Raw genomic sequence first — 72,089 nt, forward strand, 5'->3', positions numbered from 1 at the left:
TTTAATTATATGTGTAATCACTAAAATCTTAATCCGTCAGTCATCAACAATCATCAATATTGTTATCAACATAAGTAATTATCTGTTTTCAATTCTGGATGTACTTGCGAAAGCTATAATAGCACTAAATATTTCGAAAATCAGAAAGAACAAATGTTTCTTTTTATGTTGAAAAGTCCTAAACAAAAATTTAAAATTGCTTCGTGAGTTTAGGGTAATTTTACAGGGAAACTTTTGGACAACACTGTCAATACCATAAAAAGTCTTAAAGACTGTTAGTTATGTTGTCAACGAATAATAAAATTAAGTTACTACGCAATTGCCAGGAAATTTGCAACATGCACATATGCCGGTCGTCCATTGATTTCACCTAAATGCGCATGCAGCGGTGAAAGGGTTAATGAAATATTATGTAATCTCTAATTGAATCCCCATTCATTTAAACGCCCCTCTACTAGACCTGTACTATAATAGATGATGGTTAAAGATAGAACGCCACCGTTCAAGTGAACGTTACTTCTTTTGAAAAAAACACATAAAAACTATATAACACACAAACTAAGCTGTGATCCAGTGATAACATATACACTGGGCGTTGAGCTTGCAAAATACCATCGTTAACTGCTTATTCTAATGCTGTAGCATGTGCAAGAAATTTTAGCCTCAAATAGTAGTACAGATTTCATCATATTTGCTAAACGGTTTTTTCATATATGCCGAACTATCAAGGCTGCTTAAACAATAAAATTATTATCAGCCTGATAGAGTTATTAATTATTTCCACGGTGCTGCTTTCAAAGCTTCAACAAAAACACTGTAAAGCTTAGAAGTTATAAAATTCGCTTCAATATGCATTGACAAAAGTATTAATTGCTATTGTTGTAACTGAGTCATTGTTAGTAAAAATTTGTCAACATTTTTCTATCCATCCTGTCCAAAATCGGATACAAAGATCAAAGAATGTTGAAGTCGCAGTCAGCTGGATGTGGTTGTCAATTAAAGGGTGACACTCTAGTTTTCAAGACTAGTTTTCTAGAGTAGCACTCAAATGAACATGGCCTTCAAATTAAGATTCTACCTTATGTCAATTTAGCTGTATTTCAGAATGTTATAATATTGGATTTTTGGGTCAAGGTTAAAATAGCAAGCATAACTTTGCAAATATCGACACAAAAAGATTTTAGTTTTAAATAAGGCTCTACTTTCATATATTTGCAAATCACTAATGCATGAATTTAAAAAAAGAACCATAGTAGCATGTAGTAGCATCTAATCAAAAATGCATTGATTTTAAATAAGTGCAGAGTGACATACATGGATTATCAACACCGAAGAGTGATTTTCAGACATCAGATTAAATGTGGGTGATGCTATGATAAGTGGCTTTAAACTAACACAATGTACTAGGGAAACAAGCGTGATTATTTTGCTGTAGCTCAAATGCAGTAGAAAAAATAAAGGTGTCTAACTTTTCAAGTATTTCAGTCAAATTCGTTGCCCACATAAATGCTGACACTAGTTTTTGTGTTCTGCTGCTGTCAGGTTACAAAACATAGCTCTCCTAGTCAGAGGCATTTAGGTATCTAGAGCAATCTAGGCATTAGTGGTTTCAATGAACACCTGAACAATGCGTGTTTAACCACAGTGGTTGACCCCATAGGTCAAGTATTAGCCTAATTAACTTTTAATTTAAGACTAATTTAACTTTTGAATGGAGCTGAGCAATGATATGTGATTCATCAAAGCCATAGCTTAACAGATTTTTATAAATGATAATTCACATTATTTACTATTTCAGTCAGCAGAAAAACGGTAAAGTGCAGAGGAAATAGCAGAATTTGACAAGCACTGGACTGAAAAATCAGGCAAACTGCCAACAAGATCAGTGTTGAATGCTATACACTCAACGCTGCCTAACAGAAGTGTTATAGTGATTCGGGCTCGAGCCAACAACTTGCTAAAGAAGGCTGCGAGAAAAAAAGCCAGCTGAATTTTTTATGTTGTTGAACCTTCTTATTATCATTGTGTTGTATTTGTCAATAAATGTGCTCTTTTTGAAGACTAAAAGTGACCAACTCCGCAGTAATGCACTTGTATAGTTATCTTGTATCAAGCAGTCTTAGCTATTATTTTATGTACAGAAAATGTGCATAAAACAATGACTATGATAGATAATACAATACCGACAATAGATATTATCTGTTGTACTGCACTGTACACTATTGTGTATTATTCAAGAAAAAAGCTCTAAGATAAATTATAATAATTATTTTAAAGAAAAACCAAATATAAAGAAATATGCCGCAGCAGCCAGTCTACTGACAACTTACTGTCAAACCGACAAGCCCAAAAGATTACTTAGAACGCTGTGCTTGACTAAAAACAATCAGAAATTCACTACACAATGAGAAATATATCTTTTTGGGTCATTTTCCAAATTTAAGTGAATGTGTCTGAGTAGAATGTTCTATCAATTTCTTGACAGTTCAAAGCATTATTATTACTGGTAAAATGTGAATAATAGCACTCAGTATTACTATTGATCAATAAAACCACCCAAAGTCAAGATATCTAAAGTTAGAAAAAATTTGGTACTGTGCTGGGTCCAGCCCGACTGATCATTGCTAACAATAAATTGCAGTAAGAAAGAAGTTTTGAAAAGCGAGAATGCCCTCAAGATAGAATGTTATTGTATTTTTATTGGCTCTCTATGTGACATTAAGTTTTTCCCTAGGTTCTACATAGGCACAATGGGCTTGTTTGGAATCTACCCAATTTATGGTGCTGTGGTATTGCGCAGGTTTTGCAACCTGACACTCCATTCCCGAGTGGGGAAATGTTTTTACTTAACGTTCTAAGAGTGGCTTAAGATGAATAGAAAGACATTGCTGTTATTGTATGTTAGATTGAGTAACTAAGTATGTTGTGCAAGTAATTCATATTATTACTGTAGATAATATGCACAGCAAGCAAAGATGTGTGTGTTTCATTTTAGCAATCACAGCAACTGAGCTGCGTCCATGCATTGTTACCAATTAATTTTTTAAAGTTTTTGTATGCAGTGCAGCAGCGATATGTGACTGAATAAGAAACTATAACATAGACCATATTTATAAATATTGAGTTAAATTATTCGTTTATTTTAGTGAGCAGAAAGTTATGCAGCCTAAAAGAAAATTGAGAGTTCAAAAAGCCATGATCGGAAGATTGAGGCAAACTACCAAAAATGCCAGAGCTGTATACTGTTAAAAGAAATTGGTGTTTGAAAATTATAATGATGACTTATGCCCGAGCCCACAACTTACTCAAGAAGCGGCAAAATTAAACTGGCAGCAGGGTCTTCTTGTTGTTGAGGCTTTTGTAATATCGCATTAAACTTGACGTCTGAATAAATTTACTTCGTTTGGTGACTAAGCAACGACCATTCTATGGTACTTGACTAGTTGAATTTTTTAGTATCAAGCATGGTGGCTGTTGTTGTTTTAAATACAAATTTATTGATTCCTACTTTAAAGTTTAACATACTATACAATATGTAAGTTCTAACAACAATTATTGTTGTTTTATACAGATTGTTGTTTTATTGTACAGATTATAGCAGACTCTTAGTTGATCTATAGGTGATAGCAACATCCCAAATTATGTGTAAGCCATGGCACCTCTGCATTGATATGTAAGTTATAGCAACCTCCTAAATGATATATAAATAACAGCAGCTTCCTAATTACTATATAATTCATTGCAGCCTCCTAACTGATATATAAATAGTAGCTACCAACTATATGAAATTCAAATTATAGCAAACTCTCAGGCGATCTATTATAAGTGATAGCAGCATCCTAAACTATATGTAACCCATAGCAGCCTCTGCAATGATATGTAAGTTATAGAAACCTCTTAAATGATATATAAATAGCAGCAGCCTCCTAATTAATATATAATTCATTGCAGCCTCCTAACTGATATATAAATAGTAGCTACCAACTATAAGAAATTCAAATTATAGTAAACTCTTATGTGATCTATAAGTCATAGCAGCATCCTAAATTCTATGTAACTCATAGCAACCTCTGCAATGATATGTAAGTTATAGCAACCTCCTAAATGATGTAAAAATAGCAGCAGCCTCCTAATTTATATATAATTCATTGCAGCCTACTAAATGATATATAAATACTAGCTATCAACTATGGGAAATACAAATTATAGCAAGGTCTTAGGTGATCTATAAGTGATAGCAACATCCTAAATTATATGTAACCCATAGCAGCCTCTGCAATGATATGTAAGTTATAGCAACCTCCTAAATGATATATAAGTATCAGCAGCCTCCTAATTAATATATAATTCATAGCAGTCTCCTAACTGATATATAAATAATAGCTATCAACTATGGAAAATTCAAAATATAGCAAAGTCTTAGGTGATCTATAAGTGATAGCATCATCCTAAATTATATGAAACTCATAGCAGCCTCTGCAATGATATGTAAGTTATAGCAACCTCCTAAATGATATATAAATATCAGCAGCCTCCTAATTAATATATAATCCATAGCAGCCTCCTAACTGATATATAAATAATAGCTATCAACTATGGGAAATTTAAAATATAGCAAGGTCTTAGGTGATTTATAAGTGATAGCATCATCCTAAATTATATGTAACTCATAGCAGCCTCTGCAATGATATGTAAGTTATAGCAACCTCCTAAATGATATATAAATATCAGCAGCCTCCTAATTAATATATAATCCATAGCAGCCTCCTAACTGATATATAAATAATAGCTATCAACTATGGAAAATTCAAATTATAGCAAGGTCTTAGGTGATCTATAAGTGATAGCAACATCCTAAATTATATGTAACTCATAGCAGCCTCTGCAATGATATGTAAGTTATAGCAACCTCCTAAATGATGTAAAAATAGCAGCAGCCTCCTAATTTATATATAATTCATTGCAGCCTACTAAATGATATATAAATACTAGCTATCAACTATGGGAAATACAAATTATAGCAAACTCTCAGGCGATCTATAAGTGATAGCAGCATCCTAAACTATATGTAACCCATAGCAGCCTCTGCAATGATATGTAAGTTATAGAAACCTCTTAAATGATATAGAAATATCAGCAGCCTCCTAATTAATATATAATCCATAGCAGCCTCCTAACTGATATATAAATAATAGCTATCAATTATGGAAAATTCAAATTATAGCAAGGTCTTTGGTGATCTATAAGTGATAGCAACATCCTAAATTATATGTAACTCATAGCAGCCTCTGCAATGATATGTAAGTTATAGCAACCTCCAAAACAATTTATAAATAGCAGCAGCCTCCTAAATAATATATAACTTATAGCAGCCTCCTCACTGATATATAGATAATTGCTACCAACTATGTGAAATTCAAATTATAGCAATTTCTCAAGTGATCTATAATTTATAGCAACATACTTTATTATATGTAAATCAGAGCAGCCTCTAAAAGAAACAAGTTATAGCAAACTCCTTAATGATATAAGTTATGGCATCTCACCAAAGGGTATGTAAGCTATGCCATGCTATGTAATGTTTCCATTGTAACTATTACATAATTTACAATGGTAACATTCTAATTTATGTGTATTTTGTAGCAATCTGCTAACTGGTAATCATTATTTTTGCTTACTCATTGAGTTATGAATTATTTTACCTTCAAATTGATATGTAATTTACAACAACCATCTAGACATTCTCCAAGTTTTGATAGTTTTTCTAGTATGCATATATACAAAGTATGATAAGGCAATGAATATATATTGTATGATACCATATTCTCCTAAAATTTCCATAAAAATATATAATAATTAGGAGGTGAATAAATATATATATATCTACAATGTAGATAAATTAGACCATATAGGAGGCTTACCCATATATATTTGCGTTAACTCCTAATCCCTTATATTCCGAAACCTCCTAACTGGTATATATTTATTCAACTCCTAACTCTGAAATATGGGTATATATATATATATATATCTGATATATATATTTTAGATACATATATATATATATATATATATATATCTGAAATATATATATCAGATATATATATATAAACTGTTTTCTCATCCCGGTTTATATATATATATATATAAACCGGGATGAGAAAACAGTTTATCTATATATATACAGTCAAACATGGATAACTCGGCCACGGATAGCTCGAAAACATGGTTAATTCGAACGGTTTCTTTGGTCCGTTCCCACGTAATGATAAATTGCTATAGATAACTCGAACTCAACACTGTTAATTCGAACTGTTTTTTTGCCCAACGGCTACCGAAACGGTTGTTATCGCTTTAGAAAATCACTTTATTCAAAGCCATAGAGGTAAACCTCATCTTTTCGTAATTCATAAGCGTTGTTATTACCACCATCGGCAAAATAATTTTGTCAACGACTTTTCTAAAGGTTTGGTCAAATTTGATTTATACTGCTATACGATTAATAGCACGGGCTTGCCTGGTCACGCGCGCAAGGATTTTCGCCACGCACATACAAAACAAAAACAGCATGTTGTTTTGTATGTGCGTGGCGAAAATTATTGAGTGCGTGACCCGGCTAGCCCGTGACGAATAGTTTTTCGACGTTGATTCCGTGTTGAATCAACGTCGGAATGTTGAATGTTTAAAACGTCTTAAAATTGTTTTTATTAAACGTATACGTTGTCATAGCTAAAAAAAACTATTCATCGTTTGACCTAAACACAGAATACGTGTGTACATTCAGTAAGTATCTATTCAAAAAGCGTGAGTGATATACAATGTACCGTTAAACCTCGTAAAACTTTTAATTGAACTGCCTCGGAGTGTTGCTCTTAACGAATCCCAGGTAAAGTAAGGGATTTTTCTTTGGTAACTTTTTCTTGAAGTTGCATAAACTTCAAGAAAACTCGGCAAAATTGATCGTGGGTAAAACGCTCAAAAGAAAAAGATGTCTTTTCTTTTGAGCATTTCAACAACGATCAATTTTTGCCAATGTCAATCTAAAAAAAACGTCCTGGCAATAACATCACCTCAAACAACAAACCAATCTCAAGTGATAGAAAAATCTCTATACTTTTTGATAAAAACGTTTTAAACTTTACATTAGAAGCATTTAATTTGAAACAAGCCATTTGTGCTTTTGATTTATTTTATAGTTTGCATATGTACATGTATCTACTAATAAATAAGTAAATACATGGACTTGTGACAGTGCTCTGATAACTTGAATGCTCTGATAATTCGAACACTTTTGCTCGGTCCCTTGAAGTTCGAGTTATCCATGTTTGACTGTATCTGATATATATATTTTAGATACATATATATATATATATATATATATCTGAAATATATATATACAAACTGAATATATATATATATATTCTGATTTTATATATATATGTAATATATATAGGTATATATATATATATTTATATATATGTATGTAATATATGTATATATATATATCTACCACAACCAATCTGGGAAAAAACCTTTCCTATTCCAGCACTCTGAATAGTTAAGTATCCAGAGTTTATGCCTGCAAGTGATTTTGCCTACAGAAGATTACGCCCCCAAGTGAGTTTGCCTACAAGAAATTGCGCCTACAAGCTATTTTTCCTACAGAAGATTACGCCTACAAGCTGAGAGACAATGCCAATGATCTAGGATATTATGCCTACTTTAATTCTGTGACGCACAAAATAATGAATGGCATAATGAATGTATGGTTTGCACGTGTGTTGATGTATTATACATATAAAAAACTATTTTTGTATCAAATCCTATTATCACACTTATAAAATCCTTACAAATATATAATTTTAGCTCGAGTCGATTATTGAAAGCCATAGTGATTCAACAGCCGTTGATTTGCAGCAATGCACAAACTGTTTTTGAAGTTAAAACCACATGTTTATTAAGTCATAATGCAAAAAAGGTCTATGTATTTTTGAAGTTGTTACTCTTATACATACAGACACATGTCAATAACTGAGTATTTATATGTTCTAACCAAATACCTGGCATTGCATGCGTATTAAAACTCAGCTTATAACCATGAGAGGCAATGGAGTTGTTTGCCACTTGCCATTAGCTTGGCACATTGCCAATTACTAATTTGAGTGTGCTACTATCCGTATCACTAAGTTTGCTAATGAGACCCGTGAGAGCAAGCTTTATGCTATATGCGTTTTTACCAACATAGCGTCTGACTCATAAGGTGTAATGAATAGTGGTAGCTTAATTGGTAAAATAATCACATGTGAAACGGGAGGTTGAAGATCCAATCCAGCACAAAGCAGATATTTCATTCCTAAATTTCAATAGCTATAGTTGAACAGACAAATGGGCATTGAGATTTATATTGATTAAGATAATGATCAGCCTATTCCAAAAAGTGATAAATTGTTGGTCAATATATCATGACATAACATTGGAGGTGTTTGTCTATCTCCTATTGCATATCATTATGTTCCACTTTTATATGAAGCCTCTCTCACAGCTCGTTGAGATCATCCTTTATATGTTTTCATGGAAATTTTTAAGAAAGCCAAACGTGAAAGTTAACTAATGATGAAATGTGATACTATAATTGCATATACATGTATATGGAGTACATATGCTTATACAAGGTAGATTACAAATACAAGCTATATGATTTGCGGGAGTGTCATCCATCATAAATAACCTGGTAGGCGAGCGCTCAAACTCTCAGGTCTCTGGTAGGAGACCCAAATTAGAACAGAAATTTCCACATACAGTCAAACTCGGATAACTCGCTCTCGGATAGCTCGGTAGCTCACATCGTTAACTCGAATGGATTTGTTTGGCCCATTCCCACGCAATGATAAATTGCTTTAGATACATGTAACTTATACTTAACATCATTAACTCGAACAGTTTTTTGCTCAACGGCTACCGAGACAGTTGTTATCACTTTAGAATATTGCTTTATTGCAAGCCATAAAGATTAACATCAACTTTTAGTAGTTCTTAGATGGTGTTATTACCATCATTGGCAAAATAATTTTTAAAGGTTTGCAAAAAATCAAATTTTACCAAATTTTAAAAATTTCCATTCGCTTTGCAATGGTCCTTTGAGAGCGCGGAAAAGCAAGGTCACCTTCAGATAAACTTAAAGTAAAATGGGCAAAATTGATCTTGGTTAAAACGCTCAGGAAAAAAATATGTCTGTTTTCTGATCGCTTTAACCGCGACCAAGATTTGCCAATTTTAACCTGAGAACGTCCTGGTAGTCACATCACCTAAAACAACAAACAAATCTCAAGTGATAGAAAAATATCTATACTTTCTGATGAAAAAAATTTAAAACTTTACATGAGAGGCCCTTCAACTTGCAACAACCAATCTATGCTTTTGATTTATATATAGTTTGTATATGTACATGTATCTACTGATACATGTACATATACACTTGTGCATTTATGCATATGCACTTGTTATAATGCTCTGGTAACTTGAACGCTCTGATAACTTGAACACTTTCATTCGGCCCCATGAAGTTCGAGTTATCCGTGTTTCACTGTATATGAGTAACTGAGGTGAGAAAACAACTTGTAAATATACATATACATATTATATATACATACAACAATTCAGTTGACATGTAGCAACTACTGAAGAATACAGTCTTTGTTGTTTTCAGATGGCTCAGATCTTCTCCAAGCAAAAACTGAGATATTTTGCTTCAACTGTGAAACACAAATGCGGAGCTGAAACACTGTTGAGAAAAGCTGAGAATACTCAACAACGCTGGTTTTGTGGTGGTTTATAAAATTCTGACTTTATTTTGTAGTTTACATAATACATTAGCTTTAATCATGTAATATAAAACAAGAGTAAGTGATAAAACTATTTTACTACTTTTATTTAAAACTAAAATCTGAGGAAAGAAGATTGATGTATGAATTGTTACTGATACACTCCTCAGTCTGTTGTATTAATAAATCCTTCATGAAAGTTTCGGTGTACAATATATTACCTAATAATTATATGATTATAATTACTATATACTATACATATTATAAAACTACATATTACCTACTCACCATATCGACAGCAGACAATGACATTTCTCTTACAAAAATTTATACTGAGACTTGCGTACTACTGGTCACGTATTCCAGCTTACCATACATTCACCTATCACCCTCAAAATCGTTGAATATTTTAACTTGAATTTTAACTGAATACCACATTAGCTGCATTATAGTGAGACTGTGTAAAAGCTAAGCGAGAGAAGACAATTCATATCACAAAATATTAATTACTTTTCAAAATATTCTAAAATAAATAAAATATTCAAACTTTTTGCTAAAAACTGAATATTCTTGTCATGCGAATTACGAACCAGTGAATTGAACTATATATCACTGTCAAAAAATATTCTGTTGATGTTCCATGGTATGAGAATAGGAGGCCTTTTAGAAAAACTGTGAAAAAACCTTTAGGAAAAAAGTGCCACAGGCTCTGCACAGCACAACTTTGTTATCAATGTAACAGTGAGAGCATTTTTTTAAAATACCCGTTTGATTTGATAAAAGTAAACGTGTTTACAAAACAATGCGTCTGAAATAAAATAAATAAAATATTACAATATTACAGTCATTATATAAAAAACAAGTGTGATGAACTAAGCATAAAAATTGTGCACATTTGATAAAAGTAGCCAAGATTTTCACAATATTTTTTACTCTTGTTTCAACCATGGAAAGCAAGAGCCTGTTTTTTCTTTAGAGAGCATTGGAACTGCTGTAGAGTTCCAATAAGATAGCCTAAGAAGCATTCTGTGTACAACATCTGGATACTCCTGCCCATCTAATTCATGTCTTTCATGTGGATCATTAGCTATGTTAAACAGCTGGTACGTCTTTTGGCGAGCCTCAAGTCGCTGACCTATAATGATGCCAAACAGAGAAAAGGTAAAACAGAAAAATACAGAATAAACAAAGAAAGGAAATAAATATTTGTCCCTTCACAAAAATAATTATCACACGTATTTTTCTTGATTACCACTGGTCATTTTAAATGATAGCTACATATCTCAATTCAAAACCTTCCATAATTGATAAATAAGAAATAAGTTATGTATATTTGATTTTTTGAAATGATCAGTCCCCATTACCAGATTACAATTTCTATTGTAATACCTTGTTTTATATGAAATCAACTTTATTTCAGATTCAGAGAGATCACCCACATATTTGCTGTTAATAAAAGGTGATTTCTAAACCGATGTTAAAAAGTGAAGTGCAGTGTGGATGACAAAATATTTTATTTTTGTGTTACAATAGCAGTTGTTTTAAATGCACCAACTTATGTACATACAATTAAGAAAATGACTAAAATGTTGACCAATGTTAGGTTGAAATCCATGATATTTAGCTTGTTAGGCTGTTATCTCAGCCAATCAGAATAATTGTGTCAATCGTGAGATGGCATGCAATGTAATGATTTAAGTCTTAACAGTGGAACTGTCTTCCAACATTAGAGGTCACCATGGATTTTTGTCTACAAGGACTACAAATTCATCAGAAAATCCAATGTGATTTTTTAATAGTCAGACCTCATAAACGTCACTTACCGGTTAAGATCTTGAAATCACCAAGACGAAGGGCTGCCCGGGCTGTGGTGTCAAATATTTTTGATTCGGACTTACGAAAGTTGGAGTCGAAAGGATCGATGTTGTGTAGGATTTCCTGAAAAAAAAAATTTTTTCAGTTTAACTCTAATATGTCACCATAAAGCTATAAGTTCACCATACGGTTATAAGGTCACCATAAGGTTATAAGGTCACCATAAGGTTATAAGGTCACTTTAGGGTTATAAGGTCACCATAAGGTTGTAGGGTCACCATAAGGTTATAAGGTCACCATAAGGTTATAAGGTCACCTTTTGGTTATAAGGTCACCAAAAGGTAATAAGGTCACCATAAGGTTTTAAGGTCACCATAAGGTTATAAGGTCACCATAAGGTTTTATATTCACCATAAGGTTACTTAAGTGGCTCTTATTGATTTTCTTTTAAAAATTAAAAAACTACAACAATATTTTAAGAATCTAGTAATTGAATAATGAATCATATACATAAAAGAATTAGAAACTTGGAATCAAAACGCTAATCTATGTTTATGACAATGTTAGTATAAGGTAACCATCAGTCCTGTTCTCAGTGCATGTTATAAAGCTATCAAGCCTACAGAGAAAACGGCAAAAAATAGCTTAGAAAACAACAAAACTGAAAAAACAGGCTTGCAGGAAACTGTAACTAAAATAAAAAGATTCATGAAAAACTTCAAATTTAACTTTTTTAACTAAAGCTAAAGTTTTTAACTATGTACTATCAAATCTTTATCAACAGTCATTTTAAAGATTTTATTGCAGCCAAAGTTTAAAGCCATATTGTTACCAGGACAAAAGCCAGTTAGCGATTTTCGCTCGTTTGAATATTTTAAATCAAAACAGTTGCATTTATGACGTTGTTACTAGTTGATCTCTTAACCAGCTTTTTTAACTATTCTAGATGACTCACAGAGGTTTGAGTTGAATCTAGTTTAAAAGTGTAAGTTTACTATTACATCCCTGTAAACTTACATATCGAGGACTCTTTTGTCTGCTTAAAATGGCCTCCCAAACATTGTAGCCATCCAACTCCTCACTGTCGATAGAGCCTCCAGCCAGATACATCAGCGTAGGAAACCAATCAGTAACATGAATAAGCTCATGGTTTACTTGTCCCGCGGCAGCGCTCACCAATGGTCCAGTCACAAAGCCAATTCCTCGGATCCCTTTGGTATATATCAACAGTTCACATGGTACATATGCATGTAGATAAAACCTTTTTTTAGCATCACTAACCATCAACAAAATAGTTTTTGTTACATGCAAAAAAATGAGAAGACAGAAATCAAGAATTATTGAGTGAGTTTAACAAGTGATTTAAAAGTTGGTAACGTAGTAGTATAGTAAAGGAGTCAGGATGGTGAACGGTAGGTTGTGAGAACAGAAATTTCATAAACTGAAACATATGATGGTGAATGTAATATGTTGATTTCATGAAATAAAAACGATGTTTGTCATGTGTTAGGAAGGATATATACTAATATTCTTGAAGAATGAGAAAGTTTTATAAGCCATTCAAGAGCATTAGTGTTACATTTACGTTAGATTCACAGAATAGAAAATGATGTTTGTCACATTGACTATTGTTAATGATTTTATAAAACTATGCAAAAAAATTTGCTGAGCTGACATGCCAACACATAAAATAATTTAATTATAGAAATTATCTTTGATGGATTGTTCTGAATTACAGTCGAAGAAATGATATCCAAAGATTTACTTATACTTTTAAACTGGTTATTCTACATCTAAATTTGTTATATTTATGACAAGTTTATAAAACAATTATTTAATATGCCCCGCCATGCCTCGCCATAAAATTAGAAGAAACAGCTGCCAGTAACCACGCTCTAAAAGAAGGCATTCAAAATGTAAAACCAAGTCTCACAAGAAAAAATGACGCTACCTCCAAACTCTCTAGGAGAAATGGAGTTACGATAACACAAGGTGCTCTCTTTGATGCTTTGTTTGTATTAAAAATTATTATTGAGGTGAAAAACAAATGTGTGTTTAATTTATCATTACAGTAAAATAAACAATTGTGTATTAATTACTAGGTTTAGAAGTTTGTAAATTGTAGATTACCTTATGCAAATATGCATTAAACCTTCATGTAATGTTAACAGACTTTGTGAATCATGGGATGGAAAAAACGTAACTCCTACAGATAACGCTTGTATTTTATTGTATTGTAATAAAACAGCCTGTGTTAGCTGCCTAGAACTGACCAGCGCAAGCTAACTAAAACAATACAAAAAGTGCACTCACATGTTTTACCTTAAAGACTTCCAGGCTGATAGATTTAGTGTACTGATAAACTCAGGATAAATAGAGTTGGAAACAATCTTACCACCCTCGTAGTAGGATCCTTTTCCAGCTCTTAACGGGTAATTGCTGGCACCAACATTCGTCGCACCTCCGTTATCAGTAGAGAATATAACCAGGGTATTGTTCCACAAAGATGATGCTTTTAATGTATCCATCAGTTTTCCAATGCCTTCATCCATAGCTAATTAAAAATATCCACTTCTATGCATTTTGGAGACAAACTCTAGTTAAATATTTTGCTAAATTTTTATTAATATATGCTTTGGGTTGGTTATGCTTACAAAGCAATTCCCCCAAGAACGATAATGATGTCTGCAGAAGCTGCAAAAGTTGCACATGTTTTCAAGATCAATATTGTACATACGATGGCTCTGTGATCTTGGCAGGACATGGCTGAGTCCATTGGTAAAGGAACTTGAACAACTAGAGACATGGCCAGTTGCAGAGAGCAATTTGAGGTTGGATGGTTTTGGGAAATGAACCCCCTCCCACTCGTTGCTTGAAAGTCAAGCATTATAGACATCTAGGCTACAGCTGTTCTCTTAGGACTAGTTACAGTATTACTAGCTCTCAGTATTTCAAACCCTTATTTATAAAACTTTATCAGACTTTGTTTTATTCAATACATGTGATCCACATATTTGAGAATACTATATATTGTGAAGGATTTTACCGTGCCACCTTCACTTTATCCACAAGCCAAGCAAATAAAGAAAACCGACTTGTTACCAGAGCATTAACATATATTTATAGAATAAATATATTTGCATCATCATGACAGTAGTTAAAGCATGCATACATAAAAAATTAACAAGTACCGATGTACAATGTTTATCGTATGCAGGGAGCTGCACTGCTCTGCCTGCTGCTCTAAAATGCTCTTCCTTTTATTATTTTCTTGTCTTTTGGCTTCACCCCCTTGCGGTTTCTGCTTCCTGCCATAACGCTTTATTCTTTGTTCTGCCTACGTGACCCATGAACTGCTAAGTCATCTTTGCCCTCTATCGCCGGCCAGACCTCCGAGCAAAAGGAAGAGGCCCGGAAGCCGATCATCACGCCGGTCCCGCTTGCAATGCTCTTCCATCACACTATTCTAATTATTGACTCTAATACCCTACAGGATGAACTTATTCGCGGAGTTGTATTTCGCGAAAATTGAAATTTCATGTATATTCGCGGATTAATTTATTCGCGGCTGAACACTGTCACTCTCTAGGAAGAGTTAACTCTATTGAGGATAGCGATAGAGTTAGCCCTACGCATGCACACATTGCGTGTTTCGGTTTCTATTTAGCTTGCAACTACGGGTCTATCGTGCTAAGCTATAAATTTTGTTGCTGCGGTCAGAGGTTTTCACGAATATTCATCGATTTTGAGGCCTTTGATGAACCAACAATTTGTAATAAGTAATAAGTTTTTTCAAGACCATTTACTAAATTAGTTGAATTTTACTTTGGTTCTTCGGTAAAACGCATTACATGTATTTATTTTTCCCATCCTTACCGCTTCGTTATTTGTTTTAGTGTGTGAGAGAAAGAGAGATCTTTCATCATACACGAGGAACCACAATGACTGCAAAGGTGGTAGACGTAATTTTTAGAAAATCACCAATCATTCAGAGAGATCTTGAAAATGAGGTAGAAGTGACTGCAGCTACTAACGAGAAGAATATATCTGTTTTAAAAAAGGAACAAAAATGACTTTACGAGCACAAATCTTTGGCCAACCGGCAAAACTTTGCAATAGTAAGCCACGACGAGAGTTCTGATGATAACTTACTTACCAGTCATGTATTAGCGAGAGAATTGCCTTTAACATCTACCCAAGACAGCGACAGAGCTGCTATTACAAAAATAACTAGTCAGAAAGCATCATTACACGCTAGTATTCACTTATCAAGAGTACTAGTTTAATTTTATTGCTAGACAACCGCCATATGGACTAAACTGTTTATATTGACTCCATTCATCTTTTGTAAAACTTTATTTGTATTTGAAATATTTTATTTGTACACTCAAGTTTGTAATAAATTATCATATATCTAATAATACATGAAATAAAATATATAATTTGATCATTTTTGCTGCAGCGATATCAAGGAGTTGTTGTCGATGAAGGTGTCTAGGTTGACTGGTTGCTTCTCTGCCAATATTCCTGCCTTGGTGAATATTACTACTTGTCTCTAGTTTTCGTAATCGGAGTAGGTTGTTTCATTCTCAATCTGCAGTAAACGCAAAAATGAAAAAATACTAATAAGTGTTAAGGAAGTACAAAAACAATACCTGAAGTATTTGATGAAAGCGATCAGTTTTTAAACAAAAGAATTAACTAATGCAGTTAAATATGGAAAAACGTATCTTCACTGCAAATCAAATACATACCATAATGTCCAGATCAGAATCGTCCTCAACTTCGGTATTAGAGATTGATGGAGTTGATTTCAATGTAAAAAAACTAGGAGAGATTTTTTGCGATGCCGAATAACTTGTGAAAACCTTGAATGATTTTGTAAAGTTTGACGCAAATGCAATAAAACTCGAAGCCCGGCGATGATTTTAAAGAAGTTTTGGAACTCGGCTACATTTAGTACTTCTGTCTAGCGGCTATTTTTGCGATGACGCCATTCTGCATATCTTGTGACAACCTTGAATAATTTTGTAAAGAAATGTGATGCATTGGCAATGGTGTTAGCTCAAAGCCCAGGCAATGATTTTAAAAATGCTTTGGAACTCAACTACGTTTAGTATTTATATTAAAAACTAGCTAGCGGCTAGTTTTTAATTTGATGCAGGAGTTATTCTCCCTTGTGATTAAAAATAGAACTAATTATTTCACGGAATTTAATAATTCGCGCAATTCTCTGTTGGCGAAATCGCAAATTTTTATAACCAACAAATATTTTCATCCTGTAGGGTATTGGCTATTCGAATGACCATTTGTAACTCTGGCCGTAGCTCCTCATATTCAATGTGTGTCAGATAAATGTGCTCTACCTAGGTTGTCCTTAAAATATGCCTCTTTTTAAAAAATGGCTGTTGGGATAGGTCTTAGCCTTTTCATGGGTTGAGATAAAATAAAAGATAAACTGTACATTTAAAAAAAACTCTTCTCATAAGATTTTTAATTTTTTTAGTGGAGTTGCTGCACATAACTTCTGAATGTCTTGTGAATAGCTCAAACTTTAAACCTCCGACTGAGCTGTTACTAATATATTTAAATCTGGTACCAACCTGCCACCATTCCTGCGTAGGTTCGTCTTTTCTTGTCTTTAATTGACTCATAAGGTATGGTGTAGTTGCTCGGTACCTGAAACCAGAAAGAAAATTCAATTAATGGGAGATGCTTTAAAAGGTTTACATATAACTCAATTAGCATATTGGTATGTTTTAGAAACAACACATCAACCATGTATTTTTTTAGGAATCGTCTTTCCATTAAAAACTAAAGTTTCATTGATCACTCATATTTTTGCTAAGCCTATCACATAGTGTTAATATGTCGTAGGGATTAAGTTTATTGCAAAGACCTACTTGCAAAGGTCCATGAACACTTTGGTACGCGAGATATAGAAACAGAGGTGTTGTGGAGTTGTGTTCCTCGATAATCGCTTGAGCTCTTTCTGTAAATACGTCTACTGAATACCTTCCATCTGTCTCTCGATACCTTTGCTCGTTGAGGAAAAAATCATGATGGCTAAACCTATAGTTAAAAAATGACAAACAGCGTTAATTATTCAATATTCACATGATATACTTGCTTACATAATATATATATTGCAAACTTTTATCAACTTTCGTCAGCAGCTTACGAACAATCAATGAAAATATTGAATTATATGAATAGTAAATATAACATGTTGCTGAATTATTGTGATAAAACAATTAGTTATTTTAAAAGTTTAGAGCATACGATTTCCGCGAATAATAGTCTTCATATCCACCAAGGTATCCAAGAAAAGTGTCAAACCCCCGTCTAGTAGGTGTGTATTCTATAGAGCTCTGGCCAATGTGCCATTTACCTACAATAACACGCAATATACAGAAATAAAATTTGTTCGAAACCCAAGTTCTTTTAGCAAAATGAAATGTATTTGTCTGTGTGACAAAAATTATTATATCTCCCATTAGGCTCTTGCAACATAACTATTTAGGGTAATAATTCAAATTCAATTTATACTCAACAATTGCATTCAATATTACATGCAAGTAATTAGTACTACATAAAAATTAGTAGGCCTACTACTATTACAAGTATACAACTTGCTCTCAGCAGCATATCGGTCCATATAAACAGTAACTTGAAATAGAATGGTATTTTTTCTATCATTTTCTGTTTTATTTCTTTTATTAACTTTGCATAGTTAGTTTTCTGGCATTTCAAACCCTCACACAAATTTAACACTTCTTTACACCAACCGTATATCCTCATGCATAATTAACAAATCAGACAACAAATTTTACAACTAAAACAAAATTCATCATCGACTGACTTTTGATTAGTGGATACCAATTTCTGTCAAATTATATTGAATCCTTGTATTGAATATTACCCACAAGTGTTGTTTAGCTGTTCATTGACTTTACCCTTGCACAGAAACAAGAACCCCTCTTTCCTTTTGATTTTCAACCTAAATTAATGGCTGATACTTGTTATATTAATCAATCCTTATAGTTTCATACTAGCATTATATGAAGCATAATAACCTAGGAGCTTTGTTGAATCGTCCAGATAATGGAGAGCATGCACAAATGCCTTATTCACTATCATGTGAATCATAGCAATTTTGTGTGAAACTTTGTTTGTAATAATTGCAGTGAAGTTTTACGTTCTTGGAAAAGTGTATAATTCAACAAAACTGAATAGATCGTTTAATAGAGCTATAGTAAAGGAAAAGAAATTACAAAAGTCAAACAAAGATGAAAAAGTAAACATTATATTACTACTACTAGAAATTCCACTGTCATACAGCCCACGACCAAAGTGATATTGGAAAAAAGAAAGGGTACTGATGGTTGAGAAATGCAATATTACCAGTCAAATGGCACTGCAGTGCAATAGGATAACTGCAATGGTAGCTGTAATGTACTGGGTGTGGGTGTTATTATATACAACAAACAGCAATAAGGAAAGGAAAAGATTGCATGTCTATATCTCTCCCCCTGCAATAGGAGAAATGCAATATTAGAAGTAAAATGCACTACATGTATATATATTATTAGAATAACCAATATTATTAATATAGTAATACAGTAATAATAGAAAACCAATGCACAATTTTGTTTACATTTCAAAATTTCATAGCTAACAATATCAAGAAGTTGTGATATCTATATATAGACTTTTAGAAAATCTATTTAACAAAACTATTTATAAAAAAATAATAACATTAACATACTGCCCATCATCGATGCTGTTAGTGTGACTATAAGACTTCAATAGTCATCCAAACTTATAATTAAATATTATAATAATCTCATAAGAATCGTTAGAAAAAATATCATTGTCATTTCCTTTACTTTCACTGCTTTGGACATCAGTTAGAATACCAAAGTACTTGAAAGTTTCCACAATGTCCATTACTTTGAAATCGGCAAAAAAAACGATTTCTGTACTTCTACGTTAATTACAGAAACCTTCGGCAATTCGACAATGCTACAGACTGGTGAAATGTGCACGTTATTTTTCGTGGAATGCGCACTTAATGGTTCTATTCTCTGTCACTCGGCGTTTCGTTTGCCGGTCTTAATCTTGATAAAAGTAAGGCTTGGCAGTTTTAATAAAGATTTTTGGCCGAATTAATCTGTCTATTTATGTATAATCCGATCAGATGGGTTAGTTTTAAGATATTGCGGTAATCTTTCAAAGACTTGGTAACATATTTAAATAGGTTTATGTGTGTTTTGTATCGTTATTATACTTTAACAACTCTACAAAAAAATGGTTAAATTTGTTGATGAGATTTCGATGCAAGGGTTTGCGACGTTGTTGATGAATAATTTTCATAAGTTGTGTGCACATGCATTTATCATAAAAACTCAAACTTCGCTCCGCTCGTTTGGTCGTGGAAAATCAAATAAGGTAGACATAGTCTATTTCAATCTAAGTTTTCTTCCACCTCTGACATCATAGACCCAAATTCTACTTTGTTTCATCACATAAATGTAAATGCCACAAGTTCAGTTGAGAACCAGGTTAACTTATAACTAAACTTCAAAACTTTAAACAAAGGAGGGGACAATGGTCACAGGTAGTACAGCACTTGCAGTCAATGATGCAAACATGAGAATCGAAAGAGTTAAATCTATAAATTCGAAGACATTTCCGAAATAAACTTTCCTATTTTCATGAGGTTGTTTATGAGTGCACTTAAAGTAGTTTGTATTTTTTGCAGCAAGTCAGACAATTTCTAATACCAAAAGCTTTTATATAGCCATTCGAACAAAGCATCTCGACCTATCTTGACATCTGCTCAATAGCTAAATAAACCAATGGTGCGTTCACTATTGTTAGAAAGCACACAATTGGTTGAGAAATGTTTCAATAAGCAGAACGATATCAAAGCAGAATATTTTAAGCTTGCTTACGGCTGATTGAGTTTACAAACAGCACGTTAAACATTACATGCTAGGAATCACCAAACTATATTACATGTAATATATATGCAATTACATACTAGCAATCATGAAGGTATATTACGTACTTGTAATGCTTATGCATACCACTTGGGGATGTCATAAAACAGAGAGTAATGCCTCAGACAAATATTCAGGATTGTGCTGTGTTATATGCCAGTAATGCAATTAGGTTACGTTTTGCTCAGTTAATTTGAGGAACAAATCATAGATGTATCTAAAAAGTCAAATGCAAAATCTTTGAGTTATCCAATAGGCCAAAAGAAAAGACATTAAGCAATCAAACAAGTTAAATGAGAAATCATAGATCTATCAAATGGTTCAAGCAAAAATGATAGAGCTATCAACTAGTTCAAATAGTAAATCATAGAGCTATCAAACAAACAAGTAATATATCTGGGGAATCAGTTTGAATGTTACTTAAAGCCATGGTGGCTAAAGGTTTTACATGGCAAGCATAAAATGATATATTAACTTAGTTCTGGTCATACATAGATGACAACCCTATACTTCAAACTGCCAAAATTATGCCTACTGCTTGCTAGAACACCTACACCTAGACACAACCTTGATAGACCATCTATTTAACCAACACATGTGCTTTTTGTAGTGCAGACAACTCCGATTCACGATGATTCAATTAACAAAATTGTTTCAAACCAATAATGGTTAAAACTATTTGATATCAAAAAAAATAATATTGGGACTGCACTGATTTGTGAAGACGTATCTGTGATATTATCGGCTCGCTACAACTCCGGCTTGACCGGAGGTAAGGAGAAAAGCGCGAGACCGAGAGAAGGGATCTTCTAGTGACTCGCTTACGGCTTGAAGCTCAGTAAATTAGGACGTGTTTGTACTGTCTCCTGATAAGTAACGACTTGTTAAAGAACCCACTGAACTAGAGTAGCTCTAGTTCACAGTATCATTTTGAAAATGCTGCCGGTGACGCTAGGAAAAACGTAAGATATAAAACTTGGCCCAGTAAATCATTTTTTTTTATAAAATTACTAACCACAATTTCAATTGGCTCAACAAGGTCTAGTCAACTGGTAGCCGAAAGTAGGTTTCTACTTACCAACCATGTGGGTTTTATAGCCAGATTCCTTAAGCTTATCAGCAACTGTTGGGTGGTCAAGTGGAAGTCCCTTCTGACTACATTTGGTAAGGATACCGTGCTGAAGTCCTGTGTGTATCTGGTATCTTCCTGTCATAAAATCAGCCATGATAAACTAATAGAGTCGGCTCTATGCAAAACTGAAAGTTCGCTTAACGATGCGAGAGAATTGGAGAGTATCTGTGAAGATGAGTACCTGGCAGTATATGTCAATGTATGTACTGGTAATGGTTAAGTTAATTATAAAAACAATGGTTTTGGTACTTTTGTTATTGAAAATTATATTTTTAAAAGTACTGGTAATAAATTGTGGTTCTTGGGTCATGCAAGTAGCAAATGCTGGTAGCAGAATTGCAGCATTTTTGTTGACACAGCATGGTTTGTCAAGCCAAGAGACTAGATTCTCACAGAAGGCAAAACCTTCAAAAATAATTGAATTACAAAAGGAAAATGAGTCTAAACAACAGTTTGTGTTGTGAACTTTTCTCTCACTCTTAACACAATTAGAATTTTACAGCTTTGTGAAGAACAGATTATCTGTCTAACTCTAGCTGCATGTTTTAGCAGATAGCCAGTTTATAGTTGCAAATCTTAATTATATTCCTTAAAGATGCAAAGCCCCTGTTAAGGCCCATGCACACTTAGCTGTGCAATGGACCACACCGATTAGCTGATCATTAACGTGTACACATAAGTGTCTGCCTGTTGACTACTCATGCACAGAAACAAGAACTTATCTTCTTTTATTGATTTTTAACTTAAATTATTGGCTGATGCTGTTATTTCGATCAATCTTTGTAGTTCTACACAAGCATTATATTGAGCATAATAACTTACTATTGACAGCTTTATTAAATACATCAGATGATGCAGGGAATGCCTGAATGTCTTACTAGCGAGCTTAGCTTAGAACTACAAGTTATACTCAGAGTTGGTGGTTTCTTTATTAGCTTCACAACAGAAAGGATGGCTAATAATAATGGCTACCTTGTGGGTTAGAAGTTAAAAACAGGCTCATTTTAAACTCTTGGTACACTTTCAGAGATTTGGTTCTGTTAGATTTCTACTAGTCCTGAAAAGTGAAGATTTCTATGAGATGAAATCGCATCCAACCGTGTCACCATTTTAAGAATAACCAGCCACTAAACCTTTCTGTTATTGACACAAAGTATCTACTTTTAAATAAATTTTGATTCGAGCGGTATAGTGTATTCAAACTGGTTTTATTACTGACTATTTCATACAAATCGATTCTATTTTTCATTTGTTAGCATCTTAGTACTTTCACTTTAGTAGCTCGATACTTTAAAACATTTCGCTGCTCAACCGACCCATTCTGGGTTTTTTCGAATAATTGTGCAAAGAGTTCCTCTCTGTGCTTTATTGGTGTACCTGATGATTTCCCACAGCCCCTGAGACTACCGGGGGCCCGGTAATCTTTGCTATGACATAAGCCGTGTCCGTAGCCACGCTATGTTATGAAGAAAAGATGACCTCACACAGAAATCAAACCAGAGCAATCAGATCGGAAGGCGAGCGCTCTACCAACTGCACTACTCAATCACCTTGCTGCATCAGGGAATAAATATGCACATAGTTATTACACATGATGATCTCCCATGGCGCAATGAACTGCCAGGGCATTAGTACGAGTAAAGAGAACAATAATAATTTTGGTTTCCTCTCCTCTTGCTGCTCATACATGGAGTTAAATTAATAAAAAAAAGAGAAACATCTATATTTGGCAAGATTGGGGGCTTGAAAACATTAGTAATTCTATTTGCTGTCAGCGAATGTGGACTTATCACAAAATATCTGTCTTTTTTTGTAATTTTGAGAATAAATCTGTTGCCTGAGACAACTCAAAAGTCAGTTTTGGTAAGTGTCTGAATATCGGAAAAGGCCTTAAAAAACGTATAAACTACTTGTAGAAGAACAAATATTCTATGCAAGGAGTTTAAAAACACTTGGACCACCATCTTTAGCTGCTAATGTTTTTGAGAAACAAGAGGCATGAGCTTTAGGGGTTGCTGCAGGTACCGAAACAAAGAAACCTGGTACTTTTAAAATACCCTACAGGATGAAAATATTTGATGGTTATAAAAATTCGCGATTTCGTGAACAGTCATTTCAGCGAATTATTAACTTCCGCAAATAATTAGTTCTATTTTTAATCACAAAGGAGAATAACTACTGCCTTAAATTAAAAACTAGCCGCTAGGCATAGTAGACATAGTAGGCATATAAACGAAGTTGAGTTCCAAAACCTTTTTAAAATCATTGCTACAATAATTGCTCTAAAATCATCTAAAATCATTGCCAATACACCACATTTCTTTACAAAATTATTCAAGGTTGTCACAAGATATGCAGAATGGAGTCATCGCAAAAATAGCCGCAAGGCAGAAGTAATAATCGTAGCCGAGTTCCAGAACTTTTTTAAAATCATCGCAGGGTCTTCGAGTCTTATTGCCATTGCACCAAAGTTCTTTACAAAATTATTCAAGGTTTTCACAAGTTATTCGGCATGGCTTCCTCATCACAAAAATCTCTCCTACAGTCTTTTAACATTGAAATCAATTCATTCAATCTCTAATACCGTAGTTGAGGACGATAATTATCTGGACATTATGGTATGTATTTGATTAGCAGTGCCAATACGTTTTTCCATAATTAATTGCGTTAGTTACACAGGTGTCCTTTAGCGGGATATTGCCGAAGCCGAGACAGGGCCGTAGTCTACACACACAAAAAAACAACAAAGGTCCACGCAGTTATGAGCAAAAACAATAGTATCCACCCAAATATCTCACCAATTTGATGAGCAGCACACACAAAAACTAAACCAATCAACAGAGCCACCCATCCTGTTAAAATATTCTAAATTTCAAGTCATGTCTTGCACAACTCACCTTATGGTTTCTCAAAACTTGTCCCAAAGTACCTATTAATTTGAGACTGTCCAATTGCTGTTTTAGAAATGGTCGCCCCTAGCCTAACCTAACGTCCTGATTCAACATCTCACTAACTATCGGGGCATTGCTAAAAGAGGGAATCAAAAATTTCGGGAGCACTCAGCAATGCCCTGATAGTTACTGAGATGTTGAATTAGACTAGGCTAGCGGCGACCATTTCTAAAACAGCAATTGGACAGTCTCAAATTAATAGGGACTTTGGGACAAGTTTTGAGAAACCATAAGGTGAGTTGTGCAAGACATGACTTGAAACTTGGAATATTCTCACATGATGGGTGGCTCTGTCGATTGGTTTAGTTTTTGTGTGTGCTGCTCATCGGACTGGTGAGATATTTGGGTAGATACTTTTGTTTTTGCTCATAACTACTTGGACCTTTGTTGTTTTTTGTGTGTGTAGACTATGGCCCAGTCTCGGCTTCGGCAATGTTCCGCTAAAGGACACCTGTGGTTAGTTAATTCTTTTGTTTAAAAACTTATCGCTTTCATTAAATACTTCAGCTATCGTTTTTGTACTTCCTTAACACTTATAAATATTTTCATTTTTAGTGTTTACTGCAGATTGAGAATGAAATATAACCTATTCCGATTACAAAAACTAGAGACAAGTAGTAATATTCATCAAGGCAGGAATATTGGCAGAGAAGCAACCAGTCAGCCTAGACCCCTTCATCAACAACAACTCCTTGATATCGCTGCAGCAAACATGATTATATTATATATTTCATGTATAGATATATTATAATTTATTACAAACTTGAGTGTACAAATGAAATATTTCCAATACAAATAATATTTTACACACGATGAATGGAGTAAATATAAGCATTTTAGTCCATATGGCCGCATGGCGGTTGTCTAGCAATAAAATTAAACTGGTACTCTTGATAAGTGAATACTAGCGTATAATGATGCTCTCTGACTAGTTATTTTGGTAATAGCAGCTCTATATCGCTGTCACTGTCTTGGGTAGATGTTAAAGGCAATTCTCTCGCTACTACATGACTGGTAAGGCAGTTATCATCAGAACTCTCCTCGTGGCTTACTATTGCAAATTTCTGCCGGTTGGCCAAAACTTTGTGCTCATAAAGGCGTTTTTGTTCGTTTTTTTTAAAACAGATATATTCATCTTATTAGCAGCTGCGGCGGTCACTTCTACCTCAATTTCAAGGCCTCCCTGAATGATTGATGATCTTCTAAGAATGACATCTATTACCCTTACAGTCATTGCACCTCCGTGTATAAGGAAAAATCTCTCTCTCACACTAAAACAAATAACGAAGCGGTAGAGATGGAAAAAATAAATATTGCGTTTTACCGAAAAATTAAAGTCAAATTAAACTAATTTAATAAATGGTTTGAAGTAAACTCATTACTTACCACAAGTTGTTGGTTCATCAAAGACCTCCAAATCGATGAATATTCGTGAAAACCGCTGAACGCAGCAAAAAATTTATAACTTAGCACGATCGGCTCGTAGTTGTAAGCTAAATAGAAACCTAAACACGCAAAGTGCGCATGCGTATAGTTAACTCAATTGCTATGCGCAATAGAGTTAACTTTTCATAGAAAGTGACAGTGTTCAGCCGCAAATAAATTAATCCGCAAATATGAATGAAATGGCAATTTTCGCGAAATTTAACTTTGTGAATAAATTCATCTCGTAGGATAAGCTATTTAAATGGTATCTAACTTGAAGTAGGTTGGTCTATTATACAGTAAGGAAAGGGTGATGTAAAAATTTTATTGCTAATGCAGAACCCCTTTAATAAATGAAACATATTGCTAGCAACTACTTGTACATCTACAGTATATTTAATCACTGTTTTAACAATGTTTACAAACTCTCCTTCCTTTTATTAAGTTCTACGCTACATATGAGATTTTAAGATGACAAATATTGAGGCCAATACAAATGACAAACAGCTAATGCAGTTTATGCCCACCTTTATTGAGATTATCTTCTACTCTGAGTAAAATCATAGTGTCACTAAGATTTTGTGAAAGTAGAACAAGCAATATCGTGTTTTTGGCATAGAAACATCAGCCATTTAACAACAGAAAAAAAAGTTACATAAATTTTACCTGAAAGAAGTTGACTGCGGGTTGGTGTGCATATAGGTTGTACGTAATAGTTCTCTAGCTTTACCCCATCCGATGCCATCTGATCCAAGTTGGGTGTAAATATCTCACTTCTATGGTAACCGATGTCGTTAAACCCATAATCATCAGCTAGTATAAACTAAAAACAAGAAACATGCCCTGGCACAACAGATATTTTTCAAGTTGTTTGCAAGACCCTTTTAAGAAGGTGAGAGAGAACAAAAAATTTTGCTTAATAATTTTACTTCAGTTTTAAAAATATAACTTGTTTCAATATCTTATACTAGACTAGGTGAATACCTGGTGTAGCACGGGTAATAAAAACAGCTTCTAAATAGTAAAAAGGTAATGTGGTTGTCATTGGGTAAGTTTCTTTACCCAATAAATTTGAGCAATTTAAACTAGTAACTTACGCTAGTCTAAATCTTTACTATAATAAGAGCCGTGCTTACAATTTTGCTTATAATCTGTAATGATTTCTCACAAATCATAATCTTCAAGTGTGCTAGTAGTACTGTAACTAATAGTAGGTGTAACCGGAGCACCGCGGGCCCGAAATCACAAGATTTTATGCCAACGCAACAGTTTTCTAGATAAAGCCCTCAAACTTTGCCATATCATACTTGCATTGGTGGGCTACACTATGAAATCACTGAAAACACTGTCAAATGGTAACACAAGCCATGGGATACTTTCTCTGCACCCTCTACAAGTGGTCCACGGTCCCCCGGCCCCGGGGTACCGTGGACCACACCCCAGGGTACCGTGGACATACACATCAAACTACTGCTACAGAAACGCTTTAGACTATTTATTGAAATTAGTTGGTAAAGCTTACCATATGTATTATACAAAACCATATAAAAACATATATTTTTAAAAATTTCTGCAATGGAGTGCTCAACATCTAAAAAATAGTTCTGACACGGTCTGGCAAAAAAAATTGCTTATCAAAGCAAAGGGGATAAGTCAATATCGAAGCAAAATTGCTTGCATGTTCTTTGGGTGCCACCAATAACAGAAGGATTTTGAAGCAACATCACAACGTCGTTGATGTCAACTGTTGCAATGTCCTCTTTCTCCGGGGTTATAAAGTTGGACCCGAGCTGTATGAAGAATGATTCATCGATGGTGTCATCAGTGTTACACACGTCAAGTATCACTGCCACGAAGTGCTTCACAGTTCTCTTTCCTCTAACTACTACTAGAACATGATTGCAGACTTTAAGGTCCCCAATAAATATAGACCTATCAGCTGAGTTGGGTAGGTCTTCAGGTTTGGCTGGTTGGCTCCTCGCTATCCGACAATGCAACGGTTAGCTCTGCCTCCTCTTCGCTGCTGGACTCTATAGGTGCGGCAGCCTGTATAAAAATAGCTGCTGTTGTAAATAGATTTGTAGTACAATACAATTTTTTGCTTCGTTGTGATCGGAGTGTGTTATTCAACAATCAACAAAAAACTAATATTGCGTTTACCAGGTTTTTTCTTTCGATTCTCCCTTTCTTCAGCCTCCTTTTCTAACTGAAGCTTAACAGGTCGGTCTGTTAGCACGACTGTTGATTTTTTGTGCCATTCATTTTCTGAAAGCAAGCGTTCTCAATGCCATGGTTTCTAGCAACCTCTGGATAACGCTTTAGAGTGGCTCGGGGAATCTTTAGGTGTCGCGACACTTTTCTAGCAGATATGCCATTTTCTATGTTGAACTTTTGACTGCGGTTCGCAGTAACGTCGCATCAGTTCTAGAGGGAGCTTTTGAAATGAGGTTACGAACCCTTCTAAAACTTTGTTTGAAACTCTACTCTTCATATTAAAATACTATTAAAACTTTAAAATACTAACTCAAAAACAACATTAGTTTTTCTGGGGCACTGTGGACCATGGTCCGCAGTGCCCCAGGCCAGGTGGTCCATGCTGCCCCGGTACATGAAGCAAAAGTTATTTATAAAAATTTGTAAAAAGTTTAAAGGGCGAAGATTTTAAATTAAACCATACCAAAGAACAAGGTTAGTTGTATTATGTGTTGCAATAACAACAAAAATATGTATAAGTTTTTGGTCAGGTAACCTGAACATCAAAAGTGTTAAAATTTACTTTTAGGTCTTAAAATCAATTATTTTCTTACCAGTAGCTGAATATGACATGCAGAGTTTTCAAAACGATATGGCTGAAAGATGACATTATATCCTGTTCAAAAACTAAGAGAAGAATATTCTAAAAATAATTTTTCTCAGTGAAATGGGAGGTGGTCCGCCGTACCCCTGGGCCCACAGTGCCCCGGTTATCCCTATATTTGCAAGCGCTGTACAATGATGTGCACAATTAGTCCATAATAAGGCAAGGGCAATGTAGTGTAAGGGTTAGCTCGCCTGTTTGCAGAACTGGTGGTTTCGCTTTCAATTCCAGTGCAAAACAGATATTTTGTTAATAGATTTTAATCACTATAATAGTTAGACATACAAATGACAGATGGCAGACAAACACTGAGATATTCATATATAAAGAATGCTACACAAGGATAAGTTCAGGATGACATGTTATGCTGGGGTGTGTTGTGCTTTGTACCACTTTTCAGTTTTACATTTTGTATTATTTTTTTACTTCGTGATGAGCCACTATTGACTGTTTTGTCACATTAAATTGTTTAAAAAATAATATATCATTCCAATAAACGTAAGTGTTACCTTGCCGCAAGTATTTAGGCTAGAAGAACTAACACGCATAAAACTTACTATTATATGTGGTGGTGAGTTCAACTCAGCCAGAGCTGCTGTAAAGCTCATAGCAAGAAATATTAGCGCATATATCCATAGCATGTCTCTTTCCAACAGGCCTCCACACAAATACTGCACTTCAAGTCATGTCAAAGGCAAGCTTACAGTATTAATGATTCGTCTTCTATGAGCGAGTGTAATACTGTGAAATAAATATGCTTGCAATGATGTAAATGCACGCCTATTGTAGCAAACTGGAAATTTTTAGCATAATCTTCATTGGTTTATTTTGTTCAAACGTTAAAAACTCGATCAATAAACTTCTTGACAAACCAATCAAATACCAAAAAAAACCTTTAATTGAATGCCACCTCTATTTGAACGCCACCTCTAATTGAACACCACCTCTATTTGACTGCCACTATGTGAGAAGGGTTGAAAAATAGAGCCCCATTCTCTATTTGAACACCACCTCCATTTGACCGCCGCTTTGACTATTTTTAATATTTATGAACCCATAATATCAAGTGATCAGTAAAAACGTGTCCACAAAATTGTATTAATAATGCATTGTTTACATTGATAATAATAAATTCTCTCGTTGTCCAACTCCAAAGCTTTTCGCTATTTTTTGTTAAAAGTTTGAAAGCAACACCATAGAAACAATCAATAACAGTCTCAGGCTAGTAATAGTTCCTTGTTTAACGTGATCTTGATACTTCGAAGTATATACATGTATATAAAAATGGGTTAAATTAATGATGTTAGATGTAGAGGTGGAACGAGACAGGTTTTATAAGCTCGAGACGAGACTCGAGACACTGTCTTGTAAAAATTCGAGACTCGAGACACGAGACAGTAAAATAATGAGCATTTGGTGATGATTTTACTACACAAGTACTAGCTACTTGGTATATATAAAATTAATAAAACTCTTTTTAAATTGAATTTTCACCTGGTGTAAACGATTTAAATACAACATTTTAATAGTGATATGCATGTAGTTTTTGTAAACAAAAGTGACACAAACAGCTCTAAAATACCGAAGTTACATATTCTAAGAATTTTGAGCTTGATTGATCATAATCATTATAAACATATTGTTTTGTACATGTATATTTTACCATCTATTGAATAGTTCTTACTTTTTAATGTAATGTGTAATGAAACCGATAGCCGTCGCTCTACAAAGAAATACCGCAACTAAAAGAACACACGATAACACTTTCATTCTTATCGTTTCATTAATGTTAAGTTTTGTTTGTGTATTAGCTGTAGTATGTGAATTATATTTAAATTGTACTCATAAATTATATTAATTGCTGTATACACGCACATGTATATTCTTATATTGAGCTAACAAAACGTCATTGTTAACCGAACACGGACTATGGTCGACACGGCCTTTCGTTCGTTTCTCCGTGTCCGGGCAAGTTTTACCCGCGATTGGTAGTATATACGTAAAAGAGGCCCGAATTTTATGAAGGGCAGTTGGTGTTTAGACACGATACGATAAAATACAGACATTTTTCCCCGCAAAAGTGTTATTTATTATATTGGATTATCCGAAGAGTAATTAGATACGACCCAGCATCTGTTTTTAAGGACACAGAACCGAACTAAAAAATAACAGGGCCGCTGTCCGGACTACATGATTAGACTCAGTGGCCAACATAATCAGTAGCAACAGGTAGTAACGGACCGGGTATAACTTTAAAGGCAGTTGCCCGCAATCCATTACAATATATGGAGTTGTTGCTACCGCAAGAAGCCATGTTTTAACAACCGTGCGCAGGCGCTTTAGTTCTATTTCCTGTCTCGAGTTTGGCAATAGTTAAGTCGAGACGAGACCGATACGAGACGAGACAGGTCGATACTCGAGACGTCTCGTGTCTCGTTCCACCTCTAGTTAGTTGAACATTGAAAGCAACACCATAAAAATAATCAATAGCTTTTAACCATGTTTTAGCACTATCGTACAATCCACTTTTGAGATACGAGCATGCGAGTCAGTAGCCAAGTATGTCCAAGGTGTTTTATGAAAACGGTCTCGTTCTGTATTTTTCAACTGGTAAGGTTATAATTTTGCAATATGTTTTTAGTGTGCGTTTATCAGTGCAGAATTAGGTAAATAAAAAGTATTGTGCGTAGACCAAAAGCCAACCGTTACAATAAAGGATAATGCAAAAAAGCGAATGATAATAATTGACATTGAATGTGAAGTTATTGAAAAATATGAGAAAGGTGTATGTGTGATTGAGCTGGTTTGCCACTATGACTGAAATACATCCACATCATGCACAATTATCAAACAGAAGGATAATCTTAAGGGCATTAAGCCTGCAAGAGGACCAACTATAGTTTCCGAGCGGATGGAGTTTCCAATGGAGAGACTGCTCATGCTTTGGATAAAAGACCAACAATTGGCCGGCGACAGTATAACTGAAATTATACTATGTGAAAAGGTCAGTGCTATCTATCAAAACTATAAAAATAAACATTCGGACATGTTGGCTAGTGGCTGTGCATTATCCCTTTGTGACGACACCTATGTTCGTCTTTTTACAACATGTTAAAAAGGTGACAGAGGCAAATGTCCTTAGATAGGATTTTCTTAAAATGACAGGCTGATCGTAAGAGCGAAATAGAAAAAAAAATTAGCCGAGTCGCGCGAAAAAATTCAAAACTATGAATGCCAAAGAAATTTTCATCACGTTAAGTTTAAAATAAAAGTTTGCTTTTAGTTCTGTGCATCAGAATCCAAATTTATTAAAGTCAAATGTTGTAAGGAAAGATAACTTTTCTCTCCCTCCTTGACAAATGCTATTGTTGGCTGCTATTGTATGTATTTATCTTTACATTTTAATTAATCACGTTTCCTTGCATTATTTTTTAATTGTTGCTTTTTGAAAGCATGTGGTAAGTTTAGACAATTACCAACATGTTTCTTCTGTTACAATATCTTGTTTTACGTGCTTTTGTTTGTGTTTTTCAGAGTATGGCAGCCACAATTAATATACATTTAATTGTCCAATGTATGAATAAATTGCACCAATATGCGAGTAAATTGACACACAAGGTTAGTCCCCCAACTGTATGACTGTATAGCATTACACATCAAATAGATATTGTGCTGAATAATAATTGCTTATAAAGGTGACAACCAGCTTTACTATAAGAAGATGTGTATCCAATTGAAGCAAAACTAATCATTACATAACAGCGCGGTGTAAATCAGTCAAGCAAGAGCTGTACACAAAGTGTAAACCAATCAAAATCTTGGAGGAACAGTATCTAATATTATAATTACAGGTGATTTGACAATGCAATAACAATGTCTACGCTACACCATAAACTTACGGAAGATAGCTCTCACCTACAGATATTAGCGAATTGGTTTTTTAGGAGATAATAGGTATGTAGTTCTTCGTATCCTTTGTTAATAATATTTTTGCATGTACACGCATACAAAATACAACGTAATTTGCAGGTGCAGCAATAAGAACCACATATATGGTTTTTATTTTTATGTTTGCGTGTATTTAATTAAGTAGCATTTTTATTAGTCACAGACTTCAATGTATTTGCTTGCTATTTTAGTTTTGATGGTTACCGTAAAATCTCTAATCGAACACCATGGCGCTCTAGATATTTTTAACCCTTCCTCTATAGTGGCGGTCAATTGAAGGCAGCGCTCAAATAGAGGCTGGCAGTGTGTTTTTCAGATGACTTGTCAGAATTTTGGGAAGGTAAATTTAGCCCTATTATGGGCAGACCGAACGACGCCTATATTTTGCTCTCTTTTTTCTGTTGGCGTGATGATAAACTTTTTGGATGCAATAAATCTGCTAAATTTCCTCCAACTTTTTGAAGATCTCTCAATAAATATGCATTGAAAAACCGAGAAATACCTCCACCAGTTGATATCCATTGCTTGCAATTGACCTGCCTTAATATTATATCCTGTACCGTTCTTTGCAATTTGTTGGTACTTGCAATTTTTAATGCATTTTAAATTTGTTGAAGACATATTTTATATTTATACTAGCTGTGCCTCCCGACGTTGCCCGGGTATTAAAAATCAGCTTATAAACAATGAGAAGTGATGAGAGTTGTCTACCCCTTGCTATTAGCCTGGCACATTGCCAATGGAAAATTCCAGTAAGCTAGTTAATAAGCACTAGGCTTCTAATGACGGTACGCCATGACGTTGTGTCAGCATTTCTAATGGTAGCTACAGCTGAAGTCAACGTCAATGGTCTGGCACACCTCGCAGCTACGTACCCACCTGAAGACAGCAGCTGTCATTCCGGGCCAGTACCATGTAAGCTGAAGGTGGCCTGTCGGCATAAAGCATCTGCGTTGCCATTCTTTACATCTGAAATAACGGCTCCTGGCTAGGGCATCAAGACTTTCGTCTATCTTGGGAAGGGGATAAGCGTTTTGTTCTGTTACCGCATTGAGCCTCCAGTAGTTGACACAAAACCACCATTTTCCATCCTTCTAACACTAACACAAGAGGCGAGCTTCTTGCTCTTCTAGCCGGCTCAATCAACCCTCTGGCCAAAAGGTTCTGTACCTGTCTCTCGACCTCCGCTTCTATTTCAGGCCTTGAGCGGTGGGCCGCTTCCTTCATGCAGGTAAAGAACATGCCTGAGCAGGTCTCTTTGGATGGCAGAGGCTTTCCTCTGCGGGACAGGGCACCAAGGTACCTGAGAGAAAGGTATAGGACTTATTTTGGATGGACTCATGCCTGATTTTTCTAGGTTTGGTAGTTCGAACGCGTTCTGCGTAGCCGTGAGAGTTGCTTGAAGTGGAGTTCTAGGTTGACCTGATTTTCTCGAATAGATCTGTCTGGGTAAGCACTTGGTTGAATCTGTATTTCGTTTTTTCTTGGTTTCAGCAAAGGCCTTATTGCAGCTAGTGATGGGTGCTACTGCTGCGGCCTTGTTCCATTTTCCGACCCTTTTTTTTTCTTTTGACTAGAATACTCCTTTCAAAGATGTCCCCTGCCTGAACATCCCCAACAGATGGCAGGCTTACTTTCTGGAGGCTCCAATGGCTTGTTTTGTAGCTGCTTGGCCTGTTCTGCCAGCTGCTTCACTGTGGATAGTAGTATTTTCAGGGTGTCTTGTTTGACATTGCGTACTGCACTGTGTCCCTGATTGAGCTCTGAGTCTTCTGCCACTGTTTAGAAGGCTCTGTCAAGGGTCGGTTTTTTTCCGGATTTAATTTAAACAAATTATTTTCCAGCCCATACTGCATCTACGACAGTGTCCTTGGGTACCGCTACAAGGCGGCGCTGTAGGGGGAGGTAGTTTAAGGAGTTTGAGAAATACTCCTTGGCCATGTTTCTTCTAAATGGTTTGAGCAGCTCAGCATAGGCTATTTGGACTAGCCATTATATTTCCATCGCGTGTTCTTGCAGGGAGGTTTGGATTGCTTTTTTCAAACTGTTCAACTCTGCTCGGGCTTGTCGGGGAGATAGTCCGAATCGGGAGCTCGGATGGTTTCAACGATGGCTGCCACTTCGACTGCTCTTCCGAAGGACTCAAAGGGACGCTTCTCCCTTTAAAGCCTTTCTGAGATGCAGTGTGCTTGCCCCTCGGCCAACTTATTTGCAGCTGCGATTTCTTTGAATCTGGTAATGAAGTACTCTGAGTGTCCAATGTCATTATACTCGGATGTTTTGAACTGGGAGGCGGGTTCTGGGTTCCGATTTAATCTGATCTGATGAATATTGTAAAACACCAGGTTTTTCAACAAATGTGGGGGATAGTCGTAAAGCTAATTTGGCCAGATTTGAAATCTCTGGTGTTTGCCATACTATTCCGGTTTTCCTCTACTGAGGCTGCTTTCGCAAACAGGGCAAGAAGTCTGCCGGAATTCGATTTCTAAATTTCTAGATGGTGCCTGTCGGGTTTGTGCAATCCCACCGCTGCCACCAGCGTAAAGGAATTTGCCGGCCTTTACTTTGGCACGATCTAGATTGTCACATAAAGAAGAGAGAATGAGTATGGTTTTTCCTTTCATTTTATTTGTGAAGGGAAACCCATTGGTCGAGGAGCTTACGACTATTGCTCTGCCCAAGTGAGTGAGCGCGCTCCTTTATATACAATAAACTCACTCGTTTTGGCTAATGGAACCGAGTAAGAAAAAAACTGATTAACAATGGGAATAAATAGAATCACTAATGCGTTGGTGTGGTTATAATACATTACAACAGCGATATAACATAAACGAAAGCAACATGGTGCAACAAACAAATTATTAACAATATAATAAAGAAAAGACAAAACACAACATGCAAAATATACACATTTTACATATCCTACACACGTGTACACAGAAATATTTATACGAATTAAGAGGTCATGGCTCGCTTTTCACCACACATGAACCACAGTACACACAAAACGAGTAAATAGTGAGCTACACTATTCCAATATCATAACTTTATGATAATGCTACAATGATAATCTACCAAATTCTAAAAAAATATATTAATGAACAAGTGACATAAACGAGCCACACTTATATTACATGCAGAAACAAAATTAACGTTTTGAAGACAAAAATATTTCCATCGTTTGCTCAGATAAGTGCGTTCTGATTGTTGCTTTCGATGAAATGAACATCTATCTTTTAGTTTTCCTATACCTTCCATGATGTCATCTGACCTCAACTCTTTTTTTGCACAGCTGAACTAGTCGATTTTAGCATTCAAAAAACTTTTTGGCAGAGCAAAACTTTTAAGCATTGCTGTTAGCACTAATGCAACGCAAAAAAGTTTTGCTTTCTAAACATAACATTTTGCCCAAAACTTACAAAGCATTTTTTTACATTTGTACATGAAAGTATTAGGACCGAGATATAAAACTTTTTTTGGTGCATCATTAAACGCCATTGAAATAATTTCTATGCTCATTTTCAGTGTTCATTCAGTTTCTTGTCAGGTTCTAGAGAGATGACTCTTTTTTCATTTGAAAAAGAAGTGGCCTACTTCCCACATAGATTGTTTTTTAGTTTGCTTTTTACATTCTACAATTGTTTTTGTCTCGTTACATTTATAGAAATAAATATACAAAAATATCGCCAATATATATAATTTAAATGTGTATATACATTTAAACTATTATTATTATTAATTTTCTGTAAATGTTCTGTAAATGAGACACCCCAATTACTCACTTTGCTTTTTTACAAACCCGTGTTAGTTTTGCGTATAACACAACTCGAGTTAATCATAAATCCAGGCCGAGTTGTACAATTCGGCAACTCGAGTTGTACAACTCGAGTTGTGAACGCACAACACATGGCACTGTAAAGCCTGGTTCCCATATACGTAGCAAAGCACCGGCGGTAATATCGCTCAGCAAAACACTTGCGGTGCTCGGCGCAGTTTAATGTTCACTTAAAAGCCACATCGTTAATAATATCGTAAACATAATTGCGTAATCAAATAACATGTTCGCTCACCATGCCGTTCCTATAATGGTGACCTTTACCGGTACAGTGCATTTCGGGAAGGTTTTGCCTGCGGCCGTTTGCAAAATTTGAACATGCGCAAACTCTTGCGTTGACCGCCGGCATCCACCGGTGGTGCACTGCGATCCGCGGCATGTAGGTTCCCATTTTACCGCAATAGCCTGCGGTGCTGTCGCCGGTGCTTTGCGGCGTATATGGGAATCAGGCTTAATAAGACATCGCAATAGTTTAGCGCTGTTCAAATTTCGCAAACGACCGCAGGCAAAACCTTCCGGAAATGCACTGTACGGGTTAAGGTCACCATTATAAGAACGGCATGGCGAGCGAACATTTTATTTGATTACGCAATTATGTTTACGATATTATTAACGATGTGGTTTTTATGTGAACATTAAACTGCGCCGAGCACCGCAAGTGTTTTGCTGCGCGATATTACCGCAGGTGCTTTGCAACGTATATGGGAACCAGGCTTTAGGCGCCATACACGGTAACTAAAGCCTGGTTCCCATATACGCCGCAAAGCACCGACGACAGCACCGCAGGCTATTGCGTTAAAATGGGAACCTACACGCCGCGGATTGCAGTGCACCACCGGTGGATGCCGGCGGTCACCGCAAGAGTTTGTGCATGTTCAAATTTCGCAAACGGCCGCAGGCAAAACATTCCCAAAATGCATTGTACGGGTAAAGGTCACCATTACAGGAACAGCATGGTGAGCGCACATTTTATTTGATTACGCAATTATGTTTACGATATTATTAACGATGTGGCTTTATGTGAACATATCCCGCAGAGCATAGCGTCGCAAGCGTTTCCCTGCGCATGTTACCGCCGGAGTCTAACAATCGATATGGGAGCCAGGCTTAAGGTGCCATACTGTAAGGCACCATATAGACGGCTACTATGTTTGGCACATGAGAGCATAGGGGTAGTGCATCAATTATTACGCTGTTTGTGGCAGTGGGAGAGATTGCCATTAGTCTTAGTTTTTTTCACGTTTCCTATGCCGGCGCTACCTGTCAAACAATTTACTTTTAAATTGTTTTGACAAGAATCGGGGTGTTGTAGCAAGGCTTCCAACCCGGTAGCTGTCCCATCTCCGCAGTCTGACACGCTGACCAGTCAGAGCTTCCAATCCTAATACATTCCTAGCCTGGCAGTTTATCACGTCTTCCTTTTAGCATTACAATCTCCGCGATGCCAACTTTAGCATGATTGCTGCCTTCTGCAAACTTTCTAACCCTGACACTACTATTAGCTTGAAACAGTTGGTAATTATTTCTATGGCGTTGCTTTCAATGCTCATCTACCACCGTAAATTGAAACCGTATTTATATAGCTTACATCTTTATGAAAATTTGTTCTAACTATTTACTGAGTTGTCAACGAGAATATAAAAGCTGCAGCTTGCGCTCAGACCATAAAACGCTGTGTCTAATGCATGACCGGCTCCAGCATTTGCCAGCACACCGACACCTTTATGATTGTTGAAAATTATTTTATCGTAGCTTTAATAAATACGTTGATTTCTGCAAAATTTTGATCAACTCACTCATTTTAGAACTAATCAACTGTTTGATTGGTGTTTAGCTATTTTTATATAATGATTTACCTGCAGACTTATAAACCTTTGAACCGTGATGAACGGTATTATTTCAGCTTGGCGTAGCGCTCGTCAGAAACCTGACTACTTTTATGCCAGCATCCGCGCGGCTCTGTTTGCAAGCGCTGTTACTAAGTAACATGGTAAACCAATCAAAGTAATTACTGCAAAGGGGACTGGGCAAAAAACTTTACTTCCATTTTTTACCGTTTTCAAATATCTTTATCTACCGCACTGACCCATACATAAGAGGTCAGTGATCTACCGTATCTCCTTAGCAAAAATCTTGTTTTTAAGTGCGCGGGCGCGTGAGAGCGTCCGATGTGTAATAAAGAAAATCGTTATTCTAGCGAGCAAACTATAAAATAAGTGATGATTTTGCAAAAGACTGTCGTTTTTTCTTAAGAAAGACGTTTTAGCAGCTGACGTTTTAGGCGCGAAATTCAGTAATCTCCCGCCTGATGACGATATATTTACCAGCCACGATCACTTCTATTTAGTACCTGTAGTGTGAATGCAAGCTTACCGTTTCGGTGCTGCTCTGAACATTCTGACCGCATTTAGCTGTTATTTTTGTCATTCTACCCTGTGAGTTAGTTGCGACACGTGGCTATTTCATGCTTTTATTTTGCTTTTTTGTTATCAAAATGTTATTGTTATTTTGTTGTTTTATGTGACATTTTACAAATGATGGCTGAGCCTTCCGACATGTGTACTGGTTTTTGTCTTGGTCTACCAGTGTACCTAATGGCGACCCGACAGGTCGGCTTACATTAGCTTGCCGTGCCTATAACTGTATGTGATTATAGAAGACCACGTCAACCCTAAGGTCCGTCGTCTGATTAGCTTAGGTCGACCTCTCTGCTACTAATTAGGTCGACCCAGTCAGGGCACCTTTAGCTGCTGACCCCCGTAGTCAACCAGCTGACCGATGATGCCTATACTGGTCAACTATCCTGCATTAATTCTTGCTGACCGCTCAAGCGAGGAATGAAGAGAGAGTGTGTGTGTGTGTGTGTATAATTGTATTGACTAGACTACAAAACAACTGCCCCCACTGCGGGCTATGCCTTCCTTTATATAGGTTGCAGCTCGCCCATATAAGGGCATAATGACTATATATGGTAATAATGACCATATATGGGTTAATGACGCGGGGTTGACTAATAATGTAAGTAAGCATGCACTTGCAATGAGCTGTATAATATGATGAGTAACAAATCTGCCACATACGCCGCCCCTATAGACGGCTATCCGTCTATATATACATATATATAAAATAATAATAAAAAAGGATAGTAATGGTGATAAAATAGCGAAGGAAATGAGTTCCAACTACTTATTACCGTCGTAGCTACGGTCTGGCCTCTTGCTGGTCGGCCAGCTTTTCTAAATATGCGGCCGTCTTACGCAATTGCCGAGCTTCTAACCTCAACCGGTCAGCGGCCGACATTGTCTTCCTTGAAATCGAGATTTCCAACCTCTCTGGGCGTACACTCACAGTCCGAACGGAAATCTGAGGCTGGTGTTGACTGAATGATTGGGGCATGGCAGCACATTTTAAACTAGCCTCTGCCGATGACGTAATCGCTCCCGAATTGTTTAATTGGATACTGTTCAACTCATACTCCCGCAGGTGCGGAGGCAGATTCCTACTCCTCTGAGGCCTGCTAACATTGTCTGGCTGTCGGTGGACAGCTGACTCTCCTGCCTCCGCACTTGCTGGAGTGCAGTTTTCTGTACCTCGGCATTGTCCACTGGAAGGCTGGCTCTCTGGGTTGTCAAAAGCTTCCTTAGGAGTTGTCCCATCGCCCCCTTCGGAGTTTTCTTTCCTATTTGCCTTTTCAGCTTCTAAGACGGGCTCTGCCTGAGTTTTTCCATTGTTTTTCCTTACTCCACGCATGTTAGGCCTTCTACTAGGCTCAAGCAAGACTGGGGCTTTTCCATGATAGTGGCTGCAGGGTTTGTAGGCCCTCAACCGGTGTTCAGACTGTACAGAACGCTGTCCCCGGCGTTCGATTGTGTACGTATGATTTGGAAAGCTTTGGATTACCCGGTAAGGCCCAACTCTCTTGGCCGACAACTTGGAGTTCTCCCCCTTCCGTCGACGTCTGCGGGTCATCCAGACCAGGTCGCCAGCCTTGAACAGTGGTGGTTCAGTGGTGTCTTCAGCCACGATTTCTAACTGCCTGTGCCTGAGAATCTCATGGGCTCGTAAGAGCCGATCTTGGATTTCAATAGCGTACTCATTCGTACTCTGAAAAGATTCCACTGAACTCCCATGTTGGAGTTGGTCAGGGAGGCGCAACTCCCGACCGAGCATCATGTAATTTGGAGTTTCTTTGGTGGCTGAATGGGGAATCCCCCTCAGTGTTCTCATTAAATGTGGTAACACGAGATCCCACTCCTCCTGTCCTCTTCCAGTAAGGAGGGCTCGCAGGGAGTCTCCGAGTATCCTGTTATTTCGTTCGACTATACCGTTACCTTCAGGCCGGTATGGAGTCGTCCTTGACTTCTCGACTCCCCAAAGTCGACACAGCTCCTGGAATAGGTCGGATTCGAACTGGGCCCCCTGATCAGTATGGATTATTTCTGGCAATCCGAAATAACTGAAAACCCTTTCCTCCAGCGTACTGGCCACGGTAGGCGCGGTGGCATCTGGGATTGCGATAGCGTCCGACCACCTAGTGAAGTGGTCGGTCATCACAAGAGCCCAGATGTTTCCTCGGGTGGTTAAGGGTAGGGGGCCGACCAGGTCTACAGCCAATCTCTGCCACGGTCGACCAGCGTAGAGCCTCTGTCTATTAGAGGTTGTGGCACCAGTGCCATGTTTGGCCTGTTGGCATACTTCACAGGACATTACCGTCCGACGTACGTCACTGGTCATTCCTGGCCAATACCAGTCCAACTGGACCCTTTTTAGTGTCCGATCTACGCCACTGTGGGCCTGTCTATGTGTCTCCCAGATTAGGTCTTGTCGCACAGGCAAAGGGCAGACGGTGACTGCTTTGCTTCTACCATTTCCTGGGATTGTCGCTGTCAAGACCCCGTCGGGATCGATCCGCAGCTGTGAAAACATGTTGGCTAGCCTCTTCAACTCTGGGTCGCCTAGTTGTAAAACTTGGGCATCTATGGGTCTACCAGTCAGCACTGCCTGGTAAATTTTCCCGATTGCCGTCTCTGCTCTCTTTTGTAGCGCGACAATTTCGCCAGCTTTCGTCTGTGCGGAGGGCCGTTTTTCTATAATAGGGAGGGGCTGACCTAAGCCTTGGTCGACCTTTTTGTTTACACTAGGGTCGCCCTCTTGGATTGGCCTGGGGCCGGCCTCCTTGTCCCTCCGAGGCCCGCTGTTGGGTCCGACCTGGTCGATCTTCACATCTGCCGGGATGCCCACTGCTTGGTTCCTCCATCTCTGGGGTTGTTGGGGCAGAAGTGGCCACTCAATCTCATCCAGATTTCCCGTGGGAACTCGACTTGATGGAATCGTCCCCTCTTGTAATTCCTTACAGATCTCCGAGCGGGGAGGCCCACCATCTCGTCTATCTATTGAGGCACATTGCTTGCAGTCTTCACACTGTTGCCTACTCAGGCCATCAGCATTTCCATGCTTCTCTCCCTTTCGGTGCACAATCTTGTATCTGTGTTCCGACAAGCTTTCCAACCACCTGGCTATCTGACAGGAAGGTTCCTTCCTCCGATGCAGCCAGACTAGGGAAGCATGGTCGGTCCTGATGACAAACTCTCGACCGTACAAATAGGGCCGGAAATGTTTCACGGCTAACACCACCGCCAGGAGTTCTCGCCTCGTGACACAGTAGTTCCTCTCCGCAGGGGAGAGCGTCTTGCTGTGATAGGCGATAACTCGCTCCTGTCCTTGTTGGACCTGGGACAATACGGCCCCAGTTCCGACGTTGCTGGCATCTGTGTCAAGGGTGTACTCTAAGGTCGGATCTGGGTAGCCTAGTACAGGGGCATGCGTCAAGAGCCACTTGAGGTGACTGAAAGCTTCTTGTTCAGGTTGACCCCACTTCCAGGTGGACCCTTCTGCCGTGAGTAGTGTCAAGGGCTTGGCAACCGAAGCGTAGTTGGGCACGTATCGGTGGTAGTAACCGGTAGTGCCGAGAAAAGCCCTCAGCTGAGTCACATCGGTTGGCTCCGACCACCTGTGGATCGCTTCCACTTTTTCCGGATCCGTGGCTACCCCAGTCGAACTCACCACATGTCCGAGGTACTTTACTTTTGTCTGCATGAGGGTACATTTAGATGGTTTTAGTTTCAAGCCGGCTTGTCGAAGCCTGTCTAGTACTTCTGACAGCCTAGACAGGTGACTCTCGAGGTCGGCTGACATGACTATGATGTCGTCCAGATACAGCAAGAGCGTCTTCCAGTGGAGCCCTTGCAGCACTCGCTCCATAAGCCTCTGGAACGTGGCAGGGGCTGACGTCAGCCCGAAAGGCAGCACTTTCCATCTCCAAAGCCCACTTCTCGTGATGAAGGCTGATTTCTCCTGCGCTCCCGGCGACAGGGGTACCTGCCAATAGCCGCTCATCAAATCGAGAGTGCTGAACAACTTGCTGCCTGACAGAGCATCCAGACTGTCATCGATTCGAGGAAGTGGATATGCGTCCTGTTTAGTGACCGCATTCAACTTCCGATAGTCAATGCACAGTCTCCAGGTTCCATCCTTTTTCCTGACCAGGACCACAGGAGAGCTCCAAGCTCCATATGCCTGCTCTATCATTCCCTGTTTGGCCAGCTCAGAGACCTGCCAATCTATTTCCGCTTCCTTCTCAGGGCCAACCCTGTATGGGGTCTGCCGAATGGGTTGAGCATCCGTTATCGTGGGTATCTCATGTTGGACCAAGGTAGTCCGACCCACATCTCCATCCCCTTTACTGAAAACATCGGCATACTGATCAAGGAGCCTAACTACCTGTTGTCTGTCGTAGTTACTCCTACAGTGCACTATAGCTTGGCTATACAGCTCTTTCAAGTGAGGAGCCACCTTTGGGTCAGGCCGGGTATCCTGGCTTGGTTTCGCTCTCTTTGGCCCCCCTTCTGTCCAGGGCTGGCCGATTTCAGTTTCATCGACTCCTGTGTAGCTGCCAATCACAGTTCCCGACGCTACCTGTACAGGGGAATCTGTCGGGTTCAAACAACGCAGGGCCACTCTTCCCTTCTCATCAGGTAGGTGGAGGCTGGCAGCCACCATGTACCGATCTCCTGATCCCTCTACCATTCCTAAGGGTTGGTAGGTGTGGGTCGTGAGGCGGCATGTAACCACCATCTCCGACCGAGGTTGAAGTGTCATGGTACGGACAACCTGCAACTTGCTCACCAAGGGTCGTCCGTCCCGATCTGTGCAGATCAGCTTCTGAGCATTCACTACCAATGTGGATTCTTGGAAATTCATCTCACAGCATTGGTCTGTCAATAATGGCATCCCGATGATGGCATCTTCTTTTAGGGGGCATACAAGAAGTGATACAGTCACTTGTACACTTCTGACTCGGATGGGTACGGTCAACATGCCATGAAAGTTTAGGCGAGACACGTCAGCCATCGTGCCATAGTCTGTTCTCTCTACCAACTGAGCCTTCATCCCAGCGGGAAGCCGGTCAAAGACATGACGGCTGAGTAGGTTGGAGGTGCATCCACTGTCTATCAGGAAATGAGCAGGTCGGCCCATAATCTTCCCAGGTAAGAAATAGCTACTACTATACGGTTTCCAAAGGGTGTCCGCAGCCACTCTCTCAGGACCGACCTGCTGAGTCGTCCGACCGGTGTGCTGCCACCTCTTATGCCGTCTCCTTGTCTGGAGCTTTTCTGTAACCACTGGGTTTGGGGTTTGGATTTCCTCTGTTTGCTGCTCAGTTAGTGAGTCAAAGAAGTTTTTTAGTAGGACTGAGGTCGACCCATGGGGGGTCTGAGGTCGACCTGTCCGACGTGGGGTTTGCCAAGGTGGCTTTCTCTGGTTTGAGGGTCCACAGTCAGTATGTCCCCCTACTGCTGTGGACGATGTTCGTTTCCCTGCTGCTGGTTTCTTGCTGGCTGGGTAGCTGCCATCTGAGGACACTGTTGTCTGACATGTCCGACTATTCCACATTCCCAACAGCTGGTCGCCCTTCTGATTTGCTGCGGCTCTGGAGTAGTCCGACCTTGGCTTCTGGGTCGGCTACCATTGACCGCCAGTCTTGTCGTCAAGGTGGTCAGCTCCTTTAGGGCTACAAGGACATCTTCCAACGTAGCCGATTTTGTAGCTTATGGGAGGTCGACCTGGGCTGCCTTGGGGTCATCCTCTTCCTCCCCTTCTATAGCCATGATGGTTGACCTTTGGGTCAACCGAGGATTAAATGGCTGAATTTGCAGAAAGTCATTTCCAGCCTGCACTGCCTCTCCCAAAGTCTGTGCTCCCACCGCTAACAGATGCCTCTGTAGATAGGTGTTGCCCAATGTCATGGAGAAAGCATCTAATGCCATATTTGCACGATGGTGCTCAGGCAGATCAGCATAAGCTATATTGGCTAGTCTTTCTACTTCCGCAGCATGATCTTGCAAGCTAACCTTGACTTCCTTCTTGAGGTTTAATCGACTCCTGGCCTCTCTAACTGTCAGACCAAATTTAGTTCTCAAGGCTGCAAAGATGGCATCTGTAGTTTCTCCCCTGCCACAGCTTTTAGCACCATCCTTCAGCACCTCTCTGAGGTGCAGACGTGCTGACCCTGCAGACCATTGATTAGCTTCAGCTACTTCCTGAAACTGACTGATGAACAGTTCAACATCATCACTGCCATCAAACTTAGGGGGCTTGAAGTCCCTCTCTGGTCGAGATTGCCGTAAAGCCTCAGTTATGGCGTCAGCCATCCGCCCATACTGATCAGCTTGATGGAGGTCAGCCTCAGCTGCCTCTCTCCTAGTTGACCGCCTTCCAGGCATGGTCAGACGATCCCACCGCTGCCACCAGTGTACTGGTTTTTGTCTTGGTCTACCAGTGTACCTAATGGCGACCCGACAGGTCGGCTTACATTAGCTTGCCGTGCCTATAACTGTATATGATTATAGAAGACCACGTCAACCCTAAGGTCCGTCGTCTGATTAGCTTAGGTCGACCTCTCTGCTACTAATTAGGTCGACCCAGTCAGGGCACCTTTAGCTGCTGACCCCCGTAGTCAACCAGCTGACCGATGATGCCTATACTGGTCAACTATCCTGCATTAATTCTTGCTGACCGCTCAAGCGAGGAATGAAGAGAGAGTGTGTGTGTGTGTGTGTGTGTGTGTGTGTGTGTGTGTGTGTGTGTGTGTGTGTGTGTGTGTGTGTGTGTGTGTGTGTGTGTGTGTGTGTGTGTGTGTGTGTATAATTGTATTGACTAGACTACAAAACAACTGCCCCCACTGCGGGCTATGCCTTCCTTTATATAGGTTGCAGCTCGCCCATATAAGGGCATAATGACTATATATGGTAATAATGACCATATATGGGTTAATGACGCGGGGTTGACTAATAATGTAAGTAAGCATGCACTTGCAATGAGCTGTATAATATGATGAGTAACAAATCTGCCACACATGCATACTTCTTTGCACTGGAGTCCTCAATTATTGAGTGGAATCTATGATCAAAATACTATAATCTACAATTACAAAAGCAGCATTTTTCATATCTTAAATTTCGTTTGTTTTAGCAATTCAACTGGGCGATTGCACATGATTTTGATAAATAAGCTCTCTAATAACGCAACTTTTTTTAGATGTCCAGAAACGGAGAGTGGTCGCCTATCAGGGCCGGTTATAAAGATAGGATCAGTGACCCTAGCATGTCAGCATGGAGCAGACCATGATGCTGGAAAGAAATTGAAATTAAAATTAGCTGTGAGTAAGCTCTTCATGCCTCACAAGACTGATGACTTACTCTTGGCTTTGTGTGACCAATTGATCAAACCTCGTGTATGCTGTGGATGTAGTTACTGTAATCATTCAATGATAACGGTTCATTTGCTAGTTTCATAATCCTGATATGTAATAGATATGTATATATAATCCTGATATAATAGATATGTACTGCATGTACATTGTGACGTTACATTTTTTGCAGATCTTAATCACTAAATACACTAAAGCTATAACAATTACTATAAGTTTCTATACAACTCTATACGAAATTTTGACCTTATGATGCCAACACTCGAACGAAACAAATCATATGGCGAGGATCCACTGTACCAGATTTCTTAGCTTTCATTATCTTTGTTAAGTCACTTATGACTATATTGTCAAGTGATGGGAAGTTCTCATTGTTTTACAGATCCTGCACACTAATGGGAATCATTGGCTGGCTTGCACCTACATTTTATCTAGTACATTTGCACGGCTATTTGATTCTCTTGTCTTTGACCTTGACGATCAAGCTCTGAGAGGGATTGCCAGTAAGTGTTTGTGCAAACCAGATACAAAGCTTGCTCTTACTCAATTTTTTAAAGGTGTTTGCCGGGATTGTACACCATATCACATGATAGAGACTGATATTTAAACCTGAAAATGATTTGTCTTGCCTAAACTCATAAAGCGAAGTCAGGTAAAAATTAACATTGAACCATAACTTGGCTGACTCAGAGGAGATTGATCAATAACTTGGCTAACAGATCATGCCTTGGATCTAAATTTTGGGTTCTCATAATTTCTTGCAGAGAAGTCACAAATGCTGCTTGGATCAACACTTTGCATCTATAACACAGACAGATAAACATAGTGGTACTGTGTTTCGATCAAGAAAAGTGTTACCTCACACACCTTTGCGCGTTTGCTAATTAAATACATTATGTTATGCAACATCTGGATACATTAGTGTCCATTCACATTGCACATTGGTTTTACCTGCAGGTTTACACAAGACCCTGGCACCACATCTGCGGCTCCGATGGGAAAGTGTTCAGAGGCAAGATGGAGCCAATGACTGAGGGCTATTTGCAATTACTTTCTTGATAGAGACACTATTTGGGTTCAACACGGCCAAGGTATAAGGTTATGCGGGTTTAATTTATGACATTCCACTTTTGTTTTGATGAAAGGTAACATTGTTTTTTATATATTAACTTCTGGAATAGCCGTATCATTTCTTTCACACTTGCAGCAATTTGAGTTCAGAATTCAATTTTGTCCATCGTTCCCTATGCATTCAACTATATGTACAATGACTAAATGACAATCTTTTGATGATATGTTTCTATGCTGACTTGCAGATTAAACCCAAGTAAGAAGAGTAAGAGTTGAGCTCAATGTGCAAATACTGTTTCCTAATGCCTAAATTTGTTTTAGATTTCCTCTTACGACTGAGTCTTGTCTCAATAATGGGCTCAAGGCCGTGTCCAAAAAAGACTCACTTTCACACACCAAAATCTGTTCGGAAAATTTTTGATTCTACCACTGACCATTACATTGCATCAGGCAATAAATGGATGCCTAGTCAGAAAGGTGATGGTCGAAACTGCTGTTGCCGACAGACTACAAGTTGAATTCATGGACTTAGTCACAATTAAAGAACAGACTATTATGTGTACACTTCGCAAGAACCATTCTGTTGACATAAAGTACCAATCTCGGCTTCCCATTTCTGTCACTGTTGATGTGTTTAGCTCATGTTCTTTAAAATTTTGTTTGAATTTTAGATCTTGACAATTACAAAGCATAATGTTCATACGCTATACTAGATTTTGTATGAATATTCTGTGTAATTATAACCAAGTGTATATGATTATGAAATTGTAATAATTGTTACGAAATCTAAAGAGTTTTCAGTGCAAACTCTGGTGGAATTCTAATCGGCATCTTTCTGTTCATACATATTATATTATCATCGAAATATGAGTCAGCTTTATATAAAAAATAAAACAGTGTTAAAAGACTGAATGATATGAGAATAGCTTTACACAATATGCGACCTAACTTTTCCTATTTTTTGTTAGTTACATCACCACCCCTTCATAGTTTCCTTATTTACCACGAACCATGTAAAAGCTCTATTGTGTTCATGTGAATTGTTATAAATTTTTTAGGTTTAACTAATTTTATTTTGAGACAATTTTTAAAACAAAAAATTTTAAAGTTACTTTTGTGTGAGTGTGCTCTATACTGCATGCGAATGGTTCTGTTTACTAAAAGCTTCTGAACTTCAAATAAAGATAGCATCTAGAATACAAATCTATTTAGTAAATGGATGTATATACTGCACCAGCAAAAGCATAAAGATTTTGATATTGTGTATGGGAGGTATGATTTATTAGTGATCACCGCCAGCAGTAATAATACAATAATTTTCAATAAAAAGCCAAAACAGAATTTACTTGAAGTTTTCTTCTGGAGAAACAACCCCTTGAAAAGATGACATATGGTATTTTTGGAGGAGAAACAACTCTGTAAAAGTAGTTACAACCTCTGCAGCAAGCAGAGGTTGCATGCACTTGATTTTTGTGCGTATCTTGTAGTGGAATCATAGCCTTATAAGCTAGGGAAATCGGCAAAATAATCTTCCTCTTAATTTGAAATACATACGTAGTTGCTATAATGTTCCTATTATCAATGTTCGCGTATGTCTATTATAGAATTTCCCGCCTGGTGACGACAATTACGAAATAGGTATCCTCTCGACTGAACAACCTGCCATGATTGGCCGGCGAATGGTAACACTAATTTTTATTAACTTTCCCGCCACCAAACGTCAGCTGCAAAAAAGTCTTTCAATAAAAACAGCTCCATGATTGGCCGGCGAACGGTAACACTAATTTATATTAACTTTCCCGCCTAAAAACGTCAGCTGCGAAAAAGTCTTTCGGTCAAAACAGCTCCATGATTGGCCGGCGAACAGTAACGCTAATCATACTAAATTTCCCGCCTGAAAACGTCAGCTGCTAAAAGGTCTTTCTTAAGAAACTCCCAAAGACTGTAGTAGGGGAACTCCGTAAGCGTTCATTTTCGATTGCCAGGAGAAAAGATGATAGACACCATTTATCGAGATTGATAGAAAATTCTTACGCCATGAACAATCTTTAACATATTTTAAATGTTAACTTGTTGAAATAATTTATTTATGTTTATAATTGTTTGTCAGAATAATCTAATAATCAGTTTCTTCTTCTCACTAATCACATCTGCTCCTGTGCAGAAGCCTTATTGTGATATCCTATAAAACTAGAGATTGGGGTCAATCGTTTTTTCAAAAGTTTAGATTGCCAGTGGTGTTAGCGACTAGTATACAAGCTTCAATTAAGTCCTAGCTGTTTAAGTAATATTTTCCGTTTTTGTTGTTGCTTTTTTCGCGATAATATTTTTTACTTAGTCTTTTTCGTTATCAAGATGTGTCTTACTGTTTTTCAAGACTATTGTTCACTACGTAGCATATGTAAATTTTATGGACGTTTGGTTAGAGCTTAGATTATCGCACTACAATGGCTAGTTCTCCCTCAATAATTTTCATTGTTACGAATTTGTTTACACAATACTCATATCAATCCTCAACCTTGCTTTTTACCTATTTTACGCTTTCAGATCTAACATTATTTCATTAGTTGGTTTACTCATTAGTTTTTTAGTTGAAGTATAGTTTTCTTTGTGTTGTTCTTACTTGTCTTCTCTGTACGCTGCTCTTTAGTTAGTTTACTTGCTGTGGTACCTCGTGTAAAATATCTCATAAATTATGACTATTGATTACCACAATAAAGATTGCTCATGTATAATAATGTAAGAATTTTACAAATTCGGCAGTCAGGAAAGCAATATGATTGGTCAGTTTGAACAAAAATGCAGCGCCATTCCGACATTGCGCTTTTGACTTTCCGCTGATGGAAGAGGACTGCTGCAATTTGTTTTAGTCAAGCAGCTGGTGTTTTGCTTTCAAAAGTGACACAATATTATTACTATAATAAAATTGTTTATTTGTTTGGATAAATATAGTTTCTGATCATTATTAAAGCACTAGCAGCAAGATTTAATAACCGAAATGCCAATTAAATTTAAAAAACAAAAGCGAGTATTTTTGCGCAAGTCTACAGCGTAAATAATATTCAAGTTGAAAAAGTATTTTAATCTATATTTGCTATATTATGTAGCAAACCTAAAAATAAGCAGCAGTTATAGTAGCCATGCAAGGAGATTGAGAATTTGGCTTTACTACATTTCAAAGATACTTTTCTCAGCAATACAAAAAAGTTGAAGCTATGGGCACTTTAGCATGTTATCAACCGTGCTTAATTGTTTTGTGTTGTATAACAGCCTTTTTATTAATTTAGAGTTTGCTTGGTTATATGTAATATCTGCTCTTGCTAAAACATATTGCTTCACCATCAATTCGTTTGTATCAAAGTAAAATAACAGGTTATATGCAGATAAATCAGATTGATCTAGATAATGATCAATAGATTTGATCATAAAGGACCAAATCTATTGACCAATTATGATGGATGACACTCCTGTAAATTTGATAGCTTATATTTGTAATCTACCCTGTATATGCATATGTAGGCTACTCCATATCTATATATTTATGATTGTAGTATTACATTTCACCATTAGTTAGCTTTTATGGTTGACTTTCTTAAAAATTTGGTTGAAGACATGTAGAGGCATTCCAGCAATTGCCATGAAAACATGGAAGGTGATCTCAACAAACTGTGAGGGAGGTGCCATGTAAAAGTGGGATATAATGATAGGCAATAGGAGACAGTGATCGACAATGATAGATAATGATAGACACAATAATAGACAAACACCTCCAAAGCTATTCTATGATATATTGACCAACAATTTATCAATTTATGTGATAGGCTGATCATAATATTAATTTATATATACAAATGTCAATGTACGTCTGTCTGTCCAGCTATAGCCATTCAAATTTAGGAATGAAGCATCTGCTTTGTGCTGGATTTTAACTCAAACTTCCCATTTCTCAGGCGATTATCTTATTAATTAGGCTACGTCATAGATATAGTAAACCCTAGATATGCGAATAATCAAAACAAGTGAGGCCTATAATTAGCATGACACAACGTCATGGTGATGTGCAAAGCGAATCAGCTGATCTATTAACTCCTATTGACTTAGCACTAAAAACTGCTCAATTTTTCCATAGTTTGTGCATCTGAGACTGCATATTTTATTGAAAATATGTAAAACTTATATACAGTAATACTTCAACTTATGAGTGCCCTAACGTATGAGAAACTTGAGGTACGAGCCAGCTTTTAAGCAAATTTTAGCACCAACATATGAGCCATGTTTGAGATACGAGCACATGAGTCAGTTGCCAAGTATGTCGGAAGTGTTTTATGAGAGCAGCATCACTTTGTATTTTTCAACTGCTCAGATTATACTTTTGTACCATGTTTTTTGTGCACGATTTTCAGTGCAGAGTTATGTGAATTAAAAGTCCCGTGCGTAGACCGAAAGTTTGCCAGTAAAAGGATAGATAATGCAAAGAAAAAGCGAATAATAACAATTGATATTAAATGAAAAATTATTGAAAAATATGCAAAATATGTATGCGTGATTGAGCTAGCTCAGCAATATGACAGAAATACATCCACAATTATCAAACACAAGGATTATATTCAAGGCATTTAGTTTGCAAAAGGACTAACCATAGTTTCTAAACGAGGCAGCGATCTTCACGACCACTGATGGAGAGACTGCTCAGGCTTTGGATAAAAGACAAACAATTGGCCGGTGACTGCGTAACTGAAACGATGCTACGTAAAAAGGCCGGTGCTATCTATCAAGACTATAAAAAATAGACATTTGGACAAGTTGGCTAGTGGTCGTGCATTAACCCTTGGTGACGACACCTGTGTTCGTCCTGATCGCAACATGTTGAAAGGGCGACAAAGGCAAACGTCCTTAGATAGGTTTCCTTTAAAACGGCCGGCTGGTCGTGAGAGCGAAACAAAATAAAGATTAGCTAACCAGCGAGAAACTTAAAACTATGAACGCCAAAAATATTTTAATTACGTTAAGTTAAAGATTAAAGTTTGCTTCTAGGTTTGCTTTCAAGTTTGTCTTTTAAGACTTGGATAAAATCCAAATTTATCAAAGTCAACTGTTGTAATGAAGAATAACTTATCTCTCCCTCTCTGGCAAATGCTAGCGTTAGCTGCTATTGTATGTATTTAATTTTACATTTTAATCAATCACATTTCCTTGCATTGTTTTTTATTTGTTGCTTTTTGAAAGCATGTGGTAAGTTAGGACAATAACCAACATGTTCTTTCTGTTACAATATATTGTTTTGAGTGTTTTATTTGCATTTTTAGAGTATGGTAACCAATCAATATATATTTAATTGTTCTATATATAAATAAATTGCACCGACATGCGAGTAAATTGACATATGAGCTCAGTCTCTGAATGCATTAAGCTTGTAAGTCGAAGTATGACTGTAATGACTTTGGATGAGAAAGGCAAGAATCTTACATACATGGTAATGAATAATACCAATGATTTAGAAGCTTTTATATCATTGATAATACAAAGAGTGACCAAATAGAAATTAAACTAATAACGAACCAAAGAACCAAATGAGATTTAGAAGCAGTTACAAGTAGTTAGAAGCAGTTAGAAGCAGATAGTCTTTGTCTAAGGTTGGTTGAACTAGATTCCTGCTTTGAAGCGGCATAGTGTATTCTGATTTTAGTATAGCGATTTACTATAGTTTTGAGTAGACTGTTGGCATGCACTGTACATGTAAAACCTTGATTGAGGTTATGTAATAAGACATATATGTTATTGTCTGTGATGTTACTTGTTTAAAAGCTCTGTGTGTGATACCATAGCTCTCCATGTGTGAACGTAGGCACTTTTCTGCAGCAATACATATTCGGCCTATCAATCTGGTCACCAATCTTCTGTTTTTAACTGAGATTAGGGTTATGTCATCACTATTTCTACTTCCCACTACTTCTACATTGGTCAAGAACTTGATACACTCATCACATTTGAGTTTAAAAAAATCCTCATCACCGAACTCCTCATCTTCACCTTCCTCAGCTTTTGTCTCTTCTTTCTTTTTCTTTCTAGCCAGAGAATGTAGCAGGAGTTGGCCAGTTTTTTCAGCCCTGCTCACATCCAGATCAATACAGTTAACATTGGGATTTGGTGTGATATCTGCTTTTATGAACAGTGCTCGAAGTGCAGATCTAAAGCACTGCACATCCGGGTTATTGTTATAGCCACCCTTAGATCGTATTGTGGAAAACAGAATCTCAATGTGATCCTGGTTGATCTTAAAGGTTAGGAAGTAGTTGATGTAAGGGTAGTTGCTGAAAAGATCTTGAGCAATGCCATGTACAGATTTGGCTGCTGACTCGAAACCAATGACGAAATGATGATTTTCCTATTATTTTCCACTAGCAGCTTTCAGCTCGGCATAGATAGCTTATGATATTGTTGAGAACTTCTTGTTTTGAGTTGAAGTTCTGTCTTGTTATGGGCAATTCAGGATATACCTGGGGTGTTGTGGTCTCTTCTGATGACATTTCACTAAGAATTTGGTCTTATTGTTACGTTTATGACTTAAAAACTAGCAAGACAAGCGTGCATCCACTACTAAACTTATTGCTCAATTGAAGGCTTTGATGCTGTGATGCACATCACTACGACGTAACGTCGTGAAAACAACAGCCAATTATAGGCCTCACTTTTGCTCCATTGTAATGATAGCTATTCGCCAATCTAGGGTTTACTATATCTATGGGCTACGTTATTCATTGAACCTTATGAGTTGTTATGTCAATTAAAATATGCATAGCACTAAAGCTTGCTCTCGCAGCAGCTGCTCTTATTATTAGTAAGAGCTGTGAGAGCAAAGCATTCTTATTAGTAAGTTTAGCAATACGGATAGTAGTATACTCAAATTGGTCATTGGCAATGTGCCAGACTAATGGCTAGTGGCAGGCAACTCCATTTTCTGTCGCGGTTTATAAGCTGTTTTTATAACCCCAGCAATGCCTGGTAGCACAGCTAGTACATATAAATAGCCTACTCAGTTATTGACACGTGTCTGAATGTATAAGTCTTCAAAAATACATTCAATATAAAACTTCAAAAATACATACACCTGTTTTTTTGCATCATGATTCAATAAAAAAATAGTTTTTAACTACAAAAACAGTTTGTGCGTTGCGGCAAATTAACGGCTGTTGAATCACTATGGTTTCCAATAATTTACTCGCGCTAAAATTATATATTTGTAAGGATTTTATATGTGTGATAATATAATTTGATATAAAAATAATTTATTTCTATGCACAATACATCAACACATGTGCAAAACATAGATTCATTATGCCATTCATTATTTTGTGCATCACAGAATTAAAGTAGGCATAATATAGATAAATTATAGATATAATAGTATAGACTATAGACATTGTCGTTCAGCTTGTAGGCGTAATCTTTTGTGGGAAAAATTGCTTGTAGGCGCAATCTCTTGTAGGCAAACTCACTTGTGGGCGTAATCTTCTGTAGGCAAAATCACTTGCAGGTGTAATATCTAAATCCCTAACCATTCAGAGTGCTGGAATAAGTAAAGGCTTTTTTTTCCAGATTGGTTCTAGATTATATATATATATATAAAGTATATGTACTTTATATATAGTTATATATAGTTATAGTTATATACTATATATAGTTATATACTTATATAGTTATATACTTTATTCCTACCTATATACATGTATATATATATATATATATATATATATATATATATATATATATATATATATATATATATATATATATATATATATATATATATATATATATATATATATATATAAACAGCATGAACAGTATTAGTAAACACAATGATGGGATCTATTGATAACGTATTGGTGCTAGTTTTCTAATAACAATCAGAAATGATATTTCTCCAACAAATAACAATGTTGTTATAGTAATAATATTATGTGTCACTTTTGAGAGCAAAACACCAGTTGACTTGACTAACAAATTGCAGCAGTCCTCTTCTTCCATCAGCAAAACGCCTCGACATTGCAATCTTGTTTAAACTGGCCAATTACATTGCTTTCCCGACTGCTGACTTTGTAAAATTTTACCATTCGTAAGAATAAAAGTTACTGAGGGAAAACTAGCCATTGTAATGCAACAATCTAAACTCTAACAAAACGTTAATAAAATTTTACATCTTTTATTTTGAGAACAATATTCTTGGGAAACAGTAAGCCATATCTTGATAACGAAAAGTACCAACTGCAAAATATTATCTCGAGAAAAATTAGCAACAGAAACGAAAAAATATTAGGCTACTTGAATGACTTGAACAGCCAGTACGTGATTGAAACAAATACTTAGATTATTCTGACAAATAATTATAAACATAAATAAATCATTTGAACAAGTGAATTGTGAAAATAAATTTGTTCAATGCGTACAATTTTGCTGTCAATCTCGATAAATGGCATTATACGTCTGTCATCTTTTCTTCACCCCTTAGTAAATGAATACTCATGGAGTTGCTCCCCCCCCCCCTCGCAGCCCGCGAGAGGAAATTACCACCCCAAATGAGAATGCGCGCGGGAGGTAGGAATAATGGGTTATTGGGTTCACCCGCCAAGTACGCTCGTTATCGCATTTTAAACTACGCGTTCTAATTTCGTACACTAAACTTGAATCTTCCCTATCTTGGAGAAAAGATTCTTTTAGCAAGCTTGAATCAGACACCTATCATACTATGAGCACTGATCACACATATCATTGTGAAAAACCAGCAGCCAGTCACCAGGAAGTGGGAGTATCAGAATGGGACAGCATTTGTAAAGTAAGGCATGACATGAACTGAAAACAAGACTCAAGAGACTGTCCTGTGTGGTCTGTCTGTCAGTTCTTTGACCTTCAGTTAAGTCAGGGGAAGAGTAGAGCAGAGATATAATCATTTGATTTTTAATTTTGTATATAACTACATTGTAACAAAATCAATCGCAAACTATTTACTCTACTTGCGGTTTGTGTTATCTAACTGAATGCTGAACTCGATTTTGCTTGCTCCTACCAAAGACAAGCCAAGGAAAACCTTTTCTCATACAATTGCTTTACAGAATAAATATCATATGCCTGCCAAGCATATTATATTATGAATCAGTATTTTAAGTCAAGCCTACTCTGTCCAAATTGCATGCGGCGCTTCATAAATGAGCTCATCTTTTAGAACGTACTTCGCTTTAATATGACACCTGGTTTGTCAAAATCCCCAAAAATTCATGCATTTCATTTGCCCCATTACATTATTTTGGGGGAGGTTGGTGGGCATTTGCCGCCAGCTACTCCCTACATTGGTCAAACTAGTAATGATGAAGCAATTATATAGTGTATCTTTGCTATCAATCATGGTCTGAGTATGATTGTGATGTGTTTACCAATGAAGATATTTGATGATACTTTTTGTTTTTAGAATATCCTACCTGAAGGTTTTGCCTACCACCTTCTAAAGCGCGAGATGGTCCAAAAAACATGTACATGTTTATACAAGTTTTTCATTTATAAGCTATTTTGTCGCACATGTCTGTTATGACATGTCAGCAATCATCATGGCATAACATACCTGATGTATATTATTTGCCACTGTGGTGATTGATTTGATAAAATCATGTCAGAAGCCCCTTGTCCTATGTTCTCTGTTCAACAAACTTACTACCTTCCGCTTCTTGCTTCATTACTCCAGTGGTGTGTTTACTCTCCTGCTCAGTTTATTCAGTAATGATTTCTGCTTCTCAAATGATTGTACATTTTATGATTCATGCCAAAGTACATACTCTGTGTGAACAATGATGATTCAATAGTTGAAAGACAAGATTACATAACACTAGGATATATTACTGTTTATAATATGCACATCATGTACATAATATTATTATTGAGTTTTTTTAAGGCAAGCAGCTACTGATGCATTCCACTAGGACATGTCGGATGAACTCGAAAACTACTATGAGGCGGCTATGTATGTTCCGGCCTTTGAGACCTTCATCGAACGGTGGAATACCTGTACAGCGAGTCAGAAAATCACTCTCCTGAACACACCATTGTCTTTAGGAGAAGGATACAGTTTTACACAAACGAGGTGAATTGGCAGGGTGTAGTATTACCATAGTTTAGGTAACAAGTCAGTCAGTTATACATTAATGTACAAGCATGCCTCACATGGTAGTCAATATTGATAGCTGTTTGATACATGCCTAACTATTAGGCCCACCCCCCCCCCAGCGGTTTTGGGACTAATAGTTTGGCTGGTGTCAGACACTCCTCATCAGATATTCTGGATAAAAGTTTTGTGATTAATGGAGGTATCATCAGATTTATACCATGTAAGACATAACGCAAAACATATTTCACATGAAAAAGAACAAATATCATAATAATTACAGGACTAAAATTGGAGTGCAGCCTTCAGCAGTGGCCAGAAGAAAAAGGCCACTCAGAACAGCAACAAGCCAACATGGAGGTTTTCGTAGGAAGGCTGCTGAACATGCCGCTGGGAAGGAAACCAAGAAGAACCACCCTGCCCCACATAGTTTATCATTCTGTGTGGAAAGAACCATTTCTTTAGGCAAAACTCACTCCAAGAAATGATACCGGTATGTTTATAGGTATAGAATAGTTTATGGCTGTGACTTGCGCTTTTAATTAACTGTACTCACCAGAATTTATAAATGATGATGTCTTGTGAATGATAATGGTTCCTTGTTTACACGTCCAAAGCTCTGTGAGAATGTCAGCAGGCCATGCATTTTTATTCACAGCTGTCCGATCCACATGTTTGAATGGAACATAGGTGTAAAATATTATAAATCTAAAAAACCATCTCCTCAAATCTTTTATCATTCAATCAATTTTATTGATCAGTTTTAGGAATTACCTTTCATTATTGTTGATAAGAGGCATGGGAGTACATCTCAAGTCTCATTTGTTAGTTAACACTTTTGGATACTTTCTGTTAGTAACACTTTCTTTTGTTATTATTGTAGTAAATCTTATGACACACTGAATGATGATCAGTTGCCAGTGGCTCAAGAAGATACCATTACTACATCAGAAGTGGTTCCAGCATCTCCCATATATGACATGGAAGCTCACCCCTTTGCATTATTTTGTTTTATTATTTTAGGTGTGTTAGGTGTGAGACTTCATCCTCATACAGTCTGAATAGCATCTTACTGAGTATTTCCAAATAAGGTTTTTATATATTAAAACTTATTGAAAGAGTACAATGAACATTCTGGATATACATTGTAAGTATTTTCAAACTTAATCTCACATTTTTATCCCCTAATCCCCCACATCATAAAGCAGACATGATTCCTGGATGAGGCACAAGCATGAGTCTTTTTAATGGTTAACACCAGACATTGTTAGTCAAACTCTACTAATTTATGATGTAGCAATAATGAGGATTACGACGCTTTTGGGATTTGTAAAAAGATATAAAGACACAGCCTGGCCAATTGTCCTACTTACTATATTTATTGATACAGCTTGATGATAAAACTGAGCCTCTTGATGAGTTGATGCCTGCATTTGCCTCAATAATTGTCTATATAGGCCACAGCTGACTTGATTTGATCAAGAATTATTGGTTTGATATTGTTACTATTACAATTGATCTGTTTCAAAAGTCACATGATGAAATGCGGATGTGTAAGTGAGTTGTGACATGTAAAAATTCTGCACCAGTCGTGTAGCAGCACTGCTATTCATCACTGGAAATAAATTCTTATTAGATCAGCCAAGCCAAAGGCATTTTTATAGCTTACCACCCAAAGTGAGAGTATAAGTTCACTCCATTCAATGGTACACGCAAAAACTGAGTTAACTATTGTTCTTGGCGTTGAGAAAAAGGTGATCAGTTCCCAAAATTTATATAATCTGCAGCGACATTGCATTTTTCTATAAACAACTGCTCAATCATGAACTGAAGCTTGGAAGACAAAGCACCAAATATCATCAAAGCTACTTCCTTGTTTTGATCACAGCCGTATAGTTTCACAGAGTTTCGTGGCCAGCGGAAGCGTTTATGGGAGCTCAATTTTTTTACAAGCTACGTATAATGGAGAGGCAGCAACATTAACCAACAAATATTACTCTCATTGGCAGTTGCCTTAAAGTGGATTGTTGTATCATACACCATTTAAAAAAGAACAAAATTTTCTACAAGAAACTACAACTTTTTTGTAAAGAAATAAATGCAAAAAAGTGAGATGTTGAGAGCGAGGTAAGAATATTACATTAGAGATCAGTATGTCGATCGGGTTTGTTTGGATTCAGCATTGTTGTTTCCGGTTCTTGATGCAGGACTCTGAAGCTATACGGCTTTGGTTGTGATAATGTCATATATGAGGTAATTTTACGCACCAAATATGGCTAACAGACTTTTGTATTATCTCTATTTATTTATTTATTTCGCTCACGGCCCTCTGCAAAAATCATCATTTATTTTATAGTTTGCTCGCTACAATAACATTAGCGATCTTTTTCAAGGTTTGTTCTACATCACGCATGCGAACACTTGCCCGCGCGCCAACAAAGTTTTTTCGCAAAGGAAGTAGAAAATATATTTGAAAACAGTAAAAAGTGGAAGTAAAATTTTCTCTCGAGTTCCTTTTGCAATAATTAATTTGATTGGTTTACATTGTAACTGTAGTAACAGCGCTTGTAATTAAAGACGTGTGGATTTCGTCGTCAGGGTTTCTGACACGCGCAACGCCAAGCTGAAATATCGGTCATAAGAGTTCAAAGGGTCATAAGTCGGCAGGTAAATGAGCTTATCAAAAGTAGCTAAACACTGATCCAACAGTTCATTAAGTCTGAAATCAGTTGGTCACTCATACCTCTGCAAAAGTCAACGTATTTATCAAAGCTATACTAAAAGTAATTTTTAACAAACACAAAAGTGTGGATGTGCTAGGAAATGTCGGGTCATGCATTGGACGTTGCGGCTTTTACATTCTCATTGCTGGCTTAGAAAATATTTAGAACAAATTCGTATAAAAATGTATAGCATTGTGGCGGATACTGGTCTACGAATTTATTTCTGACATTTTATTTTCATAATATTTGCGTAAAATCACTTTTATATTTTTGGCATTGTTTTTTGTATATAGTTTCCGTCTATATTCTACCTTTTATCGCTAATACTTTTTAACGCTTATAGTTTGGCCGTAACTAAGCCAACACGTTAGTGATCACATTAATTATCTTTCTTATACAGTTTCCTATCAATTCAATATACGGTGCGGTAAAATACATGAACCCTGTTATGACGGAATCTGGGCGTTCTTAAATACTCGAGTTTACAAGAGGGAGTGAGGGGATTAACAACCCGAGCGAACTAGCCACACAATCCCGTATAACAATGATTATTAATTGCACTCGCTTAGAGCAAGAGTTTTATTCGTTTAATATATTATTTCCTAAAACATTATTAATATTAGTTTTACTAGCAGAGACACGTAAGTAAATGATTATTACATGTTTAAAGTTTTTATTAAAAACTTAATAAAACGAAAGTACACAGATATCTGTAATACCTGTATTGAAGAAAGAGCGCACGGCCAGCTGGGCACTCCTTCTAGGATGTCCGCAGCCAGCCACGACAAGCGTGGATTTGTTTGTTGGGTCAGTCAGTCAGTAGAAGGATCGCGCACGTCTATCCACCAGGAATCCAGGAGAGAGAAGAGAGCACGCCACGTAGATAGTGGAATCAGATTCCTCTCAGCTCCGGCAAGTGTAGACGGGATCACTTCCGTTTATAGTCAAGGGAGGAACGGTTATCAATAAATTATCCCACTAAAAGAGAACTTGGGCTATAGTTCATGACGTAGTCTTGCTGACACGAATCTATTGGCTAAGGAAAAATCGCGCCACCCTTAGGCCAATTCAAACGGCAATTGCGATGCAATGCGATAGGTGCCTTTGCCACAGCACAGCGCAAGCCATAAGAATTAACCCGGCACAGGGCGTCGGGAGTTATCCAAAGTAAGATGACAACTCCAAGTCTCGATCGGTAATTAAAAACTACCGAAACCGGATATAACAACCCTACATGTATATATATATATATATATATATATACCGGTATATATATATATATATATATATATATATATACCGGTATATAGAGAGCGCTTTAGCGAGGAGAGCAGACTTGTAGCTACAATACTGTGAATAGTGAAATTTATAAACAATATATTTCGGCATAGATGCCGTTTAGACCGCCTATTGTTAAACCGAAAACAGTCATGTTTTTATACAAGATTCCCAAAAATTTCGATGGGAGATGTTGGGAGAAAATGTCGGCAGTGTTCTTCTTTTGATTAGAAGAGGCCAACAGCGTTATTAGAACAGAAAAGCTACAAACAAACGTTCAATGGTTGACGTACAAAACAGAGAAGAAGTTTTCGGAGACTATAACATTTGGTAGTACGTAGATCCATGTTGGTACAATAATTTTTGGTTGATGTTGGCAATTGACTCTGGATGTGTAGCCAATCATTGCAGTAAATCCTATTCTTTACTTTAGAGAAACCAAGAAAAAAACATCATCCTTTCAGTATTAGTCTGGCTTGGCAGCTACTCCTCGAATTATTTACCTGTCACTTGTCTTGTATTTTTTCATTTTGTGTAGACAGATAAACGATTCGAGGAGTAACTGCCAAGCAAAACTAATATTGAAATTATGATGTTTTTTTTCTTGGTTTCTCCAGAGTATACAATAGGATTTACTGCAATAATTAACTACGCATCCAAAGTCAATTGCCAACCCCAACCAAGAACTCTTGCCCCAACATTGACCTACATACCACTAAATGTTATAGTCTTTAATATGGCGCTTTACAGTGCCTCGTGTTGCGCGTTCACAACTCGAGTTGTACAACTCGAGTTGCATAACTCGAGTTGTGAACACGCAATGCGACTTTTCAAAAGTAAGGTGCAATATATTGGTATTATGGTAGCATAACCGTAGATCTGGTTATATTAACAATGGTATATCAATAGGCACCCGTTAGCTAATAGAAATTAAACTATGTATGTACTGTGAAACTAGAGCTAATAGCGAATTATACTGCGCCGAGTTTGCAACTCGAGTTGTACAACTCGAGTTGTGCAACTCGAGTTGCACAACTCGAGTTATATTTACCAACTCGAGTTTGTAACAATAACTCGAGTTGTACAGCTCAAGTTACACAACTCGAGTTCATCAAAAATCCAGGCCGAGTTCTTTTAACAGCAACTCCAGTTCAACAACTCGGCTTGAGAACTTCTCATCATTTCATTTTCTCTAGCTATATTTTCTATATATGGAATTTATTTTGGTGCATCATTAAACGCCGTTGAAATAATTTCTATGTTCATTTTCGGTGTTCATTCAGTTTTTTGTCAGGTGCTAGGGAGATAACTCTTTTTTCATTTGAAAAAAAAGCAGCCTACTTCCCACATAGATTGTTTTTTAGTTTGCTTTTTACATTCTACAATTGTTTTTGTCTCTTTATATTTATAGAAATAAATATGCGCAAATATCGCCAATATATATATAATTTAAAAGTGTCTATATATTTAAACTATTATTATTAAATTTCTGTAAATGTTCTGTAAATGAGACACCCCAATTACTCACTTTGCTTTTTTACAAACCTGTGTTAGTTTTGCGTATAACACAACTCGAGTTCATCATAAACCCAGGCCGAGTTGTACAATTTGGCAACTCGAGTTGGACAACACGGCAACTCGAGTTGGACAACACGGCAACTCGAGTTATACAACTCGAGTTGTGAACGCGCAACGCGAGGCACTGTAAGGCACCATACTTTAAGAACTTCTTCTCTGTTTTGTACATCAACCATTGAACGTTTGTTCATAGCTCCTCTTTTCTTATAAAGCTGTTGGCCTCTTCCAATCAAGAGAAGAACACTGCCCACATTTTCTCACAACATCGCCTATCAAAATTCCTGGGAATCTGGTATAAAAACATGACTGTTTTCGGTTTAACAATAGGTGGTCTAAATGTCATCTATGCCGAAATAGATTGTTTATAGATTTCACTATTCGCATTAGTAGCATAGCTACAAGTCTGCTCTCCTAGCGAGAGCGCTCCCTATATACCGGTATATATATACAAGTAGTGTACATGTATTTTACCGCACTGTATAATGAATTGATAGGAAACTATAAGAAAGTTAATTAATGTGATCGCTAACATGTTGGCGTAGGTTACGGCTAAACTATAGGCGTTAAAAAGTATTAGCGATAAAACGTAGAATATAGACGGAAACTATATACAAAAAACAATGTCAAAAATATAAAAGTGATTTTATGCAAATATTATGAAAATAAAATGCCAGAAATAAATTCGTAGACCAGTGTCCGCCACAATGCTATACATTTTTATAGGCTATACATTATAGGCGGTCTAAGCGTCATCCATGCCGAAATAGCTTGTTTATAAATTTCACCTATGGGATTGCCTTCGAATAAAACGGATGAAACCATTTTCGCTTCTTTTGCATTTTATGAATCAATTCTTGCACTCTAAGCCATGCCCCAGTAAAAGCCTTCAAAATCCATTACAGCATTACTTATAAAATAGATTTTGAGCTGCGTATCACTTGCTCACCAAGGTAACAACCAGCTTTACTATAAGACGACGACGTGTTATAGTAAAGCTTCCAATAGAAGCAAAACTAATCATTGCATAACAGTGTGGGGTCAATCAGTCAAGCAAGAGCTGTACACGAAGTGTAAACCAATCAAGATCTTGGAAAAACAGTATATAATATTATAATTACTGGTGGTTTGACTATGCAATAACAATGTCTATGCCACACCATAAAATTATGAAAGATAGCTTTCACTTACAGATATTAGCGAATCGGTTTGTCAAGAGATAATAGATATGTAGTTATTCGTTTCCTTTTTCTTATAATTTTTTGCATGTACCTGCATACCAAATACATGGTAATTTGCAGGTGCAGCGGTAAGAATCATATTTGTGGTTTTTATTTTTATGTTTGAGTGTATTTAATTAGGTGAAATTTTTATCAGTCAAAAAGACTTCAATATATTTGCTTGTTATTTTAGTTTTGACGGTTACAGTAAACCTCTAATTAAACACCATGGCGCTCTATTTTTCAACCCTTCCTCTACAGTAGCAGTCAATTGGATGCGGTGTTCAAATAGAGGATAGCGGTGTAATCTTAAAATGGCTCGTCCAAATTTTTGGAAGATAAATTCAGCCCTATAATGGGCAAAGCGAATGTCGCCTATGTTTTGCTCTCTTTCTTCCGGTGGAGCGATATTAAATTTTTTGAATGCAATAAATCTGGTAACTTACCATCAACTTGTCAAAGATCTCTTAATAAATATGCATTGAGAAATTGAGAAATATCTCTACCAGTTGATACCTATTTCTTGCAATTGACCTGCCTTGATATTATAGCCTGTGTCCTTCTTTGCAATTTGTTGACACTTCTAAGTTTTAATTCATTCTAAATTTGTTGAAGACATATGTTTATTTTATACTTATATTTACCGCTGTAGCATAAAAACTCACTGCACTCATTGAAACGTTTGCTACAGTTTGCAACAAAAACTAGCTTTTTATGTGCAATAGAAGAGAAATTACGAGCGTCAATCAATTGTATGATCAGATTACCGCAATGATGCTATCAAATAGTATGCTATAAATTTGCAAATTTATAAGTTGCATAGTGAAAACTTACCAAATGCTACAAATATGTATATTCGTGAACAAGTGACATAAATGAACCACACTTGCATGTATATTACATGCCGAAACAAATTTAACATTTTTAAAACGAAAATATTCCAATTATTTGCTCGGAGAGCTGTTCTGATTGTTGCTTTCAATGGAATGAACATCTTCTAGTTGTCCAAAATCTTCCACGATGTTTTCTAACCTCAACTCTTCCTCTGCACTGCCGAACTAGTCGATACTAGCAATTTTTGGGCAGAGCAAAACTTTTAAGCGCCGCCATTAGCACTAATGCAACGCGTAAAAGTTTTGCTCGCTAAACGTAACCTTTGGCGCAGAACTTACAAATTGTTTTTGATATATGTACATACAGATAAAGATCACGTTAAACAAGCAAATAATATTAGCCTGAGACATTTAGTAATTATTTCTATGGTGTTGCTTACAATGTTCATCTAAACCATCGTAAATTTAAACCGTTTTTATATAATTTATATATACTTCGAAGTATCAAGACAGCGTTAAACAAGTAACTACTAGTAGCCTGAGACCGTTAGTAATTATTTTTATGGTGCGACCTTTAAAGTTTTGGCGAAAGAAAAAGCTTTGGAGTTGGACAACAAGATAATTGATTAATTGTTATTAATGTAAACGGTTCATTATTGATACGATTTTGTGGACACTGTTTTACTGATCACTTGATATTATGGGTTCATGGATATCAAAGATAGTCAAAATGGTGGTCAAATGAAGGTGGCGTTCAAATAGAGGGTGGGGCTCAAATAGAGGCGGTGTTCAATTAGAGGTGGCGTTCAATTACAGATGGCATTCAATTAGAAGTTTTACGGTATTTGGTTGGTTTGTCAAGAAGTTTATTGATTGAGTTCATAACGTTTGAACAAAATAAACCAATGAGGATTATGCTAAAAAGTTCAAGTTCGCTACAATAGGCGTGCATTTGCATCATTACAAGCATACTTATTGTACAGTATTACACTCACTCACTAGAAGATGGATCAATAATACTGTTAACTTGCTTATGACATGACTTGAACTGCATTTGTGTTGAGGCCTAATGGAGAGAGACATGCTATGGTTATACGAGCTATTATCTCTGGCTATGAGCTTTGCAGCTGCTCTGGCTGAGCCAAACTCACCACCACATATAATAGTAAGTTTTATGTATGTTAGTTCTTCTAGCCTAAATACTTGAGGCAAGATGACACTTACATTTATTAAAACGATATATTATTTTTTAAACAACTTAATATGACAATATAGTCAATAGCGGCTCAACATGAAGTAGAAAAATAATACAAAATACAAAACTGCAAAGTGGTACCAAGTACAACGTACCAACGTATAACATGTCATTCTGAACTTATAATTCTGTGGGTTTATGTATATGTGTAAATCTCGGTGTTTGTCTGTCATCTGTGTGTCCAGTTATAGCGATTAAAACCTATTCACAAAAAATTCGTTTCTCAGTGGAATTGAAACCGGAACCACCAGTTCTGCAACCAGACGAGCTAACCCGTACACTACGTTGTCCTTTGCCATGTCATATTTTGGAATAATTGTGCACATCATTTTACTAGCACACTTGAAGAGCTTGATTCATGAGAACTCATTACCGATTATAATTACAATTATAACCATGGCACTTATTATAGTAAATATTTAGACTAGTGTAAGTTACTACATGCGGTTTAAGTTACCCAAATTCATTTGGTAAAAATACTTACCCAATGTCAACTACATTACCTTTTTATTCTTTATAAGCTGTGTTTATCCCCCGTGCTACATCGGGTATTCACCTATTCGAGTATGAGATACGAAACAAATTATATTTTTTAGAACATAAATGAAATTATTAAGCAAAACTTTTTGTTTTCTCTCTCAACTTTTCACAGGGTTCCTGCAAACAATTAAAAAAATATCTGTTGTGCCAGGACATGTTTCTTGTTTTTAGTTTATATTAGCTGATGATTATGGGTTTAACGACATCGGTTACCATAGAAGTGAGATATTTACACCCAACTTGGATCAAATGGCATTGGATGGGGTAAAACTGGAGAACTATTACGTACAACCTATATGCACACCAACCCGCAGTCAGCTTCTTTCAGGTAAAATTTCTGTAACTATTATTTGCTGTTGTTAAATTGCTGATATTTTCATGCCAAAAACACGATATTGCTTGTTCTTCTTTCACTAAATCTTAGTGACACTATGATTTTACTCAAAGTAGGAGACAATCTCAATAAGGGTGGGATAAACTATACTAGCTGTTTTTCGTATGTATTGGCCTCAATATTTGTCATTTTAAGATCTCATCTGTAGTGTAGGACATTTTAAAAGGAAGGAGAGTTTGTAAACATTGTTAAAACAGTGATTAAATATAGTCCTACTGAAGATGTACAAAGAGTTGCTAGCAATATGTTTTCTTTGTCAAAGGGGTTCTGCATTAGCAATAAAAAAATTTACAAGACCCTTCCTTTTTCAGTACCATGACAGTACCAGATTTCTTTGTTTCGGTTTCTGCAGCAACCACTAAAGTTTATGGCTCTTTTTTCTTCCAAACATCAGCAGCTAAAGTTGGCTATCTAAGTGTCTTTCAACTCTTCACATAGAATATTTGTTCCTCTAGTTTATACATTTTTAAGGCTTTCTCTGATATCCAGACACTTACCAAAACTGACTTTTAAGCTGTCAGCTACAGATTTATTCTCAAAATTACAAGAAAAGACACAGATATTTTGTGATAAGTCCACATTCACTGACAGCAAATAGAATTACTTATGTTTTCAAGTTCTTAATTTTGCCAAATATGGATGTTTTTCTATACAAGTATAGCTCCCAATTTTGTCAAATCTAGATATTTCCTGTATTTTTATTACCTTAACTCCATGTATGAGCAGCAAGAGGAGAGGGAACCAAAATTATTATTGTTCTCATTACTCGTACTAGTGCTCTGGCAGTTCAGTGCGCCGTGGGAGATCATCATGTGTAATAACTATGTGCATAATTATTCCCCAATGCAGCAGGGTGATTGAGTAGTGCAGTTGGTAGAGTGCTCGCCTTTCAATCTGATTACCCTGGTTTGATTTCTGTGTGAGGTAATCTTTTCACCTAACACTCATGGAGTGGCTGCGGACGGGCATGGCTTTCATCATAGCAAGGATTACTGGGCCCCCGGTAGTCTCAGGGGCTGTGGGACATCATCAGGGACACCAATAAAGCACAGAGAGTAACTCTTTGCACAATTATTCGAAAAGACCCGAAGGGGTCGGTTGATTAGCGAAATATGTTAAAGTATCGAGCTACTAAAGTGAAAGTACTAAGATGCTAATAAATGAAAAGTTAGAATTGATTTGTATGAAATAGTCAGTAATAAAATCAGTTTGAATACACTATACCGCTCGATTCAAAGTTTGTTTAAAAGTAGATACTTTGTGTCAATAACAGAAAGGTTTAGTGGCTGGTTATTCTTAAAATGGTGACACGGTTGGATGCGATTTCATCTTATAGAAATCTTCACTTTTCAGGACTAGTAGAAATCTAACTGAACCACATCTCTGAAAGTGTACCAAGAGTTTAAAACGAGCTTGTTTTTAACTTTTAATCCACAAGGTAGCCATTATTATTATCCATTCCTTCTGTTGTGAAGTTAATATAGAGAAACCACCAACTCTGAGTGTAACTTGTAGTTCTAAGCTAAGCTCGCTAGTAAGACATTCAGGCATTCCCTGCATCATCTGATGTATTTAATAAAGCTGTTAATAGTAAGTTATTGTTCTCAATATAATGCTTGTATGGCAATACAAAGATTGATCAATATAACAAGCATCAGTCATTAGTTTAGGTTGAAAATCAATAAAAGAAGATAAGTTCTTGTTTCTGTGCATGAGTAGTCAATAGACAGACACTCATGTGTATACGTTGATGATCAGCTAATCGGTGTGGTCCATTGCACAGCTAACCGCTGATTGATTTGAGTGATAGTGTGCATGGGCCTTAACAGTGGCTTTGCTTGGACACGGCTGTTATTCCAGTAAAGAATATAATTAAGATTTGCAACTATAAAATGGGTATCTACTAAAACATACGACTAGAGTTAGACAGATAGTCTGTACTTTATTAAGCTGTAAAATTCTAATTGCGTTAAAAGTGAAAGAAACGTTCACAACAAAAAATGTTGCTTAGACCTAATTTCTTTTAGTAATTAAGTTACATTTAAATGTTTTTGATCCAAGTTTTAGCATTTTTTACATCTGCTTATTATTTGTGCTATCTGTGAGAATCTATTCTATCGGCTGGACAAACCATGTTGTGTCAACAAAAAGGCTGCAGATCTGCTACCAGAATTAGCTACTTGCATAACCTAAGAACCACAATTTTATTACCAGTATTTTTACAAATATAGTTTTTAATAAAAAAATGCCAAAATCATTGTTTTTGATAATTAACTTGACCATTACTAGTGCATACATTGAAATATACTGACATGTACTTATATTAACAGATACTCTCTAAAGCTCTCGCACTGCACTGTTAAGCCAGCTGACAGTTTTGCAAAGAGCTGGTTCTATTCCTATTAATTAGCAATCCAGCAAGTTTATTAGTGCTGGTTTTGTGACAGGAAGATACCAGATACACACAGGCCTTCAGCACAGTATCATAAGCAAATGTGGCCAGAAGGGGCTTCCACTTGACCATCCAACAATTGCTGATAAGCTTAAGGAATCTGGCTATAAGACCCACATGGTTGGTAAGTAGAAACCTACTTGACCTGATCTAAGGTCAGGTCAAGGCCGCAAATTGACTTCACCTTGTTGTACCAATTGACATTGTGGTTAGTCTTTAAAAAATAAAATGGTTTATGGGCAGAGTTTTATATCTTGCTTTGTTTTCTCTAGCATCATCAGCAGCATTTTCAAAACAATACATTTCCTCAACTCAGTGCAGTCCAAATATTATTTAATGACATCAAATAGTTTTAATTGTTATTGGTTAATTGTTAACTGAATCATTGTGAATTGGAGTCGCCTTTACTACTAAAAAGTACTTGGCTGTTTATGAGATAGATGGTCTATCACACTTGTCAATTGTCACATCGCGATTCCATCAAGCAGTATGCCTAATTTTGGTTATGTGTACAGCTTTGTTTCGCTTTCAGAGTTTTCTTTAATAAATTGGGAAGATGAACCAATTTTCATCCTAAAGTCATCTCCATATAAGGTACTCATTCGGTAACTTAAATTCACAACATTGATAAATTTGTGTAAAACCCTGCAGTTCTACTACTTGTTATTTGCACACAGAGGGAGAGTTTGATAACATGTTGATTTTTTGTTGACTAAAACTTTGTGATCGAATCTAATAACTAACTTATGACTGCTAATCTGGGAAGCTCAACGTTCTACATAATTATCATCACATCAGTTAAAATAGGTTTTAAGCAGTCTTGCAATTTAACTAGCTAAATGCTTGGCAATGCGCTGGTAATAAAAAATCAAATAACTACCTAATGGATTTGAGTAACTTTGAGCTAGCCACTTAAAGTAATAACATACTCTAAGTACTTTAGCTAGTAACTTAAAGGTTGACTTGCAACAAAATTCACATTACAGTTATTTGGTATCAAAAGATTCGCCATGTCTTACTCTGTCGTGTTGTAGTTGCAAAATATGGGGAAATGTGATTACAAGCTTTTAAAAGCTCAAAAAACGAACAGTTAATCGCAGCCATCACAAAACTGTCGTAGTTTGGAATATCCTTATTTTGATGACGTACTCAAACATTGTGGTTATTGTTTTGACATGTGATGTTATCACTCAAAATAAAAGGCCAATAAAAGGCTCTATATAAAATGTCTTATAGCACTAGTTTATTACAATCACTTCAGGTTTTATCGCAAAGGCCTTATCAAATACAGATGCTCGCTACTTTACAGTTTCGTTTCAGCCTGGTCTAATCATCTAGTCATATTCTGATCATGTAACCCATACTTCCTGCCAACTAACGCACAAAATTTCTGAAGCATTTTTCAACTATCACAGGTGATCAACGGGCTCGTCATGTTTATCAAAAAATAATATGCACTCCTTCGAGCTAAGGTTAAAAAATTAAACGAATTTTTAAGGTAGGTTTTGAAATATCAGTTCTCAAAGTGACAGCATTACAATGATTATGAAATAGACGCGTAAGGAAAATAGATATGGTTTTATTGAATGCGTGAAGTATATTTGTGAAAATATTTCAATGAATGAGGTTGCATGAAAGTGTAAACAGAAGCCTTTGTGTTCAGCTACGTCCCATTTGAGTCGTTTTAAAAATTGATTCCAATCTACGGCGTTTTCGTGATGGTTGCGATTAACAGTTACTGTACATTTTTGAGCTTTTAAGAGCTTGTAATCACATTTCTCCATATTTTGCATCTACAACACAGCAGAGTAAGACATGGTGAATCTTTTGATACCAGATAACTGTAATGTGAATTTTGTTGCAAGTCAACCTTTAAGCTAGTAACTTAGGCTAGTAACTTAAGCTAATCTAAATCTTTATTATAATAATAGCCGTGAAACCAGCTTGACATTATGCGTCAGGGTCTAAGGGTTATGAGTGTAACCAATAGAATTTTTGTAAGTGCTGCTCAAGTTTGTGTACCATTATTCCATAGTATGG

The 72,089-nt window shown here is 36.8% G+C and overlaps 2 protein-coding genes and 1 long non-coding RNA gene across 3 annotated transcripts in view; 2 read left to right on the forward strand and 1 right to left on the reverse strand.

Annotated features, from left to right (window-relative positions):
• Nucleotides 1-10,313: 10,313 nt before the first annotated feature.
• On the reverse strand, nucleotides 10,314-29,650 carry LOC137392778 (arylsulfatase B-like). Its single transcript, XM_068079100.1, has 10 exons — nucleotides 29,564-29,650; nucleotides 26,816-26,972; nucleotides 21,720-21,848; nucleotides 17,919-18,027; nucleotides 17,540-17,708; nucleotides 17,240-17,315; nucleotides 14,032-14,190; nucleotides 12,654-12,847; nucleotides 11,645-11,759; nucleotides 10,314-10,956 (listed from the first exon to the last, which is right to left on the reverse strand). Exons 1-10 carry the CDS (start codon nucleotides 29,645-29,647, stop codon nucleotides 10,751-10,753), a joined length of 1,398 nt encoding a protein of 465 aa, XP_067935201.1. The 5' UTR covers nucleotides 29,648-29,650; the 3' UTR covers nucleotides 10,314-10,750.
• Nucleotides 29,651-58,100: 28,450 nt separating this feature from the next.
• On the forward strand, nucleotides 58,101-58,899 carry LOC137395159 (uncharacterized). Its single transcript, XR_010978453.1, has 2 exons — nucleotides 58,101-58,272; nucleotides 58,663-58,899. It is a non-coding gene; the product is annotated as an uncharacterized lncRNA (long non-coding RNA).
• A 7,613-nt stretch (nucleotides 58,900-66,512) lies between these two features.
• Nucleotides 66,513-72,089, forward strand: part of LOC137394002 (arylsulfatase B-like) — a 14,001-nt gene continuing 8,424 nt past the window's right edge. Inside the window, exons 1-3 of the mRNA XM_068080718.1 lie at nucleotides 66,513-66,573; nucleotides 67,375-67,531; nucleotides 70,045-70,173. Coding sequence (XP_067936819.1) covers nucleotides 66,523-66,573; nucleotides 67,375-67,531; nucleotides 70,045-70,173 — 337 coding nt within the window. The 5' untranslated portion in view covers nucleotides 66,513-66,522. The remainder of the gene's footprint in view (nucleotides 66,574-67,374; nucleotides 67,532-70,044; nucleotides 70,174-72,089) is intronic.

Source organism: Watersipora subatra, chromosome 4 (assembly GCF_963576615.1).
Source record: "Watersipora subatra chromosome 4, tzWatSuba1.1, whole genome shotgun sequence".
Classification (NCBI taxonomy): Eukaryota; Metazoa; Bryozoa; class Gymnolaemata; order Cheilostomatida; family Watersiporidae; genus Watersipora; species Watersipora subatra.

Coding starts and splice junctions, on each gene's coding strand:
- LOC137392778 (XM_068079100.1), bottom strand. CDS start 29,647: ATGCTATGGATATATGCGCTAATATTTCTTGCTATGAGCTTTACAGCA. Junction 18,028..21,719: donor CTATAAAACCCACATGGTTG/GTAAGTAGAAAC, acceptor GTGTTATTGTAG/GTAAATGGCACATTGGCCAG. Junction 17,709..17,918: donor GACTATTATTCGCGGAAATC/GTATGCTCTAAA, acceptor TTTTAACTATAG/GTTTAGCCATCATGATTTTT.